The sequence below is a fragment of the Impatiens glandulifera genome, chromosome 2, assembly GCF_907164915.1.
Source record: "Impatiens glandulifera chromosome 2, dImpGla2.1, whole genome shotgun sequence".
Taxonomy (NCBI): domain Eukaryota; kingdom Viridiplantae; phylum Streptophyta; class Magnoliopsida; order Ericales; family Balsaminaceae; genus Impatiens; species Impatiens glandulifera.
Genome location: NC_061863.1, coordinates 64,762,932 through 64,835,020, shown reverse-complemented (window position 1 = coordinate 64,835,020; position 72,089 = coordinate 64,762,932). Strand labels below are relative to the sequence as shown.

Sequence of the window (72,089 nt, the reverse complement as noted above, 5' to 3'; positions counted from 1 at the left end):
TTGTCGTTCGAACTTCTTTCGCAAGCAGAGATTGAGGGTCTTCGGCCAAATGGTTCGACATTCACCAGCCTGGTACATTCTTCTTCTCTTATTGAGGATCTTTTGATTGGTTCAGCTCTTCATACACGAGTGATACTGTCTGGCTTTCTTCACGACGTGCGAGTCCTAACATCATTACTTGGAATGTATTCTAAATGCGGGGATGTTCGATCAGCAGAAGCGATTTTCATGATGGTGGATGAAAAGGATACTGTGGCTTGGAATTCTATGATTTTTGGGTATTTGAAAAACGATAAGATTGTTGATTCCATTCGTTTCTACGCTAGAATGGTGAAAAGTAGGACATTTCCTACCCAATTCACATATTCAATGGCCTTAAAAGCTTGTAGCAAACAGAGAGATCATGACCTTGGACGACTCATCCATGGCCAGATTGTTGCATCCGGAACACTCACGGATTTGAATCTACAGAATTCCCTGCTCGCCATGTACTGTAGCTGCAATAATATTCAAGATTCTTTTCAAGTATTTAAACAAATCGATTCTCCAAATCTGATTTCTTTGAATTCTATGATAGCCGGCTATTCAGAAAACGGCTGTGGAATGCAAGCCATGGAAATGTTCGTCTCTATGCCCCATTTGTCGTCCACTAAACCAGACGATTATACATTTGCAGCCGTCATTTCTGCAGTAAGTCCTTTCCCATCTTCTGATTATGGAAAACCACTCCACGCCCAAGTTATAAAGTCTGGATGTGAAAACAACCCATTTGTAGGATGCGCTCTGGTTTCAATGTACTTCAATAATGGTGAAGCTCGATCTGCTCGGGACATATTTAGCTTCATTTCTAACAAAGACGTCGTTCTTTGGACTGAAATGATTGCAGGCCATTGCAGAGTGTCTGAAGAAGAAACTGCGGTTAAGTTCTTTCAAATGATGATTCAAGAAGGTCAATTAATCGATAGCTTTGCTCTCAGCAGCAGTTTGAGTGCGTGTGCGAACCTCTCGACTCCAAGACAAGGCGAGATGGTTCACTCTCACGCCATGAAAACTGGAAACCATTTCGAGATGTCTGTATGCGGAAGTCTGATAGATATGTATTCCAAAACGGGTGATCTCGAAGCTGCAAAACGGGTATTATCTGAAATTGGTAAGCCGGATTTGAAATGCTGGAATTCGATGCTAGGAGGATACGGTCAACACGGGAAGGGAAAGGACGCATGTGGAATATTCGATGAGATTCTGAAACGCGATTTAAAACCGGACCAGGTCACGTTCGTTTCGATCCTTTCTGCTTGCAGCCACAATGGATTGGTTAAGAAAGGGAAACGGATATGGAACTACATGAAGGAAATTGGGATTGAACCAGGGTTTAAGCATTATTCATGTATGGTTAGCCTTTTGAGTCGAGCTGGAAAGTTGGAAGAGGCAGAGGAGATTGTATTGAATTCGCAGTTCGTTAATAATTCGGAAGTGTGGAGGATCTTGTTGAGTTGTTGTGTTTTGTATGGGAACGTGGAGTTAGGAGTTCGCGTTGCTGATCGAGTTTTGGGCATGGTAAATGACGATGATGATGATGACAGAATGTCGTTTTCGCTGATTGCGAATGTTTATGCGGCTGCTGGGGAATGGGATGGTGTGAAGAGGATGAGAAGGAAGATGAGAGGAATGATGGCCGAAAAAGAGAAAGACCCTGGACTTAGTTGGATACAGGTTATGAATAATTTTCATGTCTTCTCTTCTGATGATTTATTACATCCAATGGTTCATGATTTGCATTATGAATTGCAACATTTGTTGAAGAACATGGAAAAATCAGAAATAGATCAATTTTTATATTAATGCATCGGTTAAGTCTTAGTTTAACTTAAACGTTTTTAGTGGAAATCAAAGTTAATTCATTTATTTAGATTTCTCTACCTGAAATGTCCAAGTCAGTATTCATATCAGAATCTTTGTAACTTTCAACTTCCTCAAATTGTTTTGAGAAATGATCATAAATTTACTTATAATTAAGTTATGTTTCAAAATGTTATCTCACTCATATAAACAAGATATTTAACCAAAAAAAAATTAAAATTATTTTTTTATAAGAGATTCATAACCTCTATAGAGTTATTCCATTTAATAAGTTGTAACTTTGTTAGAGTTAAAATTATAATTAAAATGACAGAATAAATAATGGGTAAATTGGGTATACTAATTCTAATATTGGTGTTTGGTTTATAAGTTGGAATTAGATAGGATTAGCAATATTGAAGTTTGGTTTGTTAGAAGTTTGGAAATACAAATGTAGTAAATACCTTGTTAATTGAATAGGAGCAAAGGAAAAAAAGTATCCGTGGAAATGAGTTTCTAAACTACAACCCTTTTGAGTGTCGTAGATTTTCCAATTTTTAAAAATATTTCATAAATCTTATTCTAATACTCATTAACTCAAAACACTTTTATTTTTATTTATTTTTATAATATTCATTTTCAAACCTCTCAACCAAACTCTCTTTAAGGAAACATATATAAACAATAAAAACGTATCACATGAAGTGTGGGTGGCTTTGTGTTAAGCTCGAAATGTCCTAAGAATAGTAAGATATTTAGTTAAATTTATTGTAATTTAAACTTAAAATATTGTAGTTTAGTGTTTTAAGATAAAAATTTTAAAAAATAAATTAGTTATTGGTTCAGATCTTATCGTAAATTATTTTTTTATTAATTTTTTAAACTAGACCTAGGACAGCAAAAAAAAATATCTACATTTTTCTATCGGGACAGTTCAAAACTTGGGATTAGGGGTGAGCAAACGGGTAAACTCAACCCATATTACCCAACCCATATTCAACCCAAATTAAATTTACCCGACCCATAACCCAACCCATATTATTTACTAATATGGGTTGGGTATGGGTTGGGTAACCCAAATTATTATTTTTTTTATTTTTCATTTAACATGTATTTGACTCATTTAACACATTTTAATCCATTTAACACGTTTTGACATTTTAACACGTTTTTCACATTATTCATGTTTTTGGCACGTTTAACACGTTTTTGACACGTTTAACATGTTTTTTTACGTTTTTGACGCGTTTTATACGTTTTTGACACGTTTTTGGCACGTTTAACACATTTTTGACACATTTAACACGTTTTCCTGTTTTTGGTATGTTTAACACGATTAACACGTTTTGAAACGTTTTTCACAATGATGACACATTTAACATATTTTGACATGTTTTTCACGTTTTTAGCACGTTTTGACACGTTTAACATGTTTTTCATATTTTTCACAATATTGACACGTTTAACACGTTTTTAACATTTTTAACACATTTTCACACAATTTTCACGTTTTTCCCATTTTTGGCACATTTAACACATTTTGACACGTTTTTCACATTTTTAACACATTTTCATAGGTTTTTCACGTTTTGGCACGTTTAACACGTTTTGACACGTTTAACACATTTTCCATATTTTTGGCACATTTTGACACATTTAACATGTTTTTCAAAATTTTGACACGTTTAGTACATTTTTTACACATTTAATGTGTCAAACGTGAAAAACGTGCCAAAAACGTGAAAACGTGTTAAATGTGCTAAAAACATGAAAACGTGTTAAACATGTCAAAAACGTGTTAAAACTAGTCAAAACGTGTTAACGTGCAAAAACCATGTTAAACATGTCAAAAATATGTTCAATGTGCAAACACGTGTTGAAATGTTAAAAACGTGTTAAACGTGCCAAAAACGTATTAAACGTGTAAAAAAACGTGAAAAACGTGCAAAAACATATTAAAAATACCAAAACATGTTAAATGTGCTAAAAATATATTAAATGAGCCAAAAATGTGTTAAACGTGCCAAAAATGGGGACAGCGTGTTAAAATGTGAAAAACGTGTCAAATATGTCAAAAACGTGTTAATAATACCAAAAACGTGAAAAACATGTTAAACGTGTGAAAAACATGTTAGATGTGTGAAAAACATGTTAAACGTGTGAGAAATGTGTTAAACATATCAAAAACGTGTGAAAAATGTGTTAAACATATCAAAAACGTGTTAAACGTGTTAAAATGTCAAAAACGTGTTAAACGTGTCAAAAACGTGTTAAACGTATTAAACATATCAAAAACATGTTAAACGTGACAAAAACGTGAAAAACGTGTTATTAGTGTGAAAATGTGTTAAACATCTCAAAAATGTGTTAAACGTGTTAAACGTGCCAAAAACGTGAAACGTGTTAAACATGTGAAAAACGTGTTATAAGTATGAAAACGTGTTAAAAATATTAAAAACTTGTGAAAAACGTGTTAAACATGTGAAAAACGTGTTAAACATGTTTGACTTAAAGTTGGAAGATAATTAGTTTATATTGGATTAATAATAGAGAATTAAATTAAATTTATATAATTTTGGTAATTTGGATAACCTTAACCCAACCCAAATTAAATTCAACTCATACTCAACCCAACCCAAATTAACCAACCCGAATTAATATTTTGAGTTTGGGTTAGGGTTGGATTTGAGATGCTCACCCGTACTTGGGATTAGCTCTGATGATATGTATTCACTAACATAATTATAACAATTTCAAACTTATCAAAAACATATATAAAAATTACCATTAATTCAATCCACTTACAATAATACAAAACACAATTATTAGTGCACATCTTAGTAAAATACAACATAGTTGTAACATGATATAGCAAATTGAACAAACAAAGTAGACAAATTAACACAAACCTCCATCCATATTCATTACTTATTCCATCATTTGAAGAAGATGTACACAATTTCCACTCCAAATTCCAATTAATCCATGAGCTTTACAATCTTTTTCCAAGCAGGGCGGCTAGAGATATCCTTCCACCAAGCATTCAAGTTTTCTCTCTCGGTTATCAAGTGTCCCAACCCGAGTTCATCACCCAAGTTCCTCAAGGCCGGAATGTGGCTAAGATCAGCCAAGGTGAACGCTTCTCCGGCTAGGTATGTGCTCTTGGATAGCCTTTCCTCGTAAACATCCAAGACTATCTTCAGCTTCTCCTCACAGCTCTTCACCAATTCCAGGTCGCTTCCACGCCCCATTTGTGGAAATACGAGTAGCTGCAACACCATATTGTAGATCAAGTCGTTGAAATTGTGAGCCTCAACCTCGAGCCATTGATCCACCAATGCTTTCGCCTCTAGGGTTGTCCCTAATAGGTTTGGACCTTTGTCTGCATACTTCGCCGCATAGTACCTTATGATGGCCCTCGATTCTATTTGCAAAAATGTCATTACAAGTTTAAGATGAAAAAATAAGTTAAAGAAAACACTTTATGTATCTAGATGAGATCTATACTTTGACCAAAAAAAGAAAATGTTTCATATAAAACAACAGTTTCTCATATAAATTTCATATTCAGATCCATACTTAGGACAATAAAGTGTTTCTTAAGTGTTTATTTGGCTTTGTAAATAATCAGGTATATACTTTTTAAGACTTTGTAGTATACTATTTATTTATTATATTATATATTATATATATATATATAAATAAATATAAATGTATATATATATACATATAAATATAAAGGTGTTACGACGGTTAAACATATAACTCGTAAACACACTTTATTATCATTTAACCAGGCGCAAAACTTGCCGTTCGAACTCAGAACCTCTCAAAAAGGCTGAGAATATCCACAAAATTTGGGGAAGGGAATGAGAGAGAATGACGTGACATCATTGTTAGAAAAAAATAACAAGTGTGAGAAAAGATAGAAAATTATAAATAAATTACGTATCATGTCATTCCTTCCACAATTATTATAAATAAATTTTAAAAATAAAAATAAAACAATCATTTTAAATAGGACATTCAAATGACACAAACTTTTCAACTGCATTTATTTTGAGAAAAAGGTCTGACATATGTTCTCATCTTGTGAATTATTTTTTTCATTTTTAGTATGGTCTAAGATTATATGTTTCAAAGACCTTACATGATCAAATATTCTTGTATTTGTTACCAAATAATTTGTTTGAATTAATTACAAGAATATTCAACTCACCATACAAAGTGAAATCTCCTTCCTCTATAACAGGAATTTGTCCAAAAGGCTGCATATATAGAAAAATGATAAACACATTAGATTATTATATAAAAATAAAAATAAGACAAATTAGGTATTATAACAAGCTAGAACAAAAGATCTGAACCCATTTGGGACCTGTTTGAGGAGGAAAGATTTAGTTTTATTTTCAAGGGATTGAAGATCGACGGGTACGAGTTCAAACTCGACTCCGAGTTCAACCAAACACAACATAACTCTTTGAGGGCATGCAGCCTTTCTTGCGCCATAAACCTTCACCACCATCTTAATAATAATTAATTTATATGGAGAAAGATAATATATATATATGTTATAGAGCTTGCTTACACTTTCCTTTAAATATATATATATATAGTAGACATGAACCCAATTCTTGGAATTGAAATTAATATTTTAATAATATCAAGTTTAGAAACGTGGTGGTTGCAGCCTGGTGGTTGATACTTGCCATATACCAAGACCGACAGTTAATTAATTCCAATTCAAATGAATGTGGTTGATTTTTCTTATTTTAATTTTTGTTTTATATTAACACATATCCTTTATTATTAATCTTTATTTCATTCAATTATTTCTCTTTTAATATAATATATTATATTTATGAGTGGTTTATGTTATTCATTCAATTTATGTTTAAGAATTTGAAAATTAAATTCAAAATTAAATATTTATTTTTATAAAAACAAAAAGTAATTTTAAAATTAGTAGTTATAAAAAATATAGAGAATTTATTACTTAATTACATCTCAATATTAATGTACCCACTCTATGATAGCTACCTACCGGAATTTGGGTACTTTATTTTTTGGCCAAATGGTTAGTTATGATTAAATTTAGGTCATTTTTATTGTATCTCGAGGAATAGTAAATTGTGACATGATAATCAATTTATTATTATAACGTATTATTTTTATATTTTTAATTAATTTTGTATGTTTAATGAAATGATATTTAAAACGTTTTGGACGTATTTATTTTTATAAATTAAGTATTTTTTAAAATTTACTCATTTTAATTTGTCTAATGTTGTTTGGATGATTAAAAAATGTTTGATATAAGTAAAGATTTGAAAAAATTTTTAAAAAATGATATTTATTTTTAATATAACTTTAGAATAATATATTTATCAATTTGTATGTATTTATGTTTTAAATTAAATATTTTTTTTGAGATATTGGTTTGAATGATTTAAAAATGTTAAATTTGTGAATAGTTTGGAAAAATCAAAAAGAAATAAATTGCTATATTTCTAACATGATTAATTAATTTTAAAAAAAATACTAATTAGTTAAAAGTAAAAGGCCAGACTAATTTAGAAGAATATGAGAAAGTCTTATATGCCACAAATTTATGAGCGGATTACCTTTATCTATCAATTTCTCATTATTGGTTTAAGTTCATCAATTTTTTTTTAAACTCATCCTAACTTAAATTCATGGATCGATCCATCTCTAGCCACAATTCAAAGTTCAACTCATTTGATGAAAACGAGACAAGTTTAAACTTGAAATAACATTTTTGAACGTACATTCTGTATTTATATATAATGGGTCGGATGAGAATGAGATCGAACAAAGAGCCGAGATTGCAGCCAAAAAAAGAAAGAAAGTAGAAAATAGAGAGGTGGTCCTCCCATCCATTAGTCTTCTTCTTGGCTTTTTCTGCAATTAAGAAGAAGAAAGAATTGTGGGAGAGAAAGAGTTACACGAGTGGAGACATGAATAATTTGTATATTGGTAAATTTATTTAATTGGTGATTGTATATAAAAAAAAAAAGCCACGGAATCTTATATATATGGTTGATACATCACAAAATATTAACACCCTTCAATTTATTAAATTATAGTATTTTACCAACAAATTTTTAGGTCTTAAATAGATTTTTAAAATGGTCACAACATATATTTAATATTTATAAATATACAGACTATATTTTAATATAGATGATCATTTTTTAAAATAAAATAAAAACATTGAATAAAAGGCTGTATATTAAGGTATTTTATTATTATTTTTTCTTCATTGACTGGAAATTTGAGGAAATGACCCCAAAATATGGCCTAATAGCCGATGGTGCGGGCCCAAGATTTTTATAGCGCTGGTGACCCCCAAACATTTTTCTGCCGAAAATACCCCCGTTGCGTCACGCACCCTCCCGTTGCGTGACGCACCTGAGGGCATTGTGAAAAGTCCACAATGCCCTTACTATATAAGAAAAAAAATATCAGTTCTTTTCATTCTTTCTTTCTTCTTCTCCCTCTTCACTTCCCTTCTCCTCCTTCTCTCTAAAAAACCCAACCACCGATCGACGAAGACGACGGCGGAATCCTCTCTTCCTTCACCATGTCTCTTTCTGCTGCTACAGGTATTCTTCTCCTTCTTCATTTATCTCTTAGATTGCTTTGGTTGTTTGGCTGTAGTGATTAGGGAATGAGCAGGTGGAATGCCACCGTCGCGGCGGAAACCGGGTGCGTAACGCAGTTGCGTCACGTAGTTGCGTAACGCAGTTGCGTCACGTAGTTGCGTAACGCAGATGCGTAACGCACCCCAGACCATTTATAACTATTACTTGCATTTCATTATTACGGTGTCTTTCGATTGATACTATAATTTTTTCAATTGCAGCTGAAGTATTTGCTGACGTATTTGTTGTGTACAATGGAGAGTGGCAAATTGCAGCCAATGGTACCAGGTCTTTCTCTGCACAATCATGCAAAACCATGGATATACCTCAATGTACTACATTTGCTCAATTAGTTGATACAATCTATGAGACGATTAACGTGCAAAAGTCTGCATATGATTTAGTGATTAAAGTCATGTATGATCCTTCTGCAAAACTTCCCCCTGTTGTTATTGAGGGAGATAAAGATGTGGGCATGTATTTATCACGGTTGATATCGGGTCGAAGTTCGTCATCTTCGTCACCACTTTGTGTCTCATTAGTAGAGAAGTACCCAAGTCAAGATACTACACTACCAATCATTACTCAAAAAAGTATACCCGGCGTTGTTTCTCGAGTTGTTTCTCAACAGATTTTATTTGAAAGTGATAATGAAGGAGGAGGAGAAGAAGATGAACGAGCTCATCATGAACTGATTAATCATGAACGCGTTATTGACTTTAATTATGAACGGGTTAGTGATTTCCAAGCTACTACTAGTCCTGCATCAGTAGTTGCACGCACGCCGCACCGGTCAATACCTACACCAATGGGTACACCATCTAGTGCAAGAGCAATGGGTACACCATCTAGTGCAAGAGCGTCAATGGGTACACCATCTAGTGCAAGAGCGTCAATGGGTACACCATCTAGTGCAAGAGCGTCAATGGGTACACCATCTAGTGCAAGAGCGTCAATGGGCACACCATCGACAGACCCTACAGACGTATCACCGACAGACCCTTCATTTGCATTGGCGTTAACTAGTGAAACCGTATTGGAAGTCGGTACGTTATTTGATACTAAAAAAGAACTTCAACTGACGCTATATAAATATGCGATGACTTATCATTTTGAATTCAAAGTGAAAAAGTCTCGAAAACATCTTTGGTATGTGAAATGTATGGATGAGACATGCAAGTGGAGCTTACGTGCTGTGAAAGGTAAGTTTTCTGAGATGTTTGAGATTCGGAAATTCAATCGACAACACTCATGCTCAGTTTTGACGAGGCCGGAAAAAAAAATGCAAACACCGGCATGGGTTATTGGGCAGTGCATGAAGGGTAAGTACATGGATCATCACCATAACCACTTGCCTAAAAAAATAATTGAAGACATGCAGTCAGATTATGGGATGTTTTTGACTTATAATAAGGCTTGGAGGGCAAGGGAAACGGCTTTAACGGCGGTGCGAGGAACGGTAGAGGATTCCTATGGAAAATTGCCTTCATACCTATACATGTTGGAGAAGAATAATCCGGGTACCATCACAGATATTCAGACAGACGAGCACGGGCACTTCAAATATATGTTCATGTCTCTAGGCCTCTCAATTAGGGGTTTCAAAGCCTTCTGTCGTCCCGTATTGTGTGTTGATGCAAGTTTTCTCAAGCACAAGGTGGGAGGTCAACTATTGGTGGCTGTTGCATTGGATGCCAATGAGCAACTGTATCCTGTTGCATTCGGCGTTGTTGATTCAGAGAATAATAACTCGTGGACTTATTTCATGCAAAAACTTAGAGAAGCAATTGGATTAGTTGATGATCTCGTCTTCGTATCCGATAGACACCCAAGTATAGCCAATGCCTTGTGTGCTGTTTTTCCAGAAGCAGACCACGGTGCGTGCACATATCACATAAAGATGAATATTAATGCCAAATTCAAAACTGATAATTGCCATGTCGAGTTTGATTTGGCTTCTCGTGCGTACACTATCCCCCAATTTAATCGGTTTTTTGACAAGATCAGGGTTAAAGATCATAGGATTGCTGCCTACTTGGAAGAGATTGGGTTTCAAAGATGGAGTAGAGCATATTTCCCCGGTAAACGATACAATCAACTCACAAGCAATTATGCAGAGAGTTTGAATAGTCAGTGCAGGGAAGCCAGAAAGTATCCAATTTCAGCAATGCTTGAGTTTTTAAGAACAACATTACAAGGGTGGTTTAATGATAGAAGAGAAAAAGCGTCCAACCACCAAGAATTTTTATCTCCAACGTATGAAAAGTTATTATGTGATGGTTTTGAGAAAGCAAGATTCTATACCGTATCATCCCTTAACCGATTTGAGTTGTATGTGCATGATAATGAGGCACATTATAAAGTCAATTTGAAGGACAAGGACTGCACTTGTAGGGTATTTGAAGTCTCCGGTCTTCCTTGTACACATGCACTGGCTGCTGCCCGTCACAGGAATGTGGTTCCTTACGACCTATGCTCAAGGTATTTAATCGTTTTGAACTTATTTATTTAACCTATTTTTAATCGTTTTATTATCCTTCTCATAGGTATTATACAACTGTATCTTGGTTGAATGCATATGCGGAGACATGTTATCCGGTTGGTGATGAAGAGAATTGGGATCTTCCCGATATTATCAAACAACGCGTGTGTCTAAAACCACCTGTGAAGGTTAAGAAAGGTCGGCCACAAACTAAACGTAGGACATCCCAAGGTGAGGTCCGTAAGGTCCCGAGACGATGCAGTTCATGTGCAGGTCTAGGACATAATAGAGCAACATGCAAAGCAGTGATGCCTGCACCGTCTACCGCAAGAGCAAGAGCATCATCTCAGCAGCATGAGCCCTCATCATCTCAGCAGCATGAGCCCTCATCATCTCAGCAGCATGAGCCCTCATCATCTCAGCAGCATGTGCCCTCATCATCTCAGCAGAATGAGCCATCATCATCTCAACTGTACGAGCCCTCATCTCAGCTCTACGAGCCATCATCTCAATCTTACGAGCCATTAGCTTAGAATGAACTTGTTAGTGTTGTGTTGTGGTGTTAATGTTGTTTTTATGGTGTTTTTGTAGTTTTTAAGGATTTAAGATTCAAGGATTCAGTAAAGTGTATTGTATTGTATTGTTAATGGTGTTAATGTTGTTTTATGGTGTTTTTGTAGTTTTCTGGTGAATGTAATACAGGGACAGGGTTTTTGTACCAAGTGTTTTTCTAGACGCAGCTGCTTGACGCAGCTGCTTGACGAAACTGCTTGACGCAGCTGCTTGACGCAGCTGCTTGACGAAACTGCTTGACGCAGCTGCTTGACGAAACTGCTTGACGCAGCTGCTTGACGAAACTGCTTGACGAAACATGGTTTACATTAGTGCAGAACCTATTACAAAGGTTTGAGATTAACATGGTTTACATTAGTGCATGGTTTACATTAGTGCATGGTTTACATTAGTGCATGGTTTAATTAATTAGAATAACATATATATCATAAACAACATTTGATATCATTAAATCAACCATATTACAAAGGTTTGAGATTAACATTACAAAAATTTGATATCAGTACAGTACAAAAGTTTCATAAATAACCTATGGATCTACAATTCCATGAAATAACCTCACTGCCCACTTTTCTCTCCAAGCTTTCATCTCACTTGAGGTCACTTCTGCTAGATTCAGACCTGCAGTCAAGTACTCAATATACATTAGTACAAATACACCACAATCTCCACTCTTAGTTGCTTTGGGAACTTCTGACTCTGGACGTCTTGTGTATGGCAAAACAGAATCAGGGTTGAGCAGAGGAAATCTTTGTTTATCTTCAAGAGGCAATGCCTTGTCAAATATAACCGGAATCATTTGGCACATCGGTAGCACAAACTCATCAAGATTAGCATAACATCCAGGATCGCAGTCATATACGTCTACGCGCCATTGCTGTAGACGGACAACACAAAGTATCCAGTGGACGTCTTTGATGTTCAAAGGAATATATATATCATCGCATACTTTCCAACTATTCCTATAGATGCTTTCATCGCCCAAGAAGTATTCGAAAAAGTTTTCAATGTCAAACTCAATACGACTTTTGTTAAACGCAGCGTACTCAGCAGTGAACCTGGTGTGGAGCCAACAATCTCCAATAAAGAAGTTCTTCTTATATGTCTTTGGATATACCCAAGCTCTTCTTCTCAGAATGAAGCAACATGCATCGATTTCCTACACAAGAGAAACACATTTAAAATACAATCTGCAAATCTAAAATTATTCTAACATAAATATTACTTACATCATCATTCAGCCAGGTGAACCTTTTTAGCATTCGGCGAAATAATGCCTTATCACCTTCTGTAGTATGGAGCTCAATTCTGTTGTTGTCAGTCTTTGGATCTTTAAGCCATGTTTGCAATTGATGAAGAAGTTGATCGTCATATTTTAGAAGTGGATTGACGGTGATAGGATCTTTTAACTTGGGCTGTTTCAGATTGGGGTCGGTGAAATCTGGATCATTCTTCGGCCTCCTATTCCTTCTCGTGACCAATACTACTTTCTTAGGAAGAGGAGGAGGAGTATTCATTATTTCCACTTCATCTTCGTCCTTTTCGTCTTTCTTCTTCCTAACCTTTTTCTGAAAAGTCTTTTGTATGGGTTTTCTCTTCACTTCTTCTTTCTTCTCCACTTCTTCTTTCTTCTCCCCTTCTTCTTCAATCTCCCCTTCTTCTTTCTTCTCCCCTTCTTCTTCAATCTCCCCTTCTTCTTTCTTCTCCCCTTCTTCAACAACGGACTCTTTCTCGACAACGGCCTCTTTCTCGACAATGTCAACAATCTCATTCTCAATCTTCTTCTGCTCCAATTCAACATTGTCTTGCTCCAATTCAACATTGTCTTGCTCCAATTCAACATTGTCTTGCTCCAATTCAACATTATTAACCTTCTCATTCTCCTTCTCCTTTTGCTCCTCTTCTTCATCGAGAATGTCATTCAGACCAATGGCATTCTCATCTTCTTCGTCACGAATGTCAATCTGCTTTTCTTCCTCTTCTTCAACACGAATATGATTCTGCTTTTCTTCCTCTTCATTGTCACGATTGTCATTCAGACCGATGTCATTCTCCTTCTGCTCCTGCTACAAAAGTGAAAAGAATTTAAATTAAGGATGCGTCAAGCAGCTGCGTCAAGCAGCTGCGTCAAGCAGCTGCGTCAAGCAGCTGCGTCAAGCAGCTGCGCTGCGTCAAGCAGCTGCGTCAAGCAAGCAGCTGCGTCAAGCAGCCGCGTCAAATACATAAAGTAGTAAAAAACAGAAAGCTCTAACAGAATTACCTGGTTGGTGACATGGCTGGCGAACTGGTTGCTTAAACTGAGAATCATCTTTTCAAACCTCGTAAAGTAGTTTTGTTGATTCAATTTGATGTCTCTTATGTCTCTCTTGATTTCTTCGACATCTTTCTTTATCTCTTCGACATCCTTCTTTATCACTTCGGCATCCTTTATCTGAACATGAGATGCCGGTGCAGGTTCACGTGGAGGTGATGATGGAGGTGTTGAAGTTGCGGATGGGGGAGTCATGTTACGCAGGCTACGACGCTTGATGGCTGCTTTGCTGGGGGGGATATATCATCATATTCAACATTCCTCTTCCTCTTGGAAGGTTGGACAGTAGTAGGTTCTTCATCAACATCTTCATCATCATCATCTTCAGCAACATCTTCATCAGCCTTTCTCTTTTTTCCTCCATCAGTAACTCCCTCAAACAAATCATCGTATGAATTGTTAATGTGTTCAAAATCCTCCCCACTGTACAAACTCGTCTCCTCGGAGGACTCTTGCATCTTAGAAAACACAGCGCTGTTAAAGGCAGATTGCATCTCCTGAAATGTATTCTTCCTTTTCGATTGATACAACAGTATCCTTGGGCGAAAAGGGCCATCAACGTCTCTCCTTGTGGCGAATTTAGGGACCAGGTTTTGAATGATCTCATAGCTCCACACTTGTAGTGCTAGTACAAACCCATACACGTTATAAGCAAAGGAATTAGTAACTCCACTCCCTTTCCTGGACATATATACGGACCTGTGGTGTTTCATGTCCTGGTCAAGACCCCTCATGGTGAATCTAAAGGACACCTTCCCCCATGGAAATCGGAGGAAGTCTTCAACATCTTCAACCATATGGATGATTTTGAGATTTAAAAGCCGCTTTGGGTCATATGAGAAGAGGTACTGGTTAATCAAGCAGATCAACCCGATCTTCCATGCGTCTTCCTTATCGGTGCATTTCATGAATATAGATTCCAAATCCATCATTCGAATTGACGTATTCCTTTTGAAATATTTTATCAGCAAGGGTGGACAACCTCGGCATTCATCTTTGTATTCAGGCAATCTGTCGAAGTTGAGGCCTGTAATCAATGCGTACTCTTTCAGACCAAAAGTATATTCCTCCCCATTAAAGTTGAAAATCATCCTATTCAAATTGGCCTTCACCTTCCGAACCAGCAACTGATGTAAAATGGTCCCTGAGAACAACAAGTCTGGGACTCCTCTCAATAAATACTGAAATTGAGAATTTAGAGCCCTCTCCATAAGACCCAGCGCTTCAAACCTATCAGATACCTTTTTCAAGGCTAGGACAGATTTCAATGAAATCCTACCAGGAAAATCATGAACCGTGAAGTCTGCCATCTACAAAAGGGAAAAGAAAAACAACAATGTTTGTGAAAACATTTCACAACAAATATAAACAAACGAGAAGAAAAGCAACCGTCAAAATAGCTAGAAACAACTGTCAGATGCGTCAAGCAGCTGCTTGACGCAGCTGCTTGACGCAGCTGCTTGACGCAGCTGCTTGACGCAGCTGCTTGACGCAACCCAACCCATAAACCGTGCATGAACCATTTGAAATCAAGAAGCATCCTACCCTAATTCCTAACATAAAACAAGCATGAACCGTTTGAAAGCAGGAAGCAACCTACCCTAAAACCCTAACATAAAACATGCATGAACTTTTTGAAAGAAAGAAGCAACCCTAAAAACATAACATAAAACATGCATGAAGCATTTGCAAGCATGTAGCAACCCTAAACCCTAACATAAACCATGAATGAACCATTTGCAAACAAGAAGCAAGCAACCCTAAAACCTAACATGAACATAAACAAACATAACTAAAACTAACCTCAAGAAGTCAATGAATGAACGAGAAGATGAAGACGAAGACGAGCAGGAAGAGACGTCGAGGCAGGTGCGTCGTCGAGGCAGGTGCGTCGTCGGGTGCGAGAGAGAGAGAGAGAGCATGAATAGTGGTCGAGGCTTATTTGGGTTTTTATATAAAATAAAAATAAATGTGACGCATCGTCTCCTACTTGACGCATCCGAGTTGACGCATCGGAGTTGACGCATCCGAGTTGACGCATCCGAGTTGACGCATCCTACTTGACGCATCCGAGTTGACGCATCCATCTTGACGCATCCATCTTGACGCATCCGAGTTGACGCATCCATCTTGACGCATCCATCTTGACGCATCCATCTTGACGCATCCATCTTGACGCATCCATCTTGACGCATCCTACCAAACAAACAATCTGCATTCAACGAATCAGTAAAGGAATCAGCGAATCAATGAGGAACAAACAAACACGAAACAAACAATAACGAAATAAACACAAAATATAGTGGAATGGCCGAATGAAATGTCAATTTGTTCGAAATCCTCAGCGCTGTGCAAACTCGTCTCCATTGGATGTTCTTCGAAGCTATAGGCCGTTGAATATGGTGCCATGGTCGACGGTGCCTCTTCGATTCGTTCTTCATCGCTGAGAAAGAAGAGAAAATCTTCTCCGCCACCATTAGGGTTTCACGGCGGAGAAGACGGGAAGAAAGGGGCTGGATGAGAGAGAAACTGAAACGAAAATGAAAAAAAATTAAGCCTTTATAGGGTTCAGGGTGCGTCACGCACCTGGAGGGTGCGTGACGCATGGGTAAAATGGTCATTAAAAAATTTGGGGGTCACCAGCGCTATAAAAATCTTGGGCCCGCACCATCGGCTATTAGGCCATATTTTGGGGTCATTTCCTCAAATTTCCCTTAGACTGTCGGTATTTTATAATGATTTTAATTTAAAAATTCAACCATTTTTATATATATATTCAATAATCAAATATTTAATTAATTAATTCAATATTAAAATATTTTTACTTTATTTTTAAAATTTAAAATAAAATTAACATTATAATAATTCAACCAATTTAAAATTCAATTAAACAACTAACTCCTCTATATATCAACCAATTTTTTTTTAGTAAATCTCATTAAAAATCTTCCAATAACCAACATCAAACAAGCACCAAGTGTGGATTAATTTTCTTAATAAAAAGTTTGACACATTATCCATTGTTTATAATTTTTGTATGTTTTCAATGATCATTTAAAAAGACTATCAGACCAACAAATCTTAATTAAACTTTAAAACATGGTGCAAGAAGTAACCATGATAATTTTAACATATTTATAATTATCAACATTATTTTTTATTTAGAAATGTTTTAAAACAATGTACCATGTCTTCATCTTCAATATATCAATTTTGTTACGTACATCATCTAATATTTAAAACAATTAACTCTAATAATTTAGATATTATTCATTTTAAGTTAAATTTCAACATTTATTTAAATATATCATATACTTAAGAAGCCTAGTTTACAATGTCCATTAATTTTTTAACTTTTGAGATATAAAAACTTAAATTCATGATTTTGAAAAAATATACTATCTATAAGTCGCATGTAGATTTACTCTTACTCTTATTTTCACATTATGTTTAGTTTTTTTTATATATTAAATTATTCATATAATTTTTTTTGGCAAGTTATTAAAATTAACAATAAAAAAAAAATTAGTGTTCAATGAAATTTTAGGTTAAAAAAAATTAGCTTGCACTATACATTTTAGGACTTAGATCCTTTGACATTCAAATTTTGATTTTGGTAGATATTAATTAACCTATTTTGTTCTTATTTATTTTTATTTGAATTTTATGGAATTTGACCATTTGTGCATATTTAAACATGATTTGATCATTTAAATAACTAAAATTAAAAAAATATCATTTCACTCTTTTTATTCAATAAATCATTCAAATCTATTAATCATAATACTAAAAACACCTTTTCATTTTAAATTATTAATTTTTATTTTATTATTATATATTAGAGAAATGATTGAGATAGGAATTTGAGGGAGGGAATGATGTGGCGCAATTTGATTAGCCAAAAAAATAACAATTTTTTTCTCCCTTCTCTCTTTCCTCACATTTTTATCATTTTCCAACTAGTGATATAGTGACACATCATTCCCTCCCAATTTTCTCCCTCAAATTCCCTCCCTTATCACTCCTCTATATATTAAGAGTATTGATAAACACAACGACTCTTTAGCGAAAGCAAGATCACGAATCTCAAATAGTTTTGCCAGCTATGAGAGAGAAAAAGCAAAACAAAAATAAAAAAATTAAATTAAATGTTTCAGTTTCCCCTCTTTCTTCTTTTCATTTATCACTTTCGGCGAACCCCGACTTCTTCTCTGGCGATTTTTCTCTCTGACACCCCTGACTTCTTCTACTTTCTTCATCTTCTTTCGATCGAAAATGGTAAGAGAACTCCTTCGTGTATGTTCACTTCATTGTCTGCATTCGTGTTCACTTCATACTATTTTTTCAGGCTGGTGGTCCAGGTACATCTCCATGCAAGACTCCAAGATCTCCCAGATCTCCCAAATCTCCAAGGACAAGGTAAATAACATCTTCTCTTTTAGAATCGTAGATCATTTTGATGATTTGAAGATCGTTTAGGTTTTTGCAGTTATGGTTAGGGATTTTAATGATTTTAACGATAGAAAACTATGATTATTGTGTATTTGCTACATTATGGGTCCGGAAATGGATGGTTTAGAGACCTGAAAATATGATTATATAATGTTTGATGAATTAAGTGTCCTGAAAGTGTGGTTTCGGGACTCGAAATGGATGGTTTAAGGACCCGAAAGTGTTGTTTCGGGACCCGAAATGTGTGGTTTCGGGACTCGAAAGTGGGATTATATCATATTTGCTGAATTAAGGATCCCGAAAGTATGGTTTCGGGACCCGAAATAAGGTGTTTCGGGACCCTAAAGTATGATTATGTTTGGTTGTTATGGGTCCCGAAAATGTGGTTTCGAGACCTAAAAGTATGATTATATAATGTTTGACTGTTGTTATGGGTTTAGTTGCAGAACTAATTTCAATTAGGGTGGTAAAAAAAAGCCATTTCTGGTCCCGAAACCACTCATTTTAGATTTTTTTTTCCGAAATGGCCGTTTCTGGTCCTGAAACTAGCATTTTTGGTCCCGAAACCAGCATTTCTGGTCCCAAAACTAGCATTTCTGGTCCCGAAATCACCATTTTATGGTGATTTTAGACTTCGAAATGGTTTCTATACGATCTTTTATGGCTATTTTATTTCTTTTTTAAACTAATAATCTTATTGTAACGTTAATTTGATTTGTAGGTCATGTATGAAGATCCAGATCTTTTTATTGATCAAGTTAATGAAGAAATGAGATTATTTGAGATCTCTCAAATTGTAGGTTGTATTTTAAATGTGATATAAAAGACAAATTGTAACATTGTAAATAAATTTTTAATTATGTAAATTTCTAATATAAAAGCATTATCTTCAATTATTTTTTATTTTCTAAGATTTATTATAATGTTTCAGATTAAAAAATATTCAAAAAAGTGTCCCGAAACCACTCATTTCTGGAAGAATTTTTTTTTTTTCCGAAATGGCTGTTTCGGGTCCCGAAACCAGTTTTTCTGGTCCCGAAACCAGCATTTCTGGTCCCGAAACTAGCATTTCTAGTCCCGAAACTAGCATTTCTTGTCCCGAAATCACCATTTTATGGTGATTTCAGACTCCGAAATGGTTTCTATACGATCTTTTATGGCTATTTTATTTCTTTTTTAAACCAATAATCTTATTGTAATGTTAATTTGATTTGTAGGTCATGTATGAAGATCCAGGTCTTTTACAACCCTAATCTAAATCGATTCAACAACTAAACCATAAACGTTAAACATAAAAATTTATATGACAATCATTTCGAACGGAAGATAAACGAACGAAAGAAAAAAGACTTTCTATTTCAATCGATCGGAAGAGAAGAAGTCGATGAAACGTTTCAGTAAGATCGACAGTGGGTTGGGTTTTGGGAAATTGAAACGAAAAATAAAGAGAGAGATTGTCGTGGGGGTTTGGTTTTGGGAAAAAATGAAACGTTTCATAAACGGAAGAAGTCTTACCATTTCGATCAATCGGAAAAAAAAGTCGGTGAAAATAAAAAAAGAGAATCGCAGGTGGGTTTAGGAAAAATGAAACAAAAGAGAAAGAGAAAGAATGAAACAAAAGAGAGAGAAAGAATAAGATTTTGATTTTGGAAGAAATAGAAAGTTTAATTTTATTTTAATTTTTATTTTTCCTTTCTTACAAAAATTATCAAATAAAACCCAAACATCAAGCCAGATAAATGCAATTGTAATAATAATAATAATTTAATTTGTAAAATAAAGTAATGATGTAATTAAATGCATTTTGTTATATTAGAATATAGAAGAATTATTTGAAACCGAGCAAGCCAGCCTAAGTCCAATATTCCGATTCCAAATTAGCACGTTACGGAGGAGATCGGTGGTGAGGGTGGCTTAACACGCACTCTAAAATGGTGTGCCGGCAAATCCAATAAAAGTCTCCGCCTCAGAAATCTCTCACTTCATTGATCGATCCAATCCATCGATCGAGGGAGAAAAGGACGACGACGACGACGATGATGCGCTGTTTCACGGTGGTCCTGCTCTTTCTCAGCATTGCAGCGCAGCAGGTGAGATCCGATGCATCTCATCATACCTATAAACGCGGCGACCCCGTTCCACTCTATGCCAATAAGGTCGGACCTTTTCACAACCCTAGGTATCAATCCTCTCCCTTTCTACCTATATATTTTTTTTATTCATTTATCTCCATCATCACTTGAATTCTGGCGAGTCTTTCGATCTCAATTGTCTGGATCTCATCATTATTAGGATGTGTTTCTGTTTACTTGAATATACTTACAAGTCAATGAAGACTGTGTGATCGACTTTTGAGGAAACAGAGCAATGAATGAAGCTCTGTGTTCTTTTTTCCTCTTTGACTAATATAGTTTCTTTATGGTTTCAATTCCAGTGAAACATATCGTTATTTTGACCTCCCATTCTGTTCTCCAGGTTTGTTTTTCTTATCAACATTATTGCTGTGTCTTAATGTCAATTATGTCTATAATTTTCTGATGATGTTACATCATCATTTGCAGGAGTGGTGAAAGAGAAAAAAGAAGCTTTTGGTGAAGTTTTGAACGGGGATCGTCTTGTCACTGCACCTTATAAACTCGAGTTTTTAATTGACAAGGATTTTGAAAGTGTGTGCCAGAAGAAGCTAGCTGCAGAAGAAGTTGCTAAGTTTCGAACTGCTGTTATAAAGGATTACTACTTTCAGATGTATTACGACGACTTACCGATTTGGGGTTTCTTGGGGAAGGTAGACAAGGAAGGCTACAATGATCCAAGCAAGTACAAGTATTACCTATTTAAACATTTCCAGTTTGATATTTTTTACAATAAGGATCGTGTTATTGAGATAACTGTAAGACCCGATCCTAGTTTCCTTGTGGATCTGACTGATGATAAGGAAGTAGGTTTAGATTTTACCTACACTGTTAAATGGAAAGAAACTAACACCTCGTATGAGAGGCGAACGGACAAGTATTCGCAGTCTTCTTCTTTGCCACGCAATATGGAAATCCATTGGTTCTCGATAATCAATTCATGCGTGACAGTATTGCTTTTAACTGGTTTTCTTGCCACAATTCTCATGCGTGTTCTGAAGAATGATTTTGTTAAGTGAGTAGTCTCCCTTCCTATAAATTCACTTAGGAAATATTTCGTTATGTGCTGATTCTGATACTTTTAGGTTTTGCATTGTTAAACAGGTATGCTCGTGATGAGGAAGCACTTGATGATCAAGAGGAAACTGGATGGAAATACATCCACGGTGATGTTTTCAGATTTCCAAAGTTTAAGTCCTTGTTTGCTGCGGCCATTGGTTCAGGAACCCAACTATTTACTTTGTAAGTACTACTTCTTAAGTGTTCTTCAGACTGTAGCTCAAGTGGGGCTCTAGCCTCCTCCAGAAAAACCCTGGTCTAAAAATAATAATATTTCAAAAGGTTCTTATGAATGGACAGTCTCTAATCTATTGATTATTTAACTTATAAGAGCTTTCTGTTTTCAGGACAATTTTCATTTTTGTCCTTTCTCTTGTTGGAATCTTCTATCCATACAACCGTGGAGCACTTTTCACTTCATTGGTGGTCATATATGCACTTACATCTGGTATTGCTGGTTATACTGCAACTTCTTTCTATTGCCAGCTAGAAGGAACAAACTGGGTATGCTTCCCAATTTAGTTTATTGTTAAATGTAATTATCTAATATATATACATTGTGTCTTTCATGTGTTTTTTGTTAATTAGAAAACTGCAAATTCCTTTAGTCCTTTTCCTTAGCTAACCTGAAATAGAATAACTAATTATCCTTAACAGTTGGTAATGTAGATGCCGATTAACCCATTAGGGTACAAAAAATTAACCCTAACAGATTAAAAAAAACTCCCGATTACCTTTCAGTTATTCTTAGTTTTCTACACTTTTTACAATTTATTGCCGAATAACTTTGACAGGTTAGGAATCTACTACTGACAGGGACATTGTTTAGTGGGCCTCTGTTCATCTCGTTTTGCTTCCTTAATACTGTGGCGATAGCCTATAGTGCCACAGCAGCATTGCCATTTGGTACAATTTTGGTGATTCTATTGATATTTACTCTTGTGACATCACCTTTACTGGTATTGGGTGGGATTGCTGGAAAAAATAGCAAACCGGTGTTTCAAGCACCCGTTCGAACAGCAAAATATCCTAGAGAAATTCCAACACAACCGTGGTACAGAAGTGCCCTTCCTCAAATGGCAATGGCTGGTTTTCTTCCCTTCAGTGCTATCTACATTGAGCTTTACTACATCTTTGCAAGTATTTGGGGTCACAAAATATACACCATATACAGCATCTTATTCATAGTCTTCATTATTCTTTTGATCGTCACCGCCTTCATAACTGTTGGTTTGACTTATTTCCAACTTGCTGCAGAGGATCATCAATGGTGGTGGAGGTAAGTATATCTGTCAATGCCCCTCTTGTCTTACTTGTTTTTGGTTTATGTTTATAATTGATTGATATGATAACCATCAGATCATTCGTTTGTGGTGGATCAACGGGTATGTTCATATATGGGTATTGTCTGTACTATTACTACGCCAGATCAGAAATGTCGGGTTTCATGCAGACATCGTACTTCTTTGGATATATGGCTTGCATATGTTACGGTTTCTTCCTTATGCTTGGGACTGTTGGTTTTCAAGCTGCTTTGTTCTTTGTTCGGCACATTTATCGGTCAATTAAGTGCGAATGAGAAGTTATCGGTTCAATCGAGGTAAATGCTTAACATTTTGATGGGAGTTCTTGTGAATGGAAACAAGTTAAATGGTTCTGTTTTGATATAGCTAAAATGTCATTCATAGTATGGTGGTCTAATATAGGTTTTATTTTTCCTTGTGTTATAAATTTCAATGTAATTTTTTTGTGTTATTGTAAAATGATCAAATTTATAATGAGCAAAAACTTAAGTTATACTTGACCAACTTTTTTAGCTTCTTAAATTCCAAAAAAAAAAAATATTAATAAGACCAGCTTATTTAATATCTAAGGACTTTGTTTGATATTTACTTAAATAAATTTTGAATTATTTAAAAATTGGTGACAAAATGAGTTTTTTTTTTTTTTTTATAAAATGATTTTTTAAAACATATTAATATAAAATGTTATAATGATTTTTTTTTAAAGAAAATATATTTTTTAATATTTTTATTAATAAACTGAGAGAGGAATGAAATAATGTTTTAATTATAAATATAACTGTATTTTCTCTTGTTATATATAAAAAGCAAATAAATTTGCTGATATAAAAAGGAGCTTTTTCTATAATATAAACTTTGCATGATATTAATTGTAAATTGTAAAATTTAGAATCTAGTTTCAATTATAACAAATTACTTTAAAAGAATAGTAAGAACAAACTAATATTTTTTTTTTAATTTAGGACCTGTAGTCATTGCCACAATTCAACCATTTAACTTAAAGCTGAAAATAAAACTTAGTATTTCAACTTACCATCTTATTTTGAATTCACTTTAGAATGTCTTAAATACAAATTCACTTTAATTTGTAAAATTGTAAAAATTAAATAATCTATGAATTAAATTTAAAATTATAATAATTTAACTAATTAAAAGTTCACTTAAAATAAAATAGTTAGTCTACTTTATATTGTAGTAATCTCAAATCAAAATTTTAACTGCGTTGAGGAGAAACTTGTAAATGCAAATCAGGCATGGAAATACCTTGATTGTCAACACTTTGCGGTTTTCTACGCATCAACAGCTTCAAAAAACTCTCTTTAAGATTCGGAGACAATCCATCGCAACGAACGAAAACATCGATAGAACGAATCACTCCTTTCGCAACAAGCATATTAAAAACCATAGTCACCCGTTCTCTAATTAAACCACTCCTCTCAACATCATAATTATCGACAACAAGAAGAAGAAACTCCAGTAAACTGTTCGTCATATCGATATATTGAGGTATCGAGTTCACCATTAGTAAAACCGCAGGCTCAATGTTCATGATATTATCAAATCTTTCGTCAAAGAAAAGCCAATCATAGAACAATGCTAACTTAGCACTCGCTTCTACATGATACTTCTTCGTACACGATTTCAACAGCCAACCTATAATAGCCCATCTGGGAAGAATATCCGATCGAATGATCTCAACTGTCGGATGATGCCCACAACATACAAACCGAATTATATCAGTTACTAGACTGTCCCTGTTTGGATTCGAAAGAAATTTCCTCATAAACCAAGCTTGGTATCGGTTTTGACTACCAAGATTAACATGTGTAAGCAAAAACCGAAGATTGGTTTCCATCTCAGGTGGAATTCGGAGCAAGTGATAACGACTCGATGTCCTTTTCATGTAAATCTGTGAGATGTCTGAAAATGTGTCCACTTTGAAATTTGAAGGATTAAGAATGAGACTCTTCCATATAAGTTGAAACTCGGGTATATGAACAAGATCTTGAAGAAGACGAATAAGGTCTCTACCGATTGTAATACACAATCCAAACTGTTCATTCAACATTCTAACACAAAAATCAATCTCCATTTTCTTCAAAACCGATAAATTTGGATCGTTGTACCTGTAATGATCAGCCAACAAGCGGAGAAATGTGTAGAGAGCACTTGTTAAGATGAAATGGTTTTCATCTAATAAACAATCCCATTTGTTCATCAATAGTTTAAGTAATTCAAAACATAACCATATGTTTCCTTCAGTTAAATCGCCTCCAATGATTTGTCTCATAAGGGCAACAGGTAATCCATCGATTCCTATGGAAGAGACATGAATCATTTCATTGGTGATCCAGAGTAATTGAAGCTTAACTGATTGGAGAAGTCTAGGGTATAGATCATTAACAAGATTAATAATGGTGGTTGTGAAGAAATTGTATCCATCTGTTACTTTTCCATATAGATGTTTCATATGAATGTGTGCTGAATGCGGTTCACATAAGATTCCATAGAGTATTGCTCTGTTGAAATCTAAGTAATCTGATGTTGAAGATGCAACTTTGAGAGGAAATGGAGGTCTCAATTGATGTTCAACAGATTGAAAAGCTTCTATTAGAGAAACTTCTAATGGATTTGCAGCTTCAAATTTTGTTGCGTGAATTAGTTTTGAAGCCATTTGATTTGTGAACTTAAGAGAAGAGAAAAAACTTACTTTGGCCGCGACAGCATGAGGAAATCAAATCTGATATAGGCCGACTACAACTGATCTTTAATCGAGCGAAAGCAAAACGGCGTTTGTTCGAATCGCCATTGACGGAGTTTTCGTCGCCGACTGAAACGCGATCTCATTTGAAGACCGGAGCGGCGCCGCCTGATGTAGTTTAGCTTTTTGATTAGATTTATTTCAATTCTATTTTCAAAAGAGGGGTTTTATAATTTGATATTATATATTTTTATTTTATAAAAATACTGATTTAAAAAATATATTATAGTTCAACTAATTAAGGATTTATGATTAATTTTTTAATATAATATTTTAAAGATTAGTCTCTATCATTCTGAAATAATTTTTTCTGTAAATTTAATTAATTAAAACATTTTATATATAACCTGTTTCGTTGTCTATACTTGATAGGTGATTAGTTTATAAAGTGTATTTGTTTGAATTACATTCTAAATCGATTAATTGAAGATTAAATAAAAAAAACAATTTGCCTTAGTTCTTGAGCTTAAGGTGTATACATGATAAATAGTCAACTAGGAACTATTAGAATTTCACAATGCTTTAATAGATAAAGTTGAAACGTACCATTAAGGTGTATGTCGATAGAAGTAATTATAATCTGGTGTATGTCGATAGAAGTGATTATAATTTTATAATGATACTTAATTTTGAAAGTATCTGGGCTATCGGATCGAGAACAATGATTAATTTGAATATATATATATATATAAGAATAAATAAATATTGGGTCGGATTCTGGGTTAACCCGCCCATAAACTTAAAATGATTAAAAATAAAATTAAAAATTTTATAAGTAAGTTTCGAAGTCACAACCTAACAAAAACAAATATAACTCTTTAATCAATTAGATTAATAACACTTTATATTTTAGATTCAATACCAAATTTGATGAACACGGGATGTTGTAACAATATATTTTTATCCGTGTGCATCGCACGAGAATCTTTCTAGTTGATGATAGTTGAGATTAATTAATCATAGAATAAGTTAACATTATTGATTGTTGAAGTAGAAAAAGAACATTCAGATTAATATATTTGTTCCATTCCGTTTGATTTTTATTCATGAATCATTGATTCAGTTGAGAGATTGTGATGGTAATTTTTCTTGAGGCTTGATTATATTTTGGTTAGACGAAAAAAGAAAAGGAGTTTGCACATTAGTCTCAGTTGAAACGATTACAAGGCATGTTACAATTTGTATTGATTTTTCTACCTTTTATAAAATACACATATTTCTTATTACATAATTTTGTTTAAATTGTAGTGTTCATAACTTATATTATAGGTGTAAAAAAAATATATGAGAAAAATTTCATAATAATTCTGACTTTTCGATGTATTAACATTAATTTTGGGACAAATTGCAGAGACCCGAATCGTTTATCGGTTTTCGGTCCATATTCATTATCCTTCAAGTAACTCAACTAAATTTAAATGTAACTTTCAATACTTAAATGTCTTAGTCTAGATGAATGTTAGGAACTAAAAAAACAGGTCTCATTTAAATTCTAAATTAGAACATAAGTAAAATCTTTTAGAGAAAAATAAATTAAATTTTACTTTAAAATTTTAGAGAAAAATAAATTAAATTTTACTTTAAAATCAAATAAATTATGTAACATGTCATGATAAAAAAGATTAAATTTATTTTAAAGATAATACGATAAAAGACAAAATATAATTATCAATGAGAGAATATATATATTTATATTATGGAAAATATAATAAAATCTATAAATTAATGAAGAGATGATTTATCTTGTTCTATATACCTCATTTACAAAGTTATTATATATTTTATATAAATCTAGTTGATAATTATTATAAATTATGTATATATTAATTATATTATTTTTTAAAATTAATGAATAGAGAATATTATATAACTTATGTTTATAATTATTTTTAAATATAAATATAGAAGATAATGATGAGAATATATATGATAAAATATAATTATTGAAGAGAGTAATAAATATAAATTAATTAAGAGAAATGTTTTAGGATAAAAACATTGATTATTATTATTATTATTATTATTATTATTATATATATAGATTAAGCAAATATTATCATTCTTTTGATATTCCACCAGAATCTATTTGTCTTCTTCTTCGGCAGGCAGCAGCAATGTTGGAACTTAGGTTTTTGCATGGTAGTCTTTTGAAGAAGATTATTGAGGCCATCAAAGGTGATGTATATATACAGTGTTATCATCGACTGGTTTGTGTATTCGGGGAATGGACTCTGGCATCTTTTCTACTCATGTGTATGTTCTTCTTAGATCAGAGAGTTTTGACGCCAACATTTCCATGTGTATGAATCTCTACGTCCTGGCCAACATGTTGAAGAACATAGATACCGATCATGATATGCTCACTATGAGCACTGAATACGTCAATATCAAACATGGTTATCATCACAATTGCCTCCTCTTCTTCGTGTGGAAGTGGAATACGAGATTTCTGAGATGGGTTGCATCAGATTTTACTTTTCTAAGTATAAAACATGATGAACATGAGTAGTAGTGTGTTTCCTGAAACATAGGTATATATTATGGATGGATGGATGAAGCTCTACTACACCTCTATTTTGTATTTTGCTTTAAAAAGAGGTCGGTCGGTCGGTCTGTTTGTCTCAAAAATATATATGATGCAACTAAAAAACAACTTAATTTATAGAATTAACATTTATTTACAGTAGTACTGCTTATTGGTCTCTCTCTACTATCTGTGTACTTGAGAACGAATAAACTAGAACAATAAGAAGCCTGCTCTTGAGATATGAACTTCAATTCTTTACATAAAGAAATAACTATCAATCAATTATTATAGAAGAAGAAGAAGATTGAAAGTTATAATGACTATCAACATTAGTCAAATGTTAAACGCTACATTAAAATAAAAGGAGTGTTGGAATATAGAAATGATATCATAACTATGATATCAAACTTAAAAAATATCCGATTGACAATTACAAGTGCCTAATCACTGAAAATCATATCATTATCAATCAATTCTTCACCTTTTAATATTTTGATTAATTATGATAGCTAAATGAAATAAATAGCATCTTCTCTACTTCAAATCAAATGTGAGTGGATTCAGGCCGTGTCTGTCTGTCCAGGATCAAGTTCACCGGAGGAAAACCGAGATCATCATTAATGGATATCATTTTATGTCATTATTGAAGCTCACCATATATCTATCTATATATTTAAAAGGGCATGCAAATCCCTATTTATTACAACAAGAGTCTGGCAATTTACAATTCATAACATTACTACTACTACCTAAAAAAGATTGGTCGGTTGGTTGGATCGCAAACCCTTTCTCTAGCTAGCCAGAAAAGGCAATTTCTTGAAGCACATGAAGCGTCTTCTGATGAACCTGGACAAAATGAACCAAGATCCAAGTCAGAACAATTTTCAATTCATAATTCTCTTAAATTAGCATCCTAGACATGATATATAAAAGGCAGACAGGCATCATCTATATCCATTTGGAAACACTTTCTGTTTGTCAGATTATTTCTCTTAAAATAACCACAACATCATCGCCATCAAACTAGTTTACCCATTCAAGGTGTTGTGCTGTGATGCCCGACACATTCCCAGAATATATGCCGCCCAAAACCTAGAAGAAAAAGAAAAGAACATCTTTTGTCAATTTATCATAAAATTTCTGTAACCCGCCCTATCCTAAGCATGTATAACAACATCGTTACCTTGGAGACTGTCTCAAGAAACATGCCAGGTCGAACAGGAAGTGGCTTTAGGCCAGTAAAACTAGCCTAGACATCCAAAAATAATGTGAATAGGCATTGTATATGGCATTTGGTTTAACTTTTAACAGGTTAAAAATGAAAATACCTTCCCGGTAATTCCACCAGAAACACTTTTAGAATCAGCACCACCGGAAGTTTCTTCTCCTTCTTCTTTTCCCATCATCACATTTCTTATCATCGTCTCAACTGTTGTACCAGGCTTGAGTGATACAAGCTTAGTTAAAAAATTCACCTGGACAGAAGAAATTACATTGTATCAATCAACACTTGTCAGAGGCATGTAACATATTGAATCATTTAGTAGCAATCAAATAACCTCCGCCTCGGGAAGTATATTTAAACCACGATCATTCCTTTCATCTAATATTCCACCTCCCATCATATTCCGAGCTTCCTCTCTAATCAAAACAAGCCTCGCCAGTAGCTTTCGATCAGGAACAACTGGACGTGTTTCCATTGTCTGCAGAAATTGAGAAGACTATTGAGCAAGACCTTTCCATTTTCACCAACCATGTTTTTCCCATTTTTTTAAGATCAACTACACATTGTCGAACCAAATCCAAATCTCTCTATAGGTTCCTCAAAAAAATTCCAATTCGTGCAGATTCTTCTCCAAGTGGCAGAGAGAACTTGGCAAAATTAACACATATGAAGTTGATCAATTGGTATAATTTCAATGGTTCAATTTAAATGATATTTTCAATGGTTCTAACTCGTTGAAACACCTTATTCAACAATTACCTCCAGCAAATCATCAGCCTGGTTAGCTATTTCATTTAAATTTGCACATGGGAGATGAACTTTTGTCCCATTCTCACTTTTAAATACACCACCACCTGCAGCAACACGTCGGAGTAATTCCTGTCTGCTTTCTTTCTGAGGTGTTCTACAAAGAAGGCCAATCACTTGAACCTATAATAATCAGGCAGTAAACAATGTAAGTCGCATTCTTAAATTCAAGCTCGAGATAACAGTAACTAATACAAAGTATTTTCTCACATGTGGGGGGCATTTTTTGGTAAGATGGGACAGCACTGTCTCCTTAATGACTTCCAGGATAGACTTGCGCTGAGACGAAAATGGTCAAATAGTTGAGGTCAAAATCTCCACAACATCAATTTTTATTTGAATAAAAGAGGAAAATCAGTTGAACTCCATGCAAAACATAAGACAAAGGAAAATCGAGATACCCAAAACAGAAAAGGAAAGCGGAAAAAACTTACACACCATACTATCATATTTGGCCTGTTTTGGTATGGCGTTTCATCAATTCGCTAAAAATACAATAAACCTTATCGTGTTCAACATGTCCCATTGGCATATCAAACCATAACGGAATCAAGAAAAGTGATCCTTATAGTTTTTGGATGAAGTATAACAAATAGAAGCTGACTTTCTTTGTTAGATAAGAAAAAATGTAAAGGTCTACCTTATCATCTCTATCCTTATCAGCAAGTTCAATCATGTAATCCAAAGCCATCATAAACCCTGATTCCATCTGATCAACTCTCTTCCCTATGACTCCATGTGCTGCTAATTCCACTGCTATCTTCTCTGATGCTTCATCCATATTCATATCTTGCAACTGTAACAACCACAAGCACATATTGAATACAATAATTAGCAAAGGAAATCTCACAATCTTTGTTAGTGTTAAAACATGAAAGAAACTCAAGCTTGTTTTCCAACTCCAAACAAGTATGGAATGGTAGATACATTCATATTCTAACACATATATATATATTGTATTCAATTGACAAATCGGCATTAAGTAAACATACTAATATAACAAGGACTTTGCAAACTGAACAATTGATGACATAAGGAAGATGCAGAGTCACTGATACCATATTTTACAAAGATATTATCCCTAGATTCATCAATATTATGAAGAACTCATGAAAACTAATCTGTTTTCTACATCAAAGCTTGAATTCAGCCTTAGAGGTTTTAGAGGTGTAGGTAGGGTTTAAGATGAAACATAGAAATGTTAGATAAATATGTACTTACAAGTTTGGCAATCTCTTCGAGGACGGAGACGACCTGTTCTCCTCCTTTTAGAAGAGCTTGATACTGGGAAGGGCTCCACTTTTCGTCCTCGGAGGATTCTCCTCGGCGGGAATTCAGAAGCATCTCTTCTTCAGGTCCACCGACTTCGTAGCTAGAGCGGGAGGCAACATTCAGTTTCTGTTTACGAAGAAACTGCTGCTTCGGTTGATAGTGGAGGCGAGAAAAGGCAAAATACGAAGTTTGCGGCAACGGCGCAGCTTTGAAGTAGTAGAATGAAGGTGGAAGAAGAAATTGCTGATTATACTGTCGTCGTCGTCCCCGTCCCGATAAGCTTGGCGCCGTGAACGGAGGAGCATTTAGACCGCCGGCCATCGGAGAAAATAATTTGAAGATGACTTTCGGAGAAGAAACCTGCCTTTATAAATATATATATTTTTCAGTAATTATTTATTTTACAAGATAAATCATTTTCATTTATTCATGTATTTACAAATGGGAATTTTGATGAGATGTCCCTAATAATAACCTTGAAATGTTCGTGGCTAACAAAAATTTGAGCAACCTGGAAAAATATTCCGCGATGGAACTCAAATTCGTAGTAATGTTAGGTTTACGCGACGGGTATTTCATTATAATACAAAGGACGTAATTATTTTCACAAATTTTATTAGGCACGGTAACGACTTTATAAAGTCATCTCATCACATTTCCTTTACAAATTTCACATATAAGTGTATAATATATATACATTTTTTTAGATATACCATGTAAATTAATTTATCAATTAATTTTAATATATATTTTATATTATATATTAATAAAATTTTATGTTTACTCAATATTTCAATAGTTTCAAATCAAATAAGATTAATTACCATAAAAAAATATATAAATAATTGTAGAAGATGGAAAAATATGAATAACCCATATTTCTTATATCAAAATTTTTATAATAACAAAAACTAATTAAACACAAACAAATACAAATCAGACCTATTTCTTTTTTAATAAATAATCAGAGGAAAAAAAAGGTAAAAAAACCAAAGATTTTTTTCTCTTAAAAAAGGTTTAAATGTAAAAAAAAAAATTGTTTATTTATTTTTGTAAAGAATTTAACATAAAAAAAAGAATTATTGATATTATAAACTGTTGACATAAAATTTTAGAATCTTAAATGGAAATAGAAATAATATTAGAAACTAAAAAAATTAAAAAAATATTAAATTTGTTAACATCAATAGAAACTAACATAATCTTCTAATAAGGAACTTCAAACTAAAAAAGGACATTTCTTTTCTGATTGGATTAGCCAAGTTAAAGCTTAATGTTTCCATCCTCCAAACTTTAATAATTTGATTTTACCCTTCTCCATAGTAACTAATTAATTAACCTGTAACCCCTCCTCAACTTAACTAGTTTTCAATCAAAATCAAACTCCCCTCTTCAACTTAACAGTTTTCTGTTAAAATCGAAATCACTAGCTAGCACTAGGTCTAGCTAAATTCAGATATAGATGAAAAACCTTTAAAAAAATACAAAATTATAAGGACAAAATATTGGTTTTCTACATTTATGCAAACTTACAAAAGTAATATTAGAGGTGACTTGAAAAGCTGTTTTAGATTCAAAAGACAAACAAAGTTACTTAATAATTAGCAAGCTAGCTACAACAACACTTTACATACATTCATAGTTTACATACATTCAACTATTAGTTTCTTGTACTTCCATTCCATTCCATTCCATTAAAGTAAACATCTTACTTTCTCCATCTTTTTTATTCATGGTAATCTGCATATTCATTCATAAGAGTATATTTTAGATTCAATAATGAATAAGAATTCATTATTATAATCAAAGATGATGAAGATAAAATTCACTCACCCCAGCTTCAGAGAAGTGTCTGAGCTCTCATAGTCTTGAGGAGGAGGAGGTCCTCCTCCACCAGTTAAGTTCCAAATATTATTATTGGTTACTGATTCCGACGACAATCCTTCCTCGCAAACCATGTTTTCTGAATCAGTACTTCTTATTACCCCCCAACGACCACTGCCGCCGTTTGTTTTCTCAATCACCTGATCATTTTCAACAGGACTAACTAATTACCATGTACAATTTACGATTGAAAGAGCGAATTTTTTTTATATATGTCATTTTTTACTTGTTGTCTTAACCGCTCATTTTCTTCCATAAGTTGCATTCCCTGAAGAAAAAACAAAAATCAAATTTCATTCATAAAAAGCATAAAGATATGGTGATGATTGTTGGTGACTGACCTTTTTTTGAAGTTTGTTTATCTCCTTCATAATCTTCTCACCCTGAAAACAATAAAAAATTGTAAACATGACTTATCGCCAAATAGAATTCGACAATATGGGAACCGAACTAAGCTATAATACCTTTTTGTCAATCACATTAGTTAATCCGGCTTCAAGAGATTTCTCTAGCTGTTGTAGTTCTTCAATAGTTAAACCTTGGAGCTCTTCCCCTCTCATCTGCCTGATTTTCATAATACATTTAAAATGTCCGTTATGATCATTGAGCAACTGATGAATCAGTATTCATAAATCTATTACCTCAACTGCTGACTTTGTTCTGCAATTTCCTTGCTTAACGCGGTATACTTATCATCCTCTGCAAGCTGAAAAAAAACACAATAACCACACAAGAAACAGAAAAGACATTGGGGAGAATTTTTTTTTTTTTGGCAATTACCTGAAGATCAAGACATGGTTGTTCCAAGTTTTTTAGATTTTTTGCATGTAACTTATGCCTTTCAAGTATTTCCTTCATACTAAACAACAAATTGTTAGAATATGTGCTACATCATCAAACGTCATCTTCAAGACTATTAATATACTACACCACCAAAATCCTTTTTTCCCTTTTGAAAGACAAAACATTAATGCAAATATCATGTCAATCATAGAAATGATAACCAAATACAATGAAACCCGAAAAATAAATGTAGGCGAGAAGAAAATCTAAATCAAGTTTCGCAAGTCAATAATTAGGTGGCTGCAAATGATGTGTTCAAGTGGATATTTCCTTATGTTGCAAATGAAAGTTGTTTGGTATCTTAAGATTCAAGGTGAAATGTTGAAGATTTGAAAGAGTTAGGGTTAAATATGTTTTAGCATTAAATTTTGGTCATATTTATCTTTTATTATTTCATATCTAACATACTATAAATTTTGTTTTGGAAACAATTACAACTTTTATAACGCACCACAGTCTACTCGAATGTTCGCATATTAAAAGGGGAAATAGTAAGATAAATAAAAGTCACGACAATGAGCAAAACAAAATCCCACTCAAGGCTTGTTTGTCAATTATATAACATCCACAAATATCCATGTCCCGATTTTCATATGAACTCGGGTTCAACTGAAGAAGGATAACCTCGAGCGTTCGAACGGTCACTTCTTTCGATCTCCAACTTTAGCGAAATGATTAAAAAAAAATAAGCTCAAACTTGTTACAATCATTGGGCGCACACACCGCTGAATAGGAGATGGGAAGATTGTCGATGATTTCACCTTGAGTTGGTGGTAAAACAATACATGGCAGCCCACCAACTTTGAAAAAAAAATTGAATCCTTTTGACTAAAAAATACAAACAAAGAAAGAATTGAAACAATAGGAGTTTCCTAACACATATTAGGAATTTATTTTATTTTTAAACAAGAAAGCTTGTATTAATTATGAACAAAATATATATTGGGAACATCACATTATCCTGTAATTAGCATATTAGGATCTCTTTTGTAATCAAATTTTCTATCAATAAAGTATTTTCTATATCTCAACAAATGAATAACCAACATTATTAATGCAAGTGACTTAACCAGTTAACTGGAACAAGTATTACATAGAGCTTAACTCGAACTAAAAAATGAAATGCACCAAAACTCAAAAACAAAACATGTTTGAAAATAGTTAACAATTTTCCATGTGAGCTTTATGTAACAACCCTGAAGAAAACCTTACTTCAAAAGTTGGGCGTTAATATTTTTTTTTTAAAAAAAATGCTTGTATACATAAAATTAGTCGTCGTAAGAGATAATTCTCAATTTATTTACTTTAAAACGCAATTTTTATCATCAAAATGTTTATAAAAATTTATTGGAGAAAAGGTGATAAATGGAAAAACAAAAACATTAAGAAAACCATCAAACCATTAATAATAACTACAATTCCAATGTACACTCTGTGATAAAAATCAGATCTTCACCAATAACAAAAAATCACACTTGGAAAGTAGGAGCCCTATGATCTTTCACAAAAGCATCAATATTCCTCCACCCAACCCAACACATCACAATATATATATATAAGCTAAAACAAAAAACAAAACAAAAAAACAAAAGTTACATAAGCTCAATGTGATGAACATACACTAACAATCAAGGTAAATGAGATTATCATATTTGTCAAGTTTGTCTTCAACAATAATGCCTTGTTTTAAAGTTTGAATATAATTATATGACATGCTCTAATTAAGTAGAGTTTTGGCCCTAAGCCAAATAGACACTAGATTGTCAAGTTTAAACTAGTTAGTTGGAGAATCTAAAAGTTATTCAAATCTCATATACCTTAACCAATTGGGTAAAAACAACCACTTTAGTATATGAGAGGTGTCAGAAATTTATCCCCAAGTTTCTGAAGTAAGCAACATTCTTCTTCTTCTTCTTTAAGAAAAGTAAAAGTAAAAGTATAACAAAAACATTGATTTTCAGTCCAATAATAATGGGTTTTCTTTAAAAAAAAAATAGATTCAAGTCAAAACATTCTTTAAGGAATGAAATTCTAAATAACTTTGAAGCAACTGAATAGCACAAGAATTATACAGTAGTCTGAAGGAAGAGAGAAACCTGGAATTGGAATACTCAAAGAGTTTTCCGGTTGAAGAGAAGATTATGAGAGCAACATCTGCATCGCATAGAATCGAAAGTTCCTCTGCCTTCTTCAAGAGACCCCTTCTCCTTTTCGAGAAGGTGACCTGTCTGGAAGTAGCATTATCGATCTTCTTGATCTGAATCTTTTCCCTCACCATCTATCTATATACATAATGTAGAGACAAAAAAAAAAGTTTTCAATATGACATGAAATCAAAACATTTAAGGAAAGTAGTGATATGGGGCATAGAAGAAACCAGCATACAATGAAATGGGGGGTGTGTTGTCAGAAATTGAGGGTTTGGGTTTCTATATTTGTGTAAGATTTACATGGAGTAAAGGTTCATAAGGGGACAGACATATGGAAATGATGGAGGTATTTTTGCCAAAAATAAGAGAAGAATGTGACTGGGAAACCCTAGATAGATCAGATATGTTTGTTTGTTGTAGGGAAAGAAAGGATAAAGAGAGCAAAATGTTCAGATCCGACCGCTTGATTCTCTACTATTAATATAGAAAAAGAACCCCACTCAAATCACAAGTCATTTATTTATTTATTTATTGCTTCATATCCTTTCAAATTACCGACCAGACCGGGTTTTTTCGGGAAATTGGACGAAATGACCCTGAAGAAAGGGCTATTTGCCTCCGTGGTCACCAGATAATTGAAATTGATCTGATGACCATTTTATTTTTTTTGGACAAAAATACCCTTTTCGCGTAACGCGAAGGGACTTCACGTTTCGCGAAGGGAGTTTTTTTTATATAAATACTTAAAATTTTTTATTTCGGCATTTTCTTTCTCTCACTTCTCTCTCTTCTCTCTTCCTTCTCTTTCCTCTCTTCTCTTGACGGCGGTGGCACGGTGGCACGGCGAAACCCTAAACCAAAACCTAAACGAACACATTATACAGATCGACGAAGGGCTTCACGTTTCGCGAAGGGCTTCACGTTTCGCGAAGGGCTTCCCGTTTCGCGAAGGGCTTCCCGTTTCGCGAAGGGCTTCACGTTTCGCGAAGACCCAGACGGTCGATGAGCCCTAATTTGTAAGTCAAGAACTTCTTCAGGTCGGTCTCTCTCTCCCTCCCTCGATCCGAATTAAGAATCATGTGAATGCTTATTGAATCTTCTTCTTCTAATGATTCATCTTTGATCTCGCCTAGGTTATTTTCGGATTAATTTGTCTTATCATAATGTCTTCTTATTTGCAGCTTCAATCCCGTGCATTGCTAGTTAGGGCTAGCATTTCTGTACTAGGATCTAGTTGATTATTGAAGAATTCTATCTGTATTCGATCTAGATCATAACCTAATCTCCTTTGTAATGTGTTTTGTTGGTCTCTCTTTGGCAGAAGCAGAAGAAACAAGGTCAATTAGGGCTTGCAAGAGGAAGAAGATGGTGAAAGTATCTACCTTCTTTGGAATGACAGTGGGTGCCTTCGTCTTCTGGCAATCCATGCCTTAGTTGGAAAATAAATATTTTGAGACTTAGATTTGCGAGTTTGTGATGGGCGTTATTTTTCAACAATTTTAGGCTGTCATTTGACATTATATGAAAAATGTAGATAATGCTATATTTTGATATTATATGAAATTCAATCTTGAAATCCGACAGATTCGATTAGGATCTCATTTCCATTTCGGAAGATCTTCACACTTTTTAATATGTTTATTTTATTTTCTTTCACAATGGTTTATTTGTCGCATTTAAACGACTATTCATTTCATCGACCATCTAAATAATATATATAAATCAAAATCTATAGGAACCCACCACAACGCTTTATTTGAAACTGATATTTGTTACATGCATCTTTAACATAAATCACAATTCAATAAGAAAATTGTCTAAAATTTCAACAATGATTTTGTAAGTTATTGGAACATACTATATCTGTAAGAGTATACATCTTTTTCCTGAAGACTGTATATCTGTAAGAGTATACATCTTTTTCCTGAAGACTGTACTCCTAAAAGAATGAAACTAATATACAAAAGAAGTTGTTTCCTTCCTCTCATGCTGACTCTTCTAGCAACATCCCATGCCTTGAGAGGTGCAAGCTCACCGGCTTGAGATGCAAAGAAGGATTCGTAACCGGGTGAATCAAATGCAAAACATGTATGTTTAGATCCCTCTCGAGGAAGCCATGCCATTGCAAATCTCCTCGATTCCTCTGGATTGAGCTGGTAGTACCAACCTCCACCAACCCTATACTGCTACTAATATCTATTTCATTTGCATGCATTTCCTGAACCATCTGGTGATCATAAGGGAAGGCCAAACATCCTGACAGTTGAGTCAACACTTGTAGAACTGGAAATGGCTACAAATTTATAGATCACCAATGATTGGTAAACTTAAAACACAGCCAAGGCCACTACAACTCTCCATTTGAAGAAGTATTTCTTATTCCTTCCTTGTACAATTGAGGGTACTGCTTTGAAAGAGATGCACTCACATCCTATTATAAAACACAAACAATTTACTTTTCCGGTTCACGATTATCCAAAATAAATAGAATCAGCCAGAGGCAAAGATATACCTTGTCAAAAAGTCCAAGAACTAAAACTGGTACTGAAGTGAAGATAACATTATACAAAGACTAAAATGTGAAGCCATCGCGAAACGTGAAGCCTTTCGCGAAACGTGAAGCCCTTCGCGAAACGTGAAGCCCTTCGCGAAACGTGAAGGCCTTCGCGAAACGTGAAGTCGTGAAAATTAAATTAATGTTTCCTGAAACGAAACCGAATCAGAGCATCATTAACTGCAAACATATCATCGACAAGATGAACAACCAAGATGAACAATAAGATGAACAATAAGATAAACAATAAAAAAATCTCATGATTTAGGGTTTAAAGATGAACACAATGGAAATAATAACATAAATCGATCCAATCACCTGATATTAGAACGAGTTTTCGTCGTCGATCTGTATAATGTGTTCGTTTAGGTTTTGGTTTAGGGTTTCGCCGTGCCGACGCCGTGTCACCGCCGTGCCGACGCCGTGCCACCGCCGTGCCGACGCCGTTAAGAGAAGAGAGGAAAGAGAGAAGAGAGAGAAGTGAGAGAAAGAAAATGCCGAAATAAAATTTTTTAAGTATTTATATAAAAAAAACTCCCTTCGCGAAACGCGAAGTCCCTTCGCGTTACGCGAAAAGGGTATTTTTGTCCAAAAAAAATAAAGTGGTCATCAGATCAATTTCAATTATCTGGTGACCACGGAGGCAAATAGGCCTTTCTTCAGGGTCATTTCATCCAATTTCCCGTTTTTTCTGGGTTTGTTTATGAAGATTTTGTTTTTCTGGAATTGTTAATAAAAAACTCCATTTTAAATATTAAAATTATTATAAAAATATTAAAATATCTTATATTATATATATTAAAAAAAATATAAGAAAATACAAAAAAATACTTTCCCGTATAGAGGCTAATTTGATTTAGCTTATTCGTAGTTTATCCAGCTTATTTTTAAGTATGTTTGACAGGATATCAACTTATTTAATCCTTAAGTTTGGGTATGTTTGATACAATTTATATGCTCAACTTATTTATTTTTAATATTTTTAATATATTATTTAATAATAATTATTATATATATATAATGTTATATATTAATTTAATTTTAAATATTAATATAATTTAAATTAAAAAAATAATATATATTTGAAAATAAATTATATTAATATATTATTTTTATAAATTTTTATTAATATATAATTTTAATTATTAATAAATGACTTAAATTAAAAAATAATATATTTTAAAATAAATGATATGAATATATTAATTTTTATAAATATATAATTTTAAATATATTTAATATAAAAATATATAAATATATATAAAAGTATTTAATAATATATTTTTTTTCACACTCCTCTTTCTACCAAATCTTTTAATTATAAATTTATTTTCGTGTTCTTTTACACTCTTAGTATTATAATTCATTTTGAGATTTATCTCAATTATAATAAGTATTTTAAATAGTTAATTAAAGATAATTTAATTTCTAAAACTATAATTATAAAAATATTAAAAATGTATTTATATTTCATATTTTATTTAATTATTTTATATATTAAGATACATATATTATAAATAATAAATAATATTATATTTAAATGTATTTTTTTATTATAATAATTTTATATTAAAATATTATAAATATATAAAATAGATGAGAGAGAATGAATAAAATAATTAGAAAGAAATTAAATAGATGAGAGAATGAATAGAATGATTAAAGATAAATTAAATAGATGAGAGAGAATAAATAAAAAATATTTAAAAATGATGAGAGAGAAAATGCTGAGATTATAATTTTAAACCTTGAGACGGAGGTGGAGAGAAAATTGAGTTTAAACGTAAAAGTGTGTTTTATTATAATTTTTTGCATGAGCTTATTACGCAAAGTTACTGTATCAACTTATTACGCATTACGCAGCAAACGCCCATACACAACTTACCTATGCTAAATCAAACTAACCCTAAAACTCAGCAAATAATGGATGACTAGAAAACTATATTCTAAACTGAATGAGTTATTTCTTATCAGTTTTTTTTTTCAAAATTATTATTATTATCATCATTTTTTTTTAAAATTAGTAAATTAAAAAATATTATTTAGCATTCGGTAAAAGAAAAGGATGTTATGAAAATGAAAGAATGAATTTGATAATCATTTTTTTAAATTAATTTTTAAATAATTATTTTACTTTTATTTAATTTATTTTAATTGTATTCTTTATATTTATTTATTGAAGACATTGTTTTAAATATAAATAAGTATAAGATAGAAATTAACAATATATTTTTTTTTAAATAGTTATCAATAATAATTTAAATATATGATGTGTGAATTATGATTAACTCAAAATATAAATAATTAAGATACAAATTCTTACTACTAATCTTCATAAATTAATATATTTGGTTGATATATAATTTGTTAATGGATTGATTGATAGCATCACCATAATTTAATTTAATTGTCAATTCATTATTAAAGTTCTTTCTTGCTTAAGTGTTGTATAACTTAATATTTTTCTCAAAATCTCAATCTTTTCAGATTCACTATTTTGATTATTAATATTTAGATTGTGAGATTATCTTTTTTTTTTTATATTTATCACACGTTTTTTTATAGAACTGTGTAGGAAATCATTTTTTTAAACTGAAAATGAATAATTTAACCACACATATTAATGAAAACTTTATCTTTTACATATGGTCAAAACTTTCCACTTATTTCTTCAAATTTAAAAATTTACTCAATTCAAGTCTTAAAAAAAATTGTCTTCTTAAATTATTTACTTTCTAAGTTGATTTTTTTAAATGTAAGAATATAGGATGACCTCCTAATAAACCAATTTTTTTCATTTGAACTATGTCAGAAAATTATAATTAATTTTAATTTTTAAAATGCTAAAAACAAGTTTCCAAAATATATTAAATGTTTCAATATTATATATATATTCGTAATAACTTATTCAACTACTAATCATCATTTATTTACACTTGTAAATTGAATCACCCTAAACAACAATCAAAAGATTTAAATAGAAGTTTCTATTTTTCTAAGACAAAATTAATTAAAATGATAAAATAAACCAACAAAATTAGTTAATCATAAGTTATTATAAGAATTGTATACAGAATTATCAACCAAATTAAACAACAAAACATCCAAAAATTCAGAACAAATTAACTGAAAACTTTGACGATCAATCAAGTTACATCGATTAGAATCTCATTTTAATCTTAGCGTGGTGGTGGAGTTTAATATAATTAAACGAGAAGAACATGAATCCTAACTTTTATCTGGATATGTAATGCAGGCAGAATTTAAAAAGTTGGCGCCATAAAAATAACTAGAAAGTCCCATTGCTAATTCAAAAATCTATAAGCTTTTAACTAGTTTTGTCAGAATTTTATAAAATTATTGATCAACAAAATTGCATCTAAATCTTTACAAATTCAAACTCATGAGGTAATGAGTTAATAAAATTTACTTTTAAATATCGGAAAATTCACAATTGAGTGTCTATATGGGTGAATTGAGAGCTGTGACAAGGATAGGATCAGTAGTAATGTGTTTGAATGCTCAGAGGGATTTGTGTTGAATAAGAGATAATGAGACTAGTCAGTTAAGGTTTTCAAATCTAAATAATTTCAAGTCACTACAAAAACCAAGTTTATTTTGTTACCAAACATACTTTCAAGCAACAATTTTAAACAAATAATATCATCAAACAAGGATAAGCAAATGATCAAACATCAACCATGTGGAAAGGCAAAACCTAATCAAACTAGCAATTAACATATCCAGGCAACCCCAAGTGCTATATTTGAACCTAGCATGAGACAAATACATCTACATCTGTTGAGTTATTGCCAAATTGATGGTAATATGTACAAGTTCATAACTCTTTAGATCAAAGTTCAGTCTATGTTCATGGCCTATATATTCATCACAATTTACTGGTCTCTTTCAATTACAAATAACATAATATATCTACAATTACCTTGACAAGTTATATATTCATTCCTCTAGCTACCCATTTACAGAAAGAAAGAAAGAATGTATACAGATTTGATATTGCAGATAGCAGCAGTACATAGTTACACATGGTTCACATACTAGACAGTAAAATTTACAGTTACTTGAGTGTTTTGTCCAGCATACATGAATTGCATTATGCAAACTGAATGTTTATTCAATCCAAAAGAGAATTCAGAATCATAGAAAGCAAGAAGAACCTGGAATACAGTTTTCATTGCGGCTCTCTACCCATATTCGATCTCCATGTCTGCTTTTGCCTCCTCCATTACTACGTGTACTTTACTCACACAAGTATCTATATTGAATTGAATTCCATGCTATGCTATGATTACTAGCATTATTATATACTAGCTACTTCCACAGTCAGTTACCATCAATGGACAATGAATATGATCAAACAAGAATTTACCAAATCAACTCCAAAGTACTTCATCAATTGAATGCAAGTGGCCCGAGAAGTCTTTCCTGATCAGTTAGGGAATGGCGGAAATGGCAACGGTGGCCATATGGACAAGGGACGCCAGCAAGAACCATTCGGCAGACCTCTGTTTTGTAACGTGGATGACGGATCACTGGACGCAGCTCAGTGATGCCATGTGCAAATTGACATTGCTCTCCATATGGACATTTCCCTGTTTCCTGCCATTTGTTGCAGAGTTCGGTCTTGAACATCCCCTGGTTGTATACCTCGAATTCCATCGCTTCCTCCTCTCTCTTACCCCTTGGCACATAAACTCGTTGCTGCTGCAAATTTATTAGGAAATCAATGTTGTTCATAAGCAGTGCATAAAATTAATAACTAGATGCATACAAGGAAACATGGAATTAGTTTTATGAAACTAACCGATCCGCTTGAGTTGGCGTTTTTTGACTGGATTCCCCTGCTAGGACCTCCTCGGCTTCCACCGCGATGAGAAATAGTTAGGTAACCGCTTGAGCGAACGGAGATGCTTTTTGGCAGTGAAACACGATCCATAGGCGCCGGTCCTTCAAATTGATCTTGTTCAATGGTGCTGGTTGGACTAACACTGGAAACTTCGCTAGCGACGAGATCCTCTCCGACGTTTCCTCCTAGACTGAGGCGGTTCAAGTCATTGGCAATTGAGGATAGAGGCGACCGGCCAGATGAGAGAATACAATTTTGTATCGTAGCTTCCGATAGAAGACTCAATCGTTTCATCAAATCAGAATTGACAAAACGAAGATCATCATTCTCTTGGCGAAGTGATTCAACTTCTCCCAGGGATTCCTGAACACGAGCGATTAACATCGCATACTGATTATACAGTTGCTGATATTCTAGAACGAAACGAGTTTCCTGCATGCGGTTATCGGTCGTGAAATCTGTAGCGGATTTATCCTCGACTGAATCTTCCGAAGGCATAACTACCGGCATTGATCTCCGGTTAGCATTTCCATGGAGCATCGGATGATGCAAAGAGTTGAAATAAACCTCGTCGGATTGACGTTGAGTGAAATGAGTAGTACTGTGATCAGATTGATTAGCCGATGAGTCGGCTACTTCTCCGTCGTTCTCTTTATTAGTGTCGCCGCCATAGCTGATCTCCTCTTTCAGCATTCCTGTCAAAATCAAAACGAGAAAGTCATCATCATCAACTACGAACGAACACAATTAGACGATCGAGAACATAAATAATAATCTGGCGTATACTTGAATGACTACAATTACTGAAAGAATAGTATGAATCGATGAGAAATCATAGCTTAACAAATGCAAATGATCAAATTAAGTATCCTGACCTAGCTAGTTAGCAAGAGAAATGGCGATGAATATACAGAGAGAGAGAGAGAAGAGGGTGGAATTATGGCGTATAAAGTTCTTGAAGGGCGAATTTGTATAAACATAAGTAAAAGGCGGTTGACTTAGTTACACGTGGCAACTGATCGGAGAATAATTTAACAAACAAATATATTTTATCAAAACTTTAACAAATTAGTGACACTAAATTTTACGGGATCACCTAAAAATAATCTTAAATTCGTGGGGTGTATAAACTCTACTACGTAAATGATTATTTTAAAATATTTTGACGAAATAATCACGTGTCACGCGTAGGGTAGAATTGTTACGCGAATAACATAATTGTGACGCGAAGACAAGTTCGTCACGCGAATAACACAATCATTATCGACTTTTTACATGACTCCCCTCGCATAACGCGAATAAGTATTTTCGTCAAAAAAATTTCAAGTAATGACCGGGGCAATTTAATTTATGCGCTCAAGCACATTTAACCTCTTCTTAAGTCATTTTTATCAAATTTCCCGTCTCTTACGGCCCTATATTTGATGCAATATATGTATAGGGCTATGTTAAAAAGAAATATAATAATATACAATTCTTTTGAACGATAACTAACCAAAAAAAATAAATTAATTTTATTAATTTTTACATTAAATTATACATCTTTTACATAATTTAAAAAGTATTAAAAAAAAAAAAAAGATTGTTTCCTCCCAAACAAAAACTTAATTTCCAAAATCCTTCATTAAAAACTTGAACGTATCTTAAATTAAGAAACAAAATTATATTTCATTTTCTTCTCATAAGAAATTGGATATACTTTTTTCTACTTTTTTTCCGATATATTAGCTTGGCATAAAAGTTGATTCAGTTTATAACTGCATTTAATTAATTAATTAATCACAATTGCATACGGTTTGAGATACGAATAAGCTGAAACCTGAACGATTTAGCGATAAACTAAATGAAGCTAGCCAGCCCATAATGAAACTAATTTTATTGAGAATTGATTAAATTAGCAAGCATTCATAAAATTCGCATATATATATATTGTTTGCATTATTATTATTAATTAATGAAAGGAAGATTAATTAAGGAAGATGGGCAGTAGTAGTACATTTGGGAGTGGGAACGCCACAGACGATGGCGATCCTTTTGGCGTTGGGAGAATTAACGTAAGGTTTGAAAACAGGGTTATTTATGTATCCGCACATGCAAGACTTCTGATCATTCAGTTTCCCACAGCATTCCTTTGAAGGGATCTGGCTCTTCGAACTTATGGCCCCCATGCAAGGACTCAGCTCCAAAGGGTTGCATGTCCCCGTCGCTTCCGCCCCCGGGATTACTAATATCAACGCCATCGCCAACGCCAAAGCCATCGTCACCAAGAATACTGACAAACTCTTCATTTTAATTTCTCAAAGATCTAGACAATATGGTTTAATTAATTAATTGCGAGCTAGCTGTTAGTGGGTGCATTGGAAAGGACCAATTCACTGCACAATTTATAGGAAGACTAAAGAAATCTTATTCTAATAATATAAATATTATAATTACCTTTTAGTATTAAAAACAAAAGTATTCAATGTAAAAGTGGTCCGTGATTTAGTTCATAGTTTTCTAAAACGGAACGAAACAATGAAACTTTCAATACAAAAGCTCAAGTTTCCATATTCAACCTTTTTAAATAAGATATTACTGCCACATTAAAATTAAAAGTAATCTCAAATAAACACACAAAATTATTTAAAAAACAAGCAGCATCATATTAGATGTCATAAGTTCAATAATAAAATCAAACAACTTTAACCTTATGAGTAGCTAGGTTTAATTGTTTGTTAGGAATTGGGTGTATTAATCATAAATTTAGGTTGTTAGATTCTTGTTATATGCAAGATTTGGATAGAATGAGATGAAGAATTACAAACATATACATCGACATTCTTTGATATTATTGCGGACATGCGATCCATCTCGTTATGAAAAGTTTTTTGCTAAAGAAGTTCGTTAAGCAACTACTTAAAATGAAAATGAATAATATGTTGATTAAAGTATACTGCAAATTCTGTATTTGATTGTTACATGATCGATACAAAACAATTCTTTAGTTAGTAACTTTTTATAAGCGAGTGAGTTTGATACGTTGTAATGTACGTAGTCACACTCAGTTATATATTAAAATATCGATATGTTATTAATTATAATAATATATAATAAATTAAATATTTATCTGGATTCATAATCTTTAAATATACAAACCAGCTCCAACTTCCTAGATTGTTTAAATTAATTTGAGCACTTCAAGAAAGAGCAAGAGTGAAAGTCTAAACAATATAAAATATTTAGCATGCATGCATGTGTATCACCAAATTCATAAGTTTTTAATATTATTTGATGATAGAAGTTCCAAATTCCAAACATAATTAGAAAATTAAGTCCATACATATATCATAATTAACCGAGATGGATTACAAGTTATTATTTTATTAATACGGTTAATTATCTAGCATTGCGGAGTTGGTACGCCACATACGACGGCGACACGTTTAGCATTGGGAGATTCAACGTAAGGCTTGTAAAAGGGGTTCTTTATGTAACCGCAAAAGCATTGTTGTTGCTCGTTCAGCTTCGCACAACAATCCTTTGAAGGGAGAGCAGTCGGAGAGCTTATTGCTCCTAGGCAAAGGGTTAGGTCTAGAGGGTTGCACGCCACCGCCTTCGCCGCCGGAAGCTCGGAGGCCAGCAGCACCATCACCACCACAGTCGCCATGGAGGTCAGCAAGATCGTGAAACTTTTCATGCTCTGCCCTTGCTTCATCATAATGTTTGAGAGATGTTTTGTATTGGTGTTGGGGGTACTATACTACTATAATAAAATCTTTTATTTATAGACATATCAGTGAAGTAATAACGCTCCTGAAAAATTGAAATAAAAAATTACTATTATTATTATATTAGCATATTACATCTGGCATGTGGAGTAGAGACACGTGAATTTTGATGAATAACACTTGTCCAAATACAAATGATAATAATTTTTACTTTATATCTCAATATAAACAATTTAAGTTAAATTAATATTAATTATATATGGTGTTCAACAAATAGATTAATAACAATACTTTTAAATGCAGTAGAAAATATCAATTTAAAATACTAACCTATTTAAATAAATAAAAGTCACAAAAATAAGGATGTTAAATCATAAAAAAAATATAGAAAACAAGGTTATTTGAAAAGTGTTAATTACTTATTTAGTCACAATCTACAACAAAATCAATTGACAATATATTTTATGCATTATAATATATGTATTGTATCTTCATGTTTCTTTTATGTGAGTTTGCGTGTGTGCAATGGAAAGAGTCCCTAAACTAATTATTCAAGAAAATTGGGATCTTCTCAAACTGGATATTTATTAAAATATATATTTTTATGTATTGCTTAATCAGATCCACTATATCCAGATCAAGATTACACTTTTAATATGATGTATTTTATTAATTCAGAATAAAAATTATTATACTAATTTTTTATTATTAGAAAACAAATAGATTAATAACAATTACATTGTATTGTGACGGATCGAGTGACGGCGATTTGGAGTCTTTTATGAAATATGACTGGTATTTAGTGGGTTATGCCAAAATCTATTGTTAGTTGTTGGGAAGTTTGGATAGAGACGGTGAATTCGGTCGGGCTGACTCGTTGGACGACTATCCCACTTATCTTTTGGTGGACCATTTGGCTTGAAAGGATCCGGAGAACGTTTAGTAACCGTAGTAGACCAATGCGTTTAATTCATAATTATATTATTATGACAATCGGGGAGGTTTCTTTAGGAAAACCAGTTGATGCGGTCGAGGAACTCATTTATCTTATTGAAGATCTCCGTGCTCGTTAAAGTTTGTTCTTTTGTCATACCCTTTGGTCATTTGTGAACATAATTATGTCACGTTGTTTGTTTGTTTTTATTTTTATTTTTTATCTTTCTTTCTTTTCTTGTTATGCTTTTGTCGTTGTGCTTAAACGATTCGCATTGACATTTCTTTTAAAATAAAATATTTGGAGAGGTACGTATATAGCCATTATGATGAATAAACTTAAAATTAAAAATAATATATATTTATTTATTTAGTCTCTTATCTGTTTTTTTTAATCCAACCATGCATATTTATATATATAATATCATAATTAATTAATCAGGGCATATCAAAGAGGCGTCGCAGGCGACGACGACACGCTGAACCTTGGGAGAATTAACGTAAGCTCTGTATCGTGGGTAGTGAATTCCATCGCAGTAACATGGCCCAAGCTCCATCAGCTTCGCGCAACACTCTTTCGTTGGAGTTTCTGACGACGAGTGTATTGCTCCCAAACAAGGACTCAGCTCCTTCGGGTCACACGTCAACCACAACGCCTCCGCCAATTCACCGGTCAGGGCTACCACTACCACCGCCATAAACAAGATGGAGAAGCTCTTCATTTTTTATATATTTTATAAATTTAAAGAGAGAGTTTTTTAATGAGGATGTGATGCTAAAATGGAATGGTGAACTACTCTATTTATAGCAGAGGAAGAGCAAAGAAAGATTCTTATAATCTTGTTACAGATTTTCATGAGATTTCAGTTGTAATTAATATATTATTATTTAACATCTTTACTTATTTATTTATTTATTTCTATACCAACTTCTTTTACTCTTTTTTTTAGATATGTTTTAACTCATTAAGTTTTTTAACATTTAAAAATAAAAAAAATATTTAAAAATAACCCTTAGACTAAATAAAATTTTGAATTTATTTGGTGGAAGATAAATAATATAAATTTGAAATAAAACTCACTTAGTTCGAATCTACTTATACAACTAATATGAACTAATAAAACATGCACGCTATTTAGTCTATTTTAATAACGTAAATTTTTATTTTTTAATTTATATATTTATTAATAAAATATTAATATATTTTTTTATCTTTTTCATTTTGATTAATTAACATCTCTATCTTTTTCATATATTTTTTATTAATTATTTTAAATATATATATAAAATATAATATAATATAATTATATATTAATTATTAATTATTTTAACTTTATATTTCTTTATTTTTATATCTTTTTCTTATATTAATATTAATTATTAATCATTTTAAAATTGTTTAATTTCAATGATTTAGATATAATAGTGATAATCAATAATTGAATAATAATAACAACTTATTCATAAAACAATAAAAGAATAATAATCAAATAGACAAAATAATATTCCTCACTATAAATTATGAATAAAAAAATAATTACTAATTTCATTTATGTTCATATTAAATAAAATAAGAAAAAAAACATTTCACAAAAATATTAAAGTAGAAGAAAGTTCAGTAAGAAATTACTAAAATCTTTTCAAAATTGAGAATTTAATAATTAAGAGAAATAAAATGAATAAAAAAGTAAGATAAAAAAAAGAGACTAATATAAAAATAATAAAAATTTAGAAGTGAGATAAATTTAAATGATTTATTTAATAAAAAAGAAGGATAGAGAAAATAAATAAATTTAATTAATAAATATATAAATTAAAAAATAAAAATTAACTTTTGTTTACTAATCTAGGTTAAATGAGTCTATATTTGTTTAAACGATCTTTTATTAGTTCATACGTTTAAGTTTAAATTTGTTAGTTCTTTTATTAGTTCATATGTTTAAGTTTAAGTGTGTTAGTTGTACAAATATATACGTATAAGTGACCTCTCATTCTACCTTAAAATATATTTATTTTATCACGCTTTTACTTTTTACAAATTAAGTCTTCCATACTAAATATTTTGTAGTTGAAAGTTCATTTTAAAATGGAAAAAAATAAAAATAAAAGTAGTTCTTTTATTTTTCCTTTGATATATTTTTTTTTTTCAATTTTTAATATTTTATTTGTTTTTTATTATTATTAAAATTGATTGAATTTAGTTAAGCTGTTTCACTTAAATTAAACTTACATGAAAAAAAAAACTCATAATATAATTTAAAACAAGTATATTTTCTTAAATGTAAAAAAATATTAAGTATAAGTTGTTTGGTTAAGATGGTTGTATTATATTTATTCATAAATCATGCTCTATATGGTAATTTCACTCCATTTTAACTCTCTTTTTTTCAAGACTAATAAGCCCCTTTTAACATTTGAAAATAAAGTAAAATATTATATTTTATTTCACGTTTTTATTATTACGTTACAAACTTAAGTATTGAGCAATAAATTTATTGTTTTTAATCGAAAGTCATTTTAAATAAAATAAAAAGTGATAAATAATTTTTTATAATTTTTTCTTTAATATGTTTTTTCAAATTTTTATATTTTACTTGTTTCTCATTATTATTATTATTATTATTATTATTATTGAAATTTGTTGAACTTAGTAGAGTGATTTCACATAAATTTCATTTACATTAAAAATAAATAAAAACTCTTAATATAATCCAAAACATATCTCATTTATTCTTAAAAAATTAATTATGTAGAATTGATTTATTTATTTTTCTTAAGAGGTTGTATCATTTATTCATTTACCCGTATAATTCATCCATCTAACCTTAAAAGTATAAAAAAAACTCATAAAAATTATAAGTTTTTCCAACCGAATTGCGATAATAATATTTCTCAATAAAACTCTATCTGAAAGTTTAAATTTTTATGGGAATAAGCTGCATATTATAGTGAGTGTGTTTGTATGAACATGAATCACATAACAATAATTTTAAAATTAATTATTGTGATTGATGACGAAAAAACAAGACTTAAACAGTCATAAATAAGACTAATAAATTTTGCAATAACAAAGAACGATTATTGAAGATGCAATTTGTATTTTTAAAAATAGTTTGTTTGCGACTCTATATATATGAATGATAAATAAGTTTACGACTGTACATAAAATTAAAACAAAATAGAAATGGTGAAATTTAAGGAAAAAGTATATATTTGAAAGTGAGGAAGGAGATGACATATATAGAACCACCTTGCCTCCTCTTTGTTCTTCTTCTTCATTTAACTTAAAACAAATATGATAAAGCAAGATCAATCATTTAACAACCAAAAACTAATCAATTCCTTTTTAAAAAAAATTCTATGATATTTTATGTTTTCATTGTTTTTGAAATTTGTTGAATTAATTAGGTGATTTCACCTAAATTCCACATGCATACAAAGTAAAAAAACACTCAATATAATTCAAAATATATCTCAATTATGCTTTAAAAGAAGAAAAAAAAATTAAGAAGAAGTTATTCATTTTTTCTTGGTTAAGAAACTTTTATTATTTATTCAAAAATCACACCCAAATAGTTTATTCGTGAAACCTTAAAGATTTAAATGAAAAAAAGCATATAAGAAATATAATTTTTTAACTCAACGGTTCAATAATTGAGATGATAATATCTCCTTATTGAACTCTTACCGAAAATGCAAAATTTTGTAAGAAGTTGCATATTTTAGCCTATATGTTTCTACTAATTAGAATTATGCAATTGAGTAGTGTAACTAATTAATAGAAAGACTCTACCATGCAAGCAAAGATTGACCAATACAATCAAATTAACAAATAAAGTTTAAACAAAAACAGAAAATTGAAAATTTTAGGAAGGAGAAGTTGTTTGCCCCCTCCTCCTCTTTCGCCTTCTTCTTCATTATTCTTCTTGTAACTTAAACGGAAGGATTCAATAATCAGTTAAAGAACAATGAATCAACTATGAGAAACATGCACTCATGATCATAAACTAAAAGTATATATATATATATATATATATATATATATATATATATATATATATATATATATATTTATTTAGTCTTTTATCTGTGTTTTTTTTCTCCTTTTTGTTTATTAAGTTGAATCTCCAATAACAAATCTATGAAAAATTAGATCCAACCATGCATATTTAGAGAATTAAAACTGATTATATATATATATATAATATCATAAAATTATTAAACATAATGAATTACAAGCTCTGTCGGCTAATTATAAGCATATAGGAGAAAGGATGCCGCAGACAACAGCGATACGTTTAACATTGGGAGAATCAACGTAAGGTTTATAGGCTGGGTTCTTCATGTAACCGCACAAACATGACTTATGCTCGATCAGCTTTGCGCAACACTCTTCCGTCGGAGTTAGCAGCGAGCTTATTGGTCCCAAACAAATACTCAGCTCCAACGGGTTACAAGTCACTGCCTCCGCCAATTCACCGGTCAAGGCTATCACTACCACCGCCATAAACAAGATGGAGAAGTTCTTCATTCTTGATATCTTATCAATTCTAAAGAGAGATTTGTTTAATGAGAATGAGATGATGAAATGAGATGGTGAACTAGTCTATTTATAATAGAGGAGGAGCAAAGTGAAATTTATTTTTTTCTTGTAATCTTGTTAAAGATTTCATCAAATCTAATTTTTCAATTATTATATTATTATTTAACATCTTTATTTTTTCTTTTTCTTTTTTATTTTAATTATAACTTTATTTGACTCTCTTATTTTTTTTATTTAATTTTATATATAAATATTTATATAATCTTTTTCTTAACTATTTTAAAAAAAATATTAAATACTTATTTTTTGTTTTATAAATATATATTCTTTATTTTTATTTTTAATTTATATGTACATATATATAATATTCTGATTTAATAGGTTAAACTTTTATTTATAAATAAATCTAATAAAATTTTATCAAATTTTGAGTAAAATTTACCGTATAAAGTTTTATTAGTTTAGTTAATTAAAGGGTTTTATTTATTTTATTTTTTAATTTTATATATTTTTTAATATTAATAAAATGTATTGAATTTAGTAGTGTTAAAAAAAACTCAATATAATTTAAAATATGTATATATCATTTATGCTTTAAAAATTAAAAATAATTAATTAAGTTATTGGAATATTATTTGGTTAAGATTTTATTCATAAATAATGCCATCATATATGGTGATTGACTCCACTTTAACTAAAGTTAATTTTTTTTTATCATGAATTGAATTTTATATTAAATTATTAATCAAATTATATATATTGATTATATAAAGTATTATTTAGGTTTAATACATTTTTTTAATATTATATATTTATTTGAAAAATAAAAATATTAAAATATTATATAATTTATTCATTTAAGTTTTTTATATTTTATATTTATAATAATTTTAATTATTTAATAAACAAATTTAATAAGAATTGACATTTATCAAAAACAGTAAAAATAAATAAATAAATTTATAAATAAATAAATTAATATAATAGATACTTGAACAAATAAAAATTAAATATTTAAAATTATTATATATAAATATATAAATAATTAAAATATATGTGATAATAAATTTATTGTATATAGTTTCTTTTTTATAATAAAAAATTATTATAATATATTATTTGACAAATATAAAAAGTTAATATAATAATTAAATTAAAAAAAGATGTTCTAATAAACAATTATTCATATAATTTCTTAATTTATTTTTTTATAATAATAAATTATTAAAAACTATTTATAATTAATATTATATATATATATATATATATATATATATATATATATATATATATATATATAATTAAATAAAAAAATATGTGGTAATAAAAAAATAATTCTTTCAATTATCTTGATTTTTTTTATAAGAATAAATAAGTCTCAAATATATTTCTCAATAAATTTAAAACTTAACATTTTTAATTAATTATATTTTTAATTTATATATTTTTTAATAATTTGTTTTACAATTTTTTTTTATTTTTATTTTTAAGAAACATTTTTTTATTTCTTTTATTTTAGTCTTTATAATTAATAATATTATATATATATATATATATATATATATATATATATATATTTAAATTTTTTTTTGTCAATTCTAAAATATTATAAGTCTTATTTTTTTAAATAATAAATCAAAAAAATTCAATTACTTTAAAAACTTAATGTATTTAGTTAAATATATTATTAAATTTCTTTTTATAATTTATATATTTATAATATATATGTATATGATAAAAAATAAATAATATATATATATATATATAAAAGAGATTTAATAATTATATAAATATAAAAATTAATGATAAAAATATATATAAGCGATTTAATGATTATATATAAATATAAAAAATAAGATTAATGATAATATATATAAATAATAATATTTTAAACTTAATCATTATGTTTAACCAAAAAGTTGAAAGAAGGTTATTGGTGACCTTTCTAAAAGTTGAAGGCGCAATTTGTTTCACAAAATTAAATTGAGGGCTAAAAGTGAGTGTGTAATTAGAGGGCCGCCCCCATGTAATTTGCCCAATAAAATATTTTAAAAAATAAAAAATAAGAAATATTTTAGTATTTTAATTAATAAATTAAATAGTTACGGTTAATAAATAGATGAATGAAAATACTGTAGGTTTATAAAAGAAAATTTTGAAAGAAACAAGGTAAAGGCTCTACAATTGGCTTTCCTCCATCTATTCTCCAACTCAAACAAATGATTTAGTAGATACAATAAATTAAGATTGATTAGTTAACAAAAATAAATTTAAATAGAATAGAATTTAAGATTACTTGATAATGATATTTGGAGAGGTATTAGCCATTATGAGATGAACAAACTTAAAATTAAAAATAATATATATTTATTTATTTAGTCTCTTATCATTTTTTATAGATCCAACCATGCATGCATATTTAGAAAATTAAACTGATCATAATATCATAATTAATTAAACAGGGCATATAGTAGGCATGCGGCAGACGAGCGCGACACGCATAACCTTGGGAGAATTAACGTAAGCTCTGTATTCTCGGTGATGAATTTCATCGCAGTAACATGGCCCAAGCTCCATCAGCTTCGCGCAACACTCTTTCGTTGGAGTTTCTGACGACGAGTGTATTGCTCCCAAACAAGGACTCAGCTCCTTCGGGTCACACGTCAACCACAACGCCTCCGCCAATTCACCGGTCAGGGCTACCACTACCATAGCGATAAACAAGATGGAGAAGCTCTTCATTTTTTTATATTTTATAAATTTAAAGAGAGTTTTTTTAATGAGAATGTGATGCTAAAATGGAATGGTGAACTACTCTATTTATAGAGTAGGAAGAGCAACTAAGATTCTTATAATCTTGTTACAGATTTTCATGAAATGTCAGTTTTAAATAATATATTATTATTTAATATCTTTATTTATTTTTATACCAACTTTTTTACTCTCTTTTTTAGACACGTTTTAACTCATTAAGTTTTTTAACATTTAAAAATAAAAAACTAAAATTTTTAAAATAACCTTTAGACTAAATAAAATTTTGAATTTATTTGATGAAAAATAAATAATTTAAATTTAGAATAAAACTCACTTAGACGTATGTACTAGTTGAACTAATAAAACATCATTTAAACATATGCATGTTATTTAGTTTATTTTAATAACGTTAATTTTTATTATTTTTATTTATATATTTATTAATTAAATATTAATATATTTTTACTCCTTTTCATTTTCATTAATTAACAACTCTCTCCTTATCATTTTCATATATTTTTTATTAATTATTTTAATTATATATATATATAAATATATATTTAATAATATACATATTCATCATTAATTATTTTAATTTTATATTTCTTATTTTTTTATATTAACATTAATTATTAATTATTTTAAAATAGTTTAATTTCAATGATTTAAATATAATAGTGATTTATTCCTTCAACAACAAAAATATTCAACACATAAATAAATAAATTAATAATCAATAATTGAATAATAATAAAAACCTATTTATCAAACAATAAAAGAGTAATAATCAAATATTAGACAAAATAATATTATTTACTATAAGTTATGAATAAAAAAATAATTATTAATTTAATTTACGTTCATATTAAATAAAATAAGAAAAGAAACATTTTCCAAAAATATTAAAGTAGAACAAAATTCATTAATAAATTACTAAAATCTTTTCATAAATGAGAATTTAATAATTAAGAAAAATAAAAACGAATAAAGAAGTAAGATAAAAAAGAGAAACTAATATAAAAATAATAAAAAATTTAGAAATGAGATAAATTTAAATGATTTATTTAATAAAAAGGAGGATAGAGAAAATAAATTAATATTTAATTAATAAATATATAAATTAAAAAATAAAAATTAACTTTTGTTTACCGATCCTATGTTAAATGAGTCTATTTTTCTAAACGATCTTTTATTAATTCTTATGTAATTGTAAAAGTATATACGTATAAGTGATCTTTCATTCTACGTTAGTTTTACTTTTTACAAATTAAGTCTTTCATACTAAATATTTTTTTAGTTGAAAGTTTATTTTAAAATGAAAAAAAAGATAAAATAGTTCTTTTATTTTTCCTTTGATATTTTTTTTTCCAATTTTTCCAATTTTATTTCTTTTTTATTATTATTATTAAAATTGATTGAATTTAGTTAGGCGGTTTCACTTCAATTACACTTACATAAAAAAAAACTCATAATATAATTTAAAATAAGTATATTTCCTTAAATGTAAAATTAATTAAGTATAAGTGGTTGGATTATTATTTGGTTAAGATGGTTGTATTATATTTATTCATAAATCATGCTCCATATGGTATTTTCACTCCACTATGACTCTCTTTTTCAATACTAATAAACCCTTTTTAACATTTGAAAATAAATGAAAATATTATATTTTATTTCATATTTTTATTTTTACGTTACATACTTAAGTATTGAGCAATAAGTATTGTTTTTAGTCGAAAGTTATTTTAAATAAAAAGAAAAATGTTAAATAATTTTTATTTTATTTTTATTTTTATATATTTTTTCAAATTTTTATATTTTACTTGTTTCTCATTATTATTATTATTGAAATTTGTTGAACTTAGTAGAGTGATTTCACATAAATTTTATTTACATTAAAATTAAATAAAAACTCTTAATATAATCCAAAACATTTCTCATTTATTCCTAAAAAATTAATTATGTAGAATTGATTGATTTTTTTTCTTAAGAGGTTGTATCATTTATTTAGGTATCCGTATAATTTATCCATCTAACATTAAAGAGTTTAATAAATCAAGACTTAAACAGTCAAAAATAGACTAATAAATTTTACAATAACAAATCACGATGATTGAAGATGCAATTTGTATTTCTAAAAATAGTTTGTTTACGACTCTATATATATGAATGATAAATAAGTTTACAACTGTACATAAAATTAAAACAAAACAGAAATTTTGAAATTTAAGGAAAAAGTATAATATTTGAAAGTGAGGAAGGATCATGGCTTAGAACCACCTTGCCTCCTCCTCTTTGGTCTTCTTCTTCATTTAACTAATTAAACGCGATTAATAATATGATAAAGCAAGATCAATCATTTAACAAAAAAAAAATAAACAATTCATTTTTTTAAAAGTTCTATGATATTTTTTGTTTTCATTATTTTTAAAATTTGTTGAATTAATTAGTTAGGTGATTTCACATAAATTCCACCTGCACAAAAATTAAATAAAAACACTCAATATAATCTAAAATATGTCTCATTTATGCCTTAAAAGAAAGAAAAAACAAAATTGAGTAGAAGTGATTCATTTTTGGGGGTTAAACTTGTATTATTTATTCAAAAATCACACTCAAATAGTTCATCCGTGAAATCTTAAAGATTTAAATGAAAAAAGCATATAAGAAATATACATTTTTAACTCAACGGTTCGATAATTGAGATGATAATATCTCCTTATTGAACTCTCACCGAAAATGATTTTTTTTTTTAAGAAGTTGCATATTTTAGCCTATATGTTTCTACTAATCAAAATTATGCAACTTAGTGTAACTAATAACAAGACTCTACCAAGCAAAGATAGACCAATACAATAAAATTAACAAATAGTTAATTTTGCAAATATATATTTAAGAATAAGTTATTTTACAAATATACATAAAGTTTAAACAAAACCGAAATTGAAAAATTTAGGAAGGAGAAGTCCTTTGCCCCTCCTCCTCTTTAGCCTTCTTCTTCATTATTCTTGCAACTCAAACGAAAGGATTCAATAATCAGTTAATTAAGAATAACATAATAAATTATCAACAATAAATCAACTATGAGAAACATTCATGATGATAAACTAAAAGTATATATATATATATATATATATATATATATATATATATATATATATATATATTTATTTATTTAATCTCTTATCTGTTTAATTTTTTGTTCTCCTTTTTGTTTATTAATTAGTTGAATCTCCAATAATAAATTCATGAAAAATTAGATCCAACCATGCATATTTAGAGAATTAAAAATGATTATATATATAATATCATAATTAATTAAACATAATGAATTACAAGCGCACATTATCAGTCGGCTAATACAAGCATATCAGAGAAAGGATGCCGCAGACAACAGTGATACGTTTAGCATCGGGAGAATCAACCTAAGGTTTATAGGTGAGTTCTTCATGTAACCGCAAAAGTATGGTTCCATTAGCTTCGCGCAACAGTACTCTTTAGTCGGAGTTACTGTTGGCGAGCTTATTGCTCCCAAACAAGGACTCAACTCCATCGGGTTACACATCCGCCTCCATCAATTCACCGGCCAGGGCTACCACCGCGGTAAACAAGATGGAGAAGCTCTTCATTCTTCATATTTTATAAATTTTAAAGAGAGGGTTGTTTAATGAGAATGTGATGCTCAAATGAGATAGTAAACTACTCTATTTTTTATTCTTGTAAATTTTTTTCATCAAATGTCACTTTTTAATTAATATATTATTATTTAACATTCTTACTTTTTTTTACTTTCTATACCAACTTCTTTAAATCTCCTTTTTAGACACGTTTTAAACTCACTTATTAATTAGTCTTTTATAACATGATTAGCTTTATTTTCTAAATATATATGCATGGTTGGTTGGATCTTACTTTGCTTTTAAATGCTCAAATTAAAATAGGGTTACAATATCTAATTAATGTTAACATCATTAACCAATCAAATTAAAAGAGCTAGGCTTATATAATAAAATATTTAAAAAAAATAAAAAAAAATAAAAAAAAATAAAAAACATTTTAGTATTTTAATTAATAAATTAAGTAGATAAAGTTAATAAATGGATGAATGAATATATGATAAGTTTATAAGAGTTAAACTTGAAGGAACAAGATACAGATCAAGAAAATAAATAAGAGACATAAATTAATCCAAGTCCAAAACAAATAAAAACTATCAATATAATCCAAAACATGTCTGCAAATTATATCATTTATTCTTAATTAAATCATGGCTGTAGAGAATTTATCTATTTAACCTTACAAAGTGAACAAAAAAATATAGACATCTTCAAATGCATTTGAGATCCTCTGCTACCAAATAAGCATGGTACCCCGTTGCCTCTCACAAGGAGAGGGCCAACGGGGTAGCATGCTTATTTGGTATTATTTGGTAGCAAAGAATCCTATTCCCTTGAAATGACCCAAAGACATTTAAAAATCTTGTGGGAGGAATGTTATTAATGCTTGTACATACATTAATCACATAATAATGACAAAAATAAGTGATTGGATTATTGTTTGTTAAGATGGTTGTATTATATTTATTCATAAATCATGCCATTGTATTTTCACTCCACTTTAACTCTCTTTTTCGAGATTAATAAGCCTTTTTTAACATGTGAAAATAAAGTAAAATATTATATTTTATTCCATGTTTTTATTATTACGTTACAAACTTAAGTATTAGGCAATAAATTTATTGTTTTTAACCGAAAGTCATTTTAAATGAAAAGAAAAAATGATAAATAATTTTTTTCTTTAATATGTTTTTTCAAATTTTTATATTTTACTTGTTTCTCATTATTATTATTATTATTGAAATTTGTTAAACTTAGTAGAGTGATTTCACATAAATTTTATTTACATTCAAAATAAATAAAAACTCTCAATATAATCCAAAACATTTCTCATTTATTCCTAAATAATTAATTATATAGAATTGATTGATTTTTTTTTTCTTAAGAGTTGTATAATTTATTCATACTTAACAAACTCAATATAATCCATTATGATGAACAAACTTAAAATTAAAAATAATACATACTAAAAAATATATATATATTTTATTTAGTCTCTTATCTGCTTTTTTATCTCTTAAGTTTAATCTCCAGCAAAATAATTAGATCCAACCATGCATATTTAGAAAATTAAACTGATCATATATATTTATATATAATATCTTAATTAAATAAGCAATACATAGGCATTAGGCAGAAGACGGCGACACGCTTAACCTTAGGAGAATCAATGTAAGCTTTGTATAGAGTTTGGGTACTTTAATTTACTGCAATAGCATGGTTCAAGCTCATTCAGCTTTGCGCAACACTCTTTTGTCGGATCTACTGTGGCGAGTTTATTGCTCCCAAACAAGGACTCAGCTCCATCGGGTTACACGTCAACGCCTCCGCCAATTCACCGGCCAAGGCTACTACTACCACCGCGATAAATAAGATGGAGAAGCTCTTCATTTTTTATATTTTATAAATTTTAAAGAGAGAGTTGTTTAATGAGAATGGAATACTCAAATGAAATGGTGAACTACTCTAGTAAAGCAAGGGAGATTCTTACGTGCAGGAACAGATCGACTCGTATAAACCGGCTGGAATGGCTGAAAGACATTTCAAAGTAATCCAGTTCCAGATGATCAAGTCATGATCAAGAGGAACCAGGCTCAACATTCTCAAACAGACCGGCTAGCAAAGAAAAGCTTACATCCCAGCCGGATTATACTATGAAAGAGTCAACCGGAAACTAAGAGTCACAAAGATGACGCAATATGACGAAATAGACGTGTCTTGGAGAACTAAAAGAAGATAAGATCCGGATCAAAAGCATGCGATAAAGACAATGATGAACTGCTGATCCGAAGATCTGACTCAGACAGCCGGAAGGTGCATGCCTGACACGTGTCCAAATCTGCAAACCGGTTACGTCATCCATACCTGAGTGGTGTATGCATGCTTGCCAAGTGTCAGGAAGTTGAAACGTGCAAGCAACCTCTCTAAACCGGCGTGACCCTGAACTGACCAATTCCACGGTGAGAGAAGAAAATGACCGTTGGGATCCTCTTCACTATAAAAGGAAGACGAATCGACCTCATTAATAACAGTGACGAAAAAGTTAAGAGAGAGAAAGAAATCTCACGCGCGATCCAAAACCGTTGTGTCATTTACCGAAAGCTTTATTGTGTTATATTAGTGTATTACATCAAGAGTGAGTTGGTGTAACCGGCGAGTAGCGAGTTATGCTCGACCGGCAGTGTAATTGTTGTAACTTTGAAAGTTAGTGGAGATCCTTCTCATAACCTGAGAGAAATGGGTGACGTAGGAGGGTTTGCTCCGAACATCCATAAAAAATCTTGTCTCGTGTCCTTTATTTACTTCTTGCTTATTTGACTCTAAAACCTAAATACAAACCAAAACATAATCCTACTCCTCAATCAAAACCGGTCTACACATATCTCTAAAACCGACTCCTCATAAACCTCATCCAAGTCGCGTGCGTTGCTTCAAACTGAAATAGACATTTCCGCCCTTGAACACCGGTTCAAGAGTTTGTGACAGTTTGCGTAGTGCTGAGAAATGTTTTAGTCTCTAACCAGACTATCACCAAAGTGTGTTGCGTTGTGTAAGCGGCTACCCTTCCTAAACCGGAAACAACCCCCGTCCTCTAAGGGCGTCCCCAATCCTAACAAAAACCTTGCAGAAAACACCTCCAAAGACTCTTTAGTTAAATGGCCTTGTAGAAAGGATGAACAAAAAAATTGTTGAGAGGATTAGATGTTTGCTTTCAGAAGCAAAGTTATCTCAAACATTTTGGGGAGAAACATTACTCATAGTAGTACATGTTGTTAATTTGAGTCCTACAGTCGCTTTGGATGCTGAAGTTCCAAATAAGGTATGGACTTGTAAAAATATTTCGTATGATCATTTGCGAGTATTTGGATGCAGGTGCTCTGTTCATATTCCAAATGATGAAAGATCAAAGCTGGATGTGAAGAGTCGAGAATGCATTTTCTTGGGTTTTGGCCAGGATGAATTTGGTTACAGATTATACGATCTAGTTGCAAAGAAGCTTGTCAGAAGTCATGATGTCATCTTTTATGAAGATGAGATTATTGAAAACATTGATAAAGCTAAAAGTAGTGAGTTGAAGGGAAAATGTGAGTGGATAGATTCAGATCTAGTTTAATTATCTGTTTCACCTAGTTCAACAGAAAATCAGCTGCAAGAGGATGATTCTCAAGATGAACATGAAGTTCAAATGGAGAATATTAGTAATGAACAAGAGGAATTATCTACAATTTCATCTAGAAGATCAACAAGAGATAGACAACATTCTACGAAATATTCTATTAATGAATATGTTTTTGTAACCGATGGGGGAGAGACAGAGTCATATGAAGAAGCTATAAATAGTGAGTACAAGCATAAATGTGTTGATGCTATGAAATGTCACGAGATGAAATCTATACATGATAATCATACTTTTGAGTTGGTAAAATTACCAAAAGAAAAGAGATGAAATTACAGACTGAAGCAAGATGATCATACTTCAGTTCCACGATACAAAGCTCGTTTGGTTGTCAAAGGGTTTAGTCAAAGAAAATGAAATGATTTTGAAAATTTTTTCTCTCCTATTGTTAAGATGACTTCAATCAGAACTATATTGAGTTTGACAGATAGTCTTGATTTGGAAGTTGAACAGATGGACGTGAAGACGACTTTTCTTCACGGTGATTTAGTGGAAGAGATTTATATGGATCAACCTGATGGTTTTGGGGTCAAGGGTAAAGTGAATTGTGTTTGCAAGTTGAATAAGAGTTTGTATGGTTTGAAGCAGGCTCCACGACAATAGTACAAGAAATTTGAGTTATTTATGACACGAATATAAAAAGACTACTTCCGATCATTGTGTGTTTGTGCAAAAATTCTCTCTTGATGATTTTGTTATTCTGTTACTTTATATTGATGATATACTTATTGTTGGTCAAAGTGCTGCGATAATTGATAGGTTGAAACAAGACCTAGGAAAGTCCTTTGCAATGAAGGATCTTGGACAAGCAAAACAGATTCTTAGAATTAGAATCAATCGTGACAGAAATATGAAAAAGTTATGGTTATATCAGGAAAAATGTATTGAAAAAGTGTTACAAAGATTCAATATGGAGAATGCTAAAAGTGTCGGCACACTTTTAGCGGCTCATTTTAAATTGAGCTCCGAATATAGTCCTTCAAATGATGATGAGAAGGATTATATGTAAAATGTTCCCTATAGTTCAGTTGTTGGTAGTCTTATGTATGCTATGGTTAGCACGAGACCAAATTTAGATTATATATGTTGTTGGTACAGTTAGTAGGTTTCTTTCAAACCCGAGAAAAGAACATTGGAAAGTAATGAAGTGGATATTGAGATATCATAGAGGCACATCAAGTATGAGACTTTGTCTTGCAAATGAGAATTCGAATTTAATTGGTTATACCGACTCAGATATGGCAAGTGATGCTGATTCAAGAAAATCCACTTCAGGCTATTTGATTAATTTTTGAGGGGGAGCTATTTCTTGGCAATCAAGACTACAAAAGTGTGTTGCGTTGTCAACTGCGGAGGCTGAACCTATTGCAGCAACAAAAGTTTGTAAGAAGCTAATTTGGGTTAAGAAGTTATTATTTGAACTGGATATTGTGCAAGAAAGGTATGTGCTTCTCTGTGATAGTCAAAGCGCTATTTATCTAGCGAAAAATTCAACATTTTATTCTAGATCTAAACATATTGATGTAAGGTATAATTGGATACGGGATGCGTTAGATAAAAAGTTGTTAATTTTAGAAAAGGTGCATATAGACTATAATGGCGCCGATATGATGACTTATAAGGCACTACCACAAAGCAAGTTCAAATTTTGTTGTTCAACCGCTGGGTTGACAACATTTTTCCCATAGTTGTGAAGGGGGAGTTTGTTGGGTTTTTATTTGGGCTCTCAACTATGAAAAAGCCCAATAAAGATTCAAGTTCACTTTTAATTCATTAAGGGTATTATAGTATTTAAAGGGTTATGTTATAATTTAATTGCTCTAGTATTTAAAGAGCAGCAACCGTCATTAAGAAGTAGGAGTCAAAAATTTAAATAGAGGAAGAAAGAGAAAATATTGTAGCAGATTTTCACCTACAAACGCGCAGGGTTCATCAAACTGACGATCGAAGATTCGAACGAAGTTTTTCTGGGGCTTAAAAGTTCTTCCTAATTTGAGTTTTTTATTTAAGTTGTATCTTTTTGGTTATGCCCTTTTATCTTTCCGCGGTATTAAAAGGTTGTTATACCTTTATTGTATTCTCGACTCTAATTATAGTGAAGCTTGAACTGGACGTAAAGTCGCGTGGTTTTTCCTCCTTGATTTGAGGAGGTATTCCACGTAAAAATATCGTGTGTGCATTGTGTTATTTTTATTTTCGTTTTTACTTTTGCTTTATTTGCTCTTAAGTTTTTTCAATCAAGTAGGAAATATAATATACGTTTTCCCAAAAAAAACGCCACAGACAATGACGATTCTTTTGGTGTTGGGAGAATTAACGTAAGGTTTGAAAACAGTGTTATTTACGTTCAATTTCCCACAACATTCTTGTGAAGGGACCTGGCTCTTTGAACTTATGCCCCCCATGCAAGGACTCCGCTCCAAAGGGTTGGATGTCCCGTCGCCTCCGCCCCTGGAATTACTAATACCATCGCCAACGCCAACGGCCCTTCCGTCAACTTTTTGGTTAAATATAACTGCTTAAACTTAAAATATTTTTTTTATATATTATCTTTAATCTTATTTTTTATATCAATATATATAATTGTTAAATCGCTTATATATTAAATGTATATATATTATTATTAATTTTTATATTTATATAATTATTAAATCTTTTATATAATATATAGATAATATATATATATATATTATTTACTTTTATCTATATTTATATAAAATAAATTTAAATAAACTTATATAATAGGAAAAAACTCACTTAGACTTATTTACTTATATAACTAGTTCCCTTACCTTTGTATTAATAAAAGGTCATTTAAACATACATATTATAAAAAAAATTGACTCATTTAGCATATTTGAATAACTATAATTAATTTTTATTTTAAATTTATATATTTATTCATTAAATATTAATATATTTTTTCTCTCCTTCTTTTTAATTAATTAAAATAGATAATTTATTTTATTCTTAATTTTTTTATTATTTTTATATTAGTTTCTCTTTTTAATTTAATCTTTCTTTTTATATCAGTTTTTATTTTTCATAATTTAAAATTTTTATTTTTGAAAAAAAACTTAACAATTTATTTATGAATTTTATGTTTTACTTTAATATTTTTTAAATATTTTTTGAAGGATTTATTTCTTATTATTTTAATATGAACAAAAATGAAACTAATGATTTTTTATTTAATTTTTATTCGTAAAAAATTGTTTTATATAATATTTGATTATTACTCTTTTGGTTTTTTTTTTGTTGAAACTTGAATGACTTGATATTATTATTCAATTCTTGATTATTAATTTATTTATTTTTGTCTTGTGTGGAAGAATTTTTATTGTTGAAATGATAAGTCATTGCTATATTCATTTATTGAGACCAAATAATTTTAAAATAATTATTAATTAATATTATTATAAAAAAACATAAAAAAATATAAAATTAAAATAATTAAGGATGAATACTCATATATAAAATAAAATTAAAATAATCAATAATAAATACTCATATAGAAATAATAATAACTTTATAAAAAAGATAAAAAATAGAAGGTTCATTTATTAATTAAAAAGAAATATAGAGAAAATATATTAATATTTAATTAAAAATATATAAATTAAAAAATAAAAGTTAACTATGATTTACTAAAAGAGGTTAAATGAGACAATTTTTGATAGTAAATATGTTTAAATTATCTTTTATTAGTACATATATTTAAGTGGGCTAGTTGTACAAGTAAGTGAGCTTTTTTCCTATATAATATATATATATATATATATATATATATAATTTATATATAACATATATTTTCAAAAATAATTTGAGATTAAAAAGGAATTGAGTAGTTCTAAGGGTAATATTTTTAACCCTTAAATTATTTTTTAAAATATATGTTCCCTCATCAAATTCCCTCTCTGTATCACTCCTTTATATATATATATATATATATATATATATATATATATATATATATATATATATATATATATATATATATATATATATATATATATATATATATATATATATATAAAATGAGTAATATATATATATATAGATAAAAATAAATAATATATATATATAAGAGATTTAATAATTATATAAATATAAAAATTAATGATAAATAATATATAAAAATAATATAAAAACAAAATTAATGATAATAGTAATTAACCAAAAAGTTGACAAATGGATTTTGGTGACCTTTTAAAAGTTGAAGGAAGTGATTGATCATAGTAATTAGAGGGCCGCGTAATTTGTTCAATAAAATATTTTTTTAAAAATTAAAAAATAAGGAATTAAGTATTTTAATTAATAAATTAAGTAGAAAAGGTTGTAAATATGATAAATAGATGAATGAAAATATGTTAGGTTTATAAGAGAAAAAATTACAGAAACAAGGTAAAGGCCTACAATTGGCTTTCCTCCTTCATCTATTCTTCCAACTAAAACAAATGATTTAGTAAATAAAATAAATTAAGATTGATTAGTTAACAAAAATAAATTTAAATAGAGTTGAAGATTACTTCATAACAAAATAAATTTAAATAGAATTTAAGATTACTTGATATAAAGATATTTGGAGAGTTACGTAGCCATTATGATGAACAAACTTAAAATTAAAAATAATATATATTTATTTATTTATTTAGTCTCTTATCTGTTTTTTTTTATAGATCCAACCATGCATGCATATTTAGAAAACTAAACTGATCATAATATCATAATTAATTAAACAGGGCATTCAGTAGGCATGCGGCAGGCGAGCACGACACGCATAACCTTGGGAGAATTATTAACGTAAGCTCTGTATTCTGGGTGATGAATTTTATCGCAATAACATGGCACAAGCTCCATCACCTTCGCGCAGCACTCTTTCGTTGGAGTTTCTGAGGACGAGTGTATTGCTCCCAAACAAGGACTCAGCTCCTTCCGGTTACACGTCAACGTCATCGCCTCCGCTAATTCACCGGTCAGGGCTACCACTACCACCGCGATAAACAAGATGGAGAAGCTCTTCATTTTTTTATATTTTATAAATTTAAAGTCTATTTTTATGTTTTAATGAGGATGTGATGCTAAAATGGAATAGTGAACTACTCTATTTATAGCAGAGTAAGAGCAACGAAGATTCTTATAATCATGTTACAGATTTTCATGACATGTCAGTTTTAAATAATATATTATAATTTAACATATTTATTTATTTATTTATTTATTTATTTCTGTACCAATTTTTTTTACTCTCTTTTTCAACACGTTTTCAACTATTTTTTTAAGTCTTTTTAACGTTTGATTTTTTTTTTTCAAAATAACCTTTTAGACTAAATAGAATTTGGAATTTATTTGGTGGAAGATAAATAATATAAATTTAGAATAAAACTCACTTAGATCATATGTAAGTATACAACTAATATGAACTAATAAAACATCATTTAAACATATTTAAACATATATACGCTATTTAGTTTATTTTAATAACGTTAATTTTTATTTTTTATTTACATATTTATTAATTAAATATTAATATATTTTTTCTCCTCTTTATTTTATTTAATTAACAACTCTCACTTTATCTTTTTCATATATTTTTTATTGATTATTTTAATTATATATATATATATAATAATCAATAATAAAATAATAATAAAATTTTATTCATTAAACAATAAAAGAATAATAATTAAATATTAGACAAAATAATATTATTATTTATAAATTATAAATAAAAATAATTATTAATTTAATTTATGTTCATATTAAATAAAATAAGAACAGAAACATTTCACAAAAATATTAAAGTAGAACAAATTCATTAATAAATTACTAAAATCTTTTCAAAAATGAGAATTTAATAATTAAGAGAAATAAAAACGAATAAAAGAGTAAGATAAAAAAAAGAAACTAATATAAAAATAATAATTTTTTTTAGAAATAAGATAAATTTAAATGATTTATTTAATAAAAAAAAAGGACAGAGAAAATAAATTAATATTTAATTAATAAATATATAAATTTAAAAAATAAAAATTAACTTTTGTTTACCGACATAGGTTAAATGAGTCTATTTGTCTAAACGATCTTTTATTAGTCTTACGCTGTTCTACAAGTATATACGTATAAGTCACCTTTCATTCTACGTTAAAATATATTTATCACGTTTTACTTTTTACAAATTAAGTCTTTCATACTAAATAATTTTTTAGTTGAAAATTCATTTTAAAATGAAAAAAAGATAAAATAATTCTTTTATTTTTCCTTTGATATTTTTTTTTTACAATTTTTAATATTTTATTTGTTTTTTATTATTATTAAAATTGATTGAATTTAGTTAGGCAGTTTCACTTAAATTACACTTACATAAAAAAAAAACTCATAATATAATTTAAAACAAATATATTTCCTTAAATGTAAAATTAATTAAGTATAAGTGATTGGATTATTGTTTGGTTAAGATATTATATTTATTCATAAATCATGTTCTATATGGTATTTTCATTCCACTCTAACTCTCTTTTTCAAGACTAGTAAGCCCTTTTTAACATTTGAAAATAAATTAAAATATTATATTTTATTTCATGTTTTTATTATTACGTTATATATTTAAGTATTGAGCAATAAATTTATTGTTTTTAATCGAAAGTCATTTTAAATAAAAAGAAAAATGATAAATAATTTTTAATTTTTTTTCTTTAATATGTTTTTACAAATTTTTATATTTTACTTGTTTCTCATTATTATTATTATTATTATTATTATTATTATTATTATTGAAATTTGTTGAACTTAGTAGAGTGATTTCACATAAATTTTATTTACATTAAAAATAAATAAAAACTCTTAATATAATCCAAAACATTTCTCATTTATTCCTAAAAAATTAATTATGTAGAATTGATTGATTTTTTTTCTTAAGAGGTTGTATCATTTTCGAGTATCCGTATAATTTATCCATCTAACCTTAAAGAGTTTTGCAATAACAAAGAGCGATGATTGAAGATGCAATTTGTATTTGTATTTCTGAAAATAGTTTGTTTGCGACTCTATATATATGAATGATAAATAAGTTTACAACTGTACATAAAATTAAAACAAAACAGAAATGGTGAAATTTAAGGAAAAAGTATATATTTAAGGAAAAAGTATATATATTTGAAAGTGAGGAAGCATCATGCCTCATCCTCTTTGGTCTTCTTCTTCATTTAACTTATAAACACTATTAACAATATGATAAAGCAAATCAATCATTTAACAACAAAAAATAATAAAATTGTTTTTAAAAAAAAAAAACTATGATAAGGAGAAGTCCTTTGCCCCCTCCTCCTCTTTGGCCTTCTTTTATCAACAACAAATCAACTATGAGAAACATGCACTCATGATGATAACCTAAAAGTATATACTATATATATTTTTATTTAGTCTCTTATCTGTTTTGATTGTTCTCCTTTTTGTTTATTAAGTTGAATCTCCAATAATAAATCCATGAAAAATTAGATCCAACCATGCATATTTGGAGAATTAAAACTGATTATATATAATATCATAATTATTAAACATAATGAATTACAAGCGCACATTATCAGTCGGCTAATTATAAGCATATAGGAGAAAGGATGCCGCATACAACAGCGATACGTTTAACATTGGGAGAATCAACGTAAGGTTTATAGGCTGGGTTCTTCATGTAACCGCACAAACATGACTTATGCTCGATCAGCTTTGCGCAACACTCTTCCGTCGGAGTTAGCAGCGAGCTTATTGGTCCCAAACAAATACTCAGCTCCAACGGGTTACAAGTCACTGCCTCCGCCAATTCACCGGTCAAGGCTATCACTACCACCGCCATAAACAAGATGGAGAAGTTCTTCATTCTTGATATCTTATCAATTCTAAAGAGAGATTTGTTTAATGAGAATGAGATGATGAAATGAGATGGTGAACTAGTCTATTTATAATAGAGGAGGAGCAAAGTGAAATTTATTTTTTTCTTGTAATCTTGTTAAAGATTTCATCAAATCTAATTTTTCAATTATTATATTATTATTTAACATCTTTATTTTTCCTTTTTTATTTTCATTATAACTTTTTTAATTCTCTTTTTTTTATTTAATTTTATATATAAATATTTATATCATGTTTTTCCTAACTATTTTAAAAAAAATATTAAATTTTCACTTTTGATTTTATAAATATATATTCTTTATTTTTATTTTTAATTTATATGCGCATATATAATATTCTGATTTAATAGGTTAAACTTTTATTTAAATATAAATATAATAAAATAATATAATATTTATATAAAATTAATGATGATAAAAATTATTCTTCTTATTATTATATATATATATATTATATATTGTTATGGAGGTGGGATGTTAACAAATTTTGAATAGAATTTATAATATAAAGTTTTATTAGTTTAGTTGATTAAAGAGTTTTATTTATTTATTTATTTTGTTTTTTTAATTTTTAATATTTTTTATTATAATTAAAATTTATTGAATTTAGTTAGCGATAAAAAAACTCAATATAATTTAAAACATGTATATCATTTATGCCTTAAAAAATTAAAATAATTAATTAATTGATTGGAATATTATTAGGTTATAAATAATGCCATCATGGTGATTGACTCCACTAATTAAAGTTTAAATTTTATTTTTATAATGAATTAAATTTTAGATTAAATTATTAATTAAATTATATATATTGATTATATAAAGGTTTTTTGGATTTAATATATTTTTTTAATGCTATATATTTATTTGAAAAATAAAAATATTAAAAATTATATAACTTATTCATTTAAGTTTTTTATATTTTATATTTATAATAATTTTAATTATTTAATAAATAAATTTAATAAGAATTGACATTTATCAAAAACAGTAAAAATAAATTAATTTATAAATAACTAAATTAATATAATAGATACTTGGACAAAAATAAAATATTTAAAATTAATATATATAAATATTAAAATAATTAAAAAATATGTGATAATAAATTTATTGTATATAGTTTCTTTTTTATAATAAAAAAATTATTATAATATATTATTTTACAAATATAAAAAATTAATTAAATTAATATAATAATTAAATAAAAAATATGTGCTAATCAACGATTATTCATATAATTTC

General features: G+C 30.1%; 7 protein-coding genes across 8 annotated transcripts in view; 2 read left to right on the top strand and 5 right to left on the bottom strand.

Moving 5' to 3' along the window:
- The window catches only part of LOC124925717 (pentatricopeptide repeat-containing protein At3g50420), a 2,291-nt gene extending 445 nt beyond the window's left edge, over window positions 1-1,846 (top strand). Inside the window, exon 1 of the mRNA XM_047465793.1 lies at window positions 1-1,846. This exon is cut by the window's left edge and continues 445 nt beyond it. Within this exon, the coding sequence (XP_047321749.1) occupies window positions 1-1,842 (1,842 nt within the window). The 3' untranslated portion in view covers window positions 1,843-1,846.
- Window positions 1,847-4,644: 2,798 nt separating this feature from the next.
- Window positions 4,645-6,379, bottom strand: LOC124926523 (glutathione S-transferase F11-like). The gene is made up of 3 exons (XM_047466767.1): window positions 6,218-6,379; window positions 6,059-6,107; window positions 4,645-5,263 (listed from the first exon to the last, which is right to left on the bottom strand). Exons 1-3 carry the CDS (start codon window positions 6,362-6,364, stop codon window positions 4,818-4,820), a joined length of 642 nt encoding a protein of 213 aa, XP_047322723.1. The 5' UTR covers window positions 6,365-6,379; the 3' UTR covers window positions 4,645-4,817.
- Window positions 6,380-20,173: 13,794 nt separating this feature from the next.
- On the top strand, window positions 20,174-23,315 carry LOC124925836 (transmembrane 9 superfamily member 3-like). The gene is made up of 7 exons (XM_047465948.1): window positions 20,174-20,501; window positions 20,757-20,797; window positions 20,884-21,469; window positions 21,559-21,696; window positions 21,861-22,017; window positions 22,308-22,792; window positions 22,873-23,315. Exons 1-7 carry the CDS (start codon window positions 20,359-20,361, stop codon window positions 23,090-23,092), a joined length of 1,770 nt encoding a protein of 589 aa, XP_047321904.1. The 5' UTR covers window positions 20,174-20,358; the 3' UTR covers window positions 23,093-23,315.
- Window positions 23,316-24,030: 715 nt separating this feature from the next.
- Window positions 24,031-25,696, bottom strand: LOC124925215 (integrator complex subunit 3). Its single transcript, XM_047465185.1, has one exon. It carries the CDS (start codon window positions 25,489-25,491, stop codon window positions 24,031-24,033), a length of 1,461 nt encoding a protein of 486 aa, XP_047321141.1. The 5' UTR covers window positions 25,492-25,696.
- Window positions 25,697-28,695: 2,999 nt separating this feature from the next.
- On the bottom strand, window positions 28,696-31,770 carry LOC124925743 (protein PEP-RELATED DEVELOPMENT ARRESTED 1, chloroplastic). Its single transcript, XM_047465821.1, has 9 exons — window positions 31,359-31,770; window positions 30,778-30,933; window positions 30,348-30,416; window positions 30,090-30,260; window positions 29,665-29,808; window positions 29,434-29,580; window positions 29,289-29,354; window positions 29,138-29,197; window positions 28,696-28,951 (listed from the first exon to the last, which is right to left on the bottom strand). The coding sequence occupies exons 1-9, from the start codon at window positions 31,728-31,730 to the stop codon at window positions 28,901-28,903; spliced, it is 1,236 nt and encodes a 411-aa protein (XP_047321777.1). The 5' UTR covers window positions 31,731-31,770; the 3' UTR covers window positions 28,696-28,900.
- Window positions 31,771-32,961: 1,191 nt separating this feature from the next.
- Window positions 32,962-36,732, bottom strand: LOC124928043 (MADS-box protein JOINTLESS). Of its 2 annotated transcripts, none has more exons than XM_047468573.1 (9): window positions 36,522-36,732; window positions 36,233-36,429; window positions 34,074-34,152; window positions 33,935-33,999; window positions 33,758-33,857; window positions 33,635-33,676; window positions 33,520-33,561; window positions 33,243-33,433; window positions 32,962-33,149 (listed from the first exon to the last, which is right to left on the bottom strand). In XM_047468573.1, exons 2-9 carry the CDS (start codon window positions 36,412-36,414, stop codon window positions 33,140-33,142), a joined length of 711 nt encoding a protein of 236 aa, XP_047324529.1. In that variant the 5' UTR covers window positions 36,415-36,429; window positions 36,522-36,732; the 3' UTR covers window positions 32,962-33,139. The 2 variants fall into 2 exon arrangements, with proteins under 2 accessions (XP_047324529.1, XP_047324528.1); XM_047468572.1 differs by having other exon boundaries at window positions 36,233-36,418.
- Window positions 36,733-43,206: 6,474 nt separating this feature from the next.
- On the bottom strand, window positions 43,207-44,400 carry LOC124927357 (zinc finger CCCH domain-containing protein 14-like). Its single transcript, XM_047467761.1, has 2 exons — window positions 43,666-44,400; window positions 43,207-43,565 (listed from the first exon to the last, which is right to left on the bottom strand). The coding sequence occupies exons 1-2, from the start codon at window positions 44,398-44,400 to the stop codon at window positions 43,254-43,256; spliced, it is 1,047 nt and encodes a 348-aa protein (XP_047323717.1). The 3' UTR covers window positions 43,207-43,253.
- Between the last annotated feature and the right edge of the window lie 27,689 nt (window positions 44,401-72,089).

What these genes read in the sequence shown, in the direction of transcription:
- LOC124926523 (XM_047466767.1), bottom strand. Translation starts at nt 6,364, where the DNA reads ATGGTGGTGAAGGTTTATGGCGCAAGAAAGGCTGCATGCCCTCAAAGA. An exon ending in AATCTTTCCTCCTCAAACAG is followed by an intron (nt 6,108 to 6,217) that starts GTCCCAAATGGG and finishes CTATATATGCAG; the next exon opens with CCTTTTGGACAAATTCCTGT. An exon ending in AGGAGATTTCACTTTGTATG is followed by an intron (nt 5,264 to 6,058) that starts GTGAGTTGAATA and finishes TTTTGCAAATAG; the next exon opens with AATCGAGGGCCATCATAAGG.
- LOC124925836 (XM_047465948.1), top strand. Translation starts at nt 20,359, where the DNA reads ATGATGCGCTGTTTCACGGTGGTCCTGCTCTTTCTCAGCATTGCAGCG. An exon ending in GGACCTTTTCACAACCCTAG is followed by an intron (nt 20,502 to 20,756) that starts GTATCAATCCTC and finishes TTTCAATTCCAG; the next exon opens with TGAAACATATCGTTATTTTG. An exon ending in CCTCCCATTCTGTTCTCCAG is followed by an intron (nt 20,798 to 20,883) that starts GTTTGTTTTTCT and finishes CATCATTTGCAG; the next exon opens with GAGTGGTGAAAGAGAAAAAA.
- LOC124925215 (XM_047465185.1), bottom strand. Translation starts at nt 25,491, where the DNA reads ATGGCTTCAAAACTAATTCACGCAACAAAATTTGAAGCTGCAAATCCA.
- LOC124925743 (XM_047465821.1), bottom strand. Translation starts at nt 31,730, where the DNA reads ATGGCCGGCGGTCTAAATGCTCCTCCGTTCACGGCGCCAAGCTTATCG. An exon ending in ATAAGGATAGAGATGATAAG is followed by an intron (nt 30,417 to 30,777) that starts GTAGACCTTTAC and finishes TTTTCGTCTCAG; the next exon opens with CGCAAGTCTATCCTGGAAGT. An exon ending in TTCTTGAGACAGTCTCCAAG is followed by an intron (nt 29,198 to 29,288) that starts GTAACGATGTTG and finishes TTTTTCTTCTAG; the next exon opens with GTTTTGGGCGGCATATATTC.
- LOC124928043 (XM_047468573.1), bottom strand. Translation starts at nt 36,414, where the DNA reads ATGGTGAGGGAAAAGATTCAGATCAAGAAGATCGATAATGCTACTTCC. An exon ending in TAAACAAACTTCAAAAAAAG is followed by an intron (nt 33,562 to 33,634) that starts GTCAGTCACCAA and finishes TTTTTTCTTCAG; the next exon opens with GGAATGCAACTTATGGAAGA. An exon ending in ATGAGCGGTTAAGACAACAA is followed by an intron (nt 33,434 to 33,519) that starts GTAAAAAATGAC and finishes GAAAATGATCAG; the next exon opens with GTGATTGAGAAAACAAACGG.
- LOC124927357 (XM_047467761.1), bottom strand. Translation starts at nt 44,400, where the DNA reads ATGCTGAAAGAGGAGATCAGCTATGGCGGCGACACTAATAAAGAGAAC. An exon ending in ACGCCAACTCAAGCGGATCG is followed by an intron (nt 43,566 to 43,665) that starts GTTAGTTTCATA and finishes ATAAATTTGCAG; the next exon opens with CAGCAACGAGTTTATGTGCC.